The sequence below is a fragment of the Mya arenaria genome, chromosome 16 (genome assembly GCF_026914265.1).
Source record: "Mya arenaria isolate MELC-2E11 chromosome 16, ASM2691426v1".
NCBI lineage: Eukaryota > Metazoa > Mollusca > Bivalvia > Myida > Myidae > Mya > Mya arenaria.
In genome coordinates, this window is record NC_069137.1 from 43,973,544 (window position 1) to 44,032,885 (window position 59,342).

General features: G+C 34.2%; 1 protein-coding gene across 1 annotated transcript; it reads right to left on the minus strand.

Moving 5' to 3' along the window:
• Positions 1-19,490: 19,490 nt before the first annotated feature.
• LOC128222017 (uncharacterized) lies at positions 19,491-39,606 on the minus strand. The gene is made up of 14 exons (XM_052930759.1): positions 39,146-39,606; positions 37,321-37,440; positions 35,859-35,981; positions 35,167-35,289; positions 33,183-33,305; positions 31,853-31,975; positions 31,483-31,596; positions 30,959-31,084; positions 26,829-27,711; positions 26,320-26,431; positions 23,926-24,070; positions 20,619-23,768; positions 20,454-20,477; positions 19,491-20,116 (listed from the first exon to the last, which is right to left on the minus strand). The coding sequence occupies exons 1-14, from the start codon at positions 39,486-39,488 to the stop codon at positions 19,998-20,000; spliced, it is 5,628 nt and encodes a 1,875-aa protein (XP_052786719.1). The 5' UTR covers positions 39,489-39,606; the 3' UTR covers positions 19,491-19,997.
• Positions 39,607-59,342: the final 19,736 nt, after the last annotated feature.

The window sequence follows — 59,342 nt, forward strand, 5'->3', positions numbered from 1 at the left end:
TTCAAAATATGCACCATTCCTGCGCATGCGCACTTCTTTATTTTACTGTATGTTGCATACATATTTCTCGACAAAATCAAAAATTGACTTGACTTGTATTAGGTTTTCTTTGTTACAACCACGATTCTAAAACAAATGTTTAGGGCGTAACAAACACATCCGTTTTTCCGACTCCCACATACAATAAGGCAAACAAACAATCTCGACTAAACGACACTATTTGTTTGATGTAATTAAATCGGATGCAAAATCATTTGTTGCCTTATAGACAATGTCAGGCAAACCTTACTTGGTCTGGATCACCGGCAGTGTGTTCTGTCGAAAGATGCGGACCTCCGATCGAAGTTAAAAATGCAACCATTGTTTCCCTTACCAACGGTACTGCGTATGGTAGTGTGGCTTTGTACGCATGTGATGGAGGTTTTGTCCTCATTGGCGACAATCAAGGTACTCAGATTAATTAATAGCTCGACAGCTTTACGTTGGTATCACTTTCACTTTCGTTTTATGAAGTTCAAAACCAGTACAGGTATATTTTTTTTAAATATACTCCATTTTTTTAGTACTGCCAGGGGTGATCTTCAGTATGCAATTTAAGATACGTTTATGGTCAGAAATCATTAATTTCATTTGTCAGTTATTAATAACAATTAATCCGATAAGCTACATCGTTATTAGATCCAATTAAAGACCAATATTGTACATATCAGTATTTGAGTGCATTTTGGAGTGTAAAACGAGCGTGTGCCTGGTAGTGTAAGATGCTACCATATCTTGGTTGTAAAGACGGTTAACCATATTACCATATCGCTCATTTAGATCATAATAATGTTGTGAGGAAAATAATCGTGTCGCTGACAGGAATCGAACACATCACATATTTATTGAGAGGCGGGTAAATAAAACAACTATATTATTTTATTCAAAGGAACGTGCCAAAATAACGGAAGTTGGACTGTTCCTATCCCGGATTGTACTCTGGTTGATTGCGGCGCACCACCTGTCATTCAACACGCCACGTATAGTTTTACGTTTGTGACGTTCTTGGGAAGTGTCGTTACATTAGTGTGTGATCCGGGCTACATTGTGTCCGAAATTGTTAACGAAAACCGTATGAATAACGGAGATAGCGAAGACTCGAGCTTAACTTGTGAACTTTAGAAACAACGTATGGAAGAATAGCAAATGTGTCCTGCTCTAGCGATTCAAACATACACACCAATTACATGATCGAATGCAACGTAACAGGGCAGTGGTCAGGCACGAATATATCACGTCTGCCTTTACTTTGTGAAGATCTAAATCCACCAGACAATGGATATGTCAACGTAACTGATTATTCTGCCAACGCAATTGCATTGTTTGGATGTAGTGTCGGATACGTTTTAATTGGGGCTGGTAATATGACATGCAATGAGACGCTTGATTGGAGTGCAGAGGAGCCCATTTGTGAACTGGTTGATTGTGGTACTCCACCAAGCCCTTTAAACGGGTCTGTTGACATACCCGAGGGTACAACCTACCTTAAAGAGGCGGCATATACCTGTGACTATGGCTACGATCTTGAAGGTCCTTATACGAGACAATGCCAAGCAAATGGTAACTGGGATTCGTCCGAGCCATATTGTGAGAATAAGGACTGCGGCGAACCTCCAATTGTTGATAACACAGAGATTCGTCTCTTAAACGGGTCAACATTTTTTGACAGTTGGGCGCAATATATTTGTAAAGAGGGCTATACTGGAACAGGGGAGGATGTGGTCAATTGCGAGACTAATAAACGTTGGAGTGACCCGTTACTTGTTTGCAATATCTTGGATTGTGGACCGTTAGGACCTCCCGATTATGGCTCTGTGTTGACACCAGGAGGTTGTATTTTGTTGTTTTGTTGTTTTGTTGTTTTTCTGGCAAACGTAAATAAAATTTTAATGTTACTTATTATTTAACTAGGCGTTTCTTTTTTGGTTAGAATATTTTTACTGTCATTGTTTACCATACGATATTGGCAATAACCCTGAAACATTCTAAATCTTCCACATGCATCTATCAGATACATAATAAAACATAATAAACATAATATTATATGTAATATTAATTAATGAACTTAATGTTGTATCATGTACAGCCGTACTGTTCTCTTCCGATATTGCCGCTTACGGGTGAATCCAGAATTGTTTTGATAGCAAATTTATATGAAAAACTTTAGAAAGAAGCTCAGTAGCCAAAAGATAAACACCGTTTGATGGCACATGAAAAACGCCAAAGACATAAAGCACAAAAACAAATAACCACAAAAAACAAAACATGGAACAACAGCACAAAACTCCGCAAACAACACAGTGCATAGATTCTATATAAAAAATAGGTGTGTTTATAAAGGATTGTTGGGTACCGCATTGGAACGTTCAGTAAAATGTAAATTGATTGGGGGTTTAAACCAAAACATCATTTTTCTTACAGGAACAACAGTTGACCAAATTGCTACGTTCTCGTGTGACTCTGGTTACGTGCTTACTGGAGACAATGCTCGTTTCTGCACTCTTGACGGCAGTTGGAATTTTACTACTCCTAAATGTCTACCTAGGGGTAAGTTCGTGTTTGGTTGTTGTTGCTGTTGTTGTTGGTGTTGTTTTGGTTGTTTTTGTTGTTCTTGATCGACTAAATACAACTCTTACAAATCTTTAACATGAACAATTAACATTATTTATACCGAAATAAAAAGGTGTGATGAGCTATCAATTTTTTTTATAAGAGCCTTAACTTTGTACGAGAAAACGAGGTTCGGTCATTAGACAATTAAAATTTGTGTGAGCAATTGATAATTGCCATTCATTTTTAAGTACACTTTTCTCAATGCATTTCGATATGTAGTTAGAAACGTTTATCTAGAGAAGGGGGCAACCACAACGTTCAAATAAGACAAAATGTGCGGAAACCACATCAGGACCAATCAGGAATGCTTTTTATTATGTTTCAGGCTTTATGGACACCATTTGTTTGCCCTATATATGGGGCCATATTCATTAAACATCTTAGTAACAATTTTCATCTTAGTGAAAAATGCCTTATTTCTATTTTGAATTGTAAGAAAACGAACAATGTATTTTTTACACCAAAATACAAATATAAGCAGGGAAATTGACTAATCAATATAATACTATGCATATGAATATATCTGAAGAAAAGAAGAGAGTATTTAAAATAATGTTTGGCAAAAAATACGGAAATTTCACTACGATAAAAATATTCACTAAGATTTTTATTTAATACGGTCCCAGAAGTCGTCATAGTTGACATAAAGAATGTCGTTTAATATCGGGTTAAAATTAAAACATATCACTGAGTGGTCACAGTAGGCAATAAGTTAATGCCATTACAAACGAAGTAATGTATATCGAACACTGAAGTCCAACACTACTTATGTATATTTTATGCTAAAATTAAACAAAATTAAAAAATGCGTTAAAGGGACCATTGCGCATGCGTGAGAAACATTACATATTGACATCATTTGAAATTTATTCGGCCAGCAAAGTAAACGCTACGTTTGCTCTTATTTAGTAATACGGGTACCTATATGAGTCATGCATTTATTACAGTGAACATAGCAAGAGTGAAAATAACATGATACATCACCGAGAAGTTTATTTGAAATGTGTTTAAATGGCCAAATATCAAAGCTTTCATTGTACGTCTTTGACATTGTATATGTAATTCAGAAACTGAAACTATAACACCGACAAAAGCCATGACCACAACATCAACCTTGACCTCCGTGTTAGCCATGATCACAGCAACAGCCATGACCACAGCGTCAACCATGACTACAGCGTCAACCATGACTACAGCGCCAACCATGACTACAGCGTCAACCATGACTACAGCGTCAACCATGACTACAGCGTCAACCATGACTACAGCGCCAACCATGACTACAGCGTCAACCATGACTACAGCGCCAACCATGACTACAACGTCAACCATGACTACAGCGCCAACCATGACTACAACGTCAACCATGACTACATCGTCAACCATAACTACAGCGTCAACCATGACTACAGCGCCAACCATGACTTCACCGTCAACCATGACTACAGCGTCAACCATGACTACAGCGCCAGCCATGACAACGACCATTCTGCAGGTGAATATTTAATCTCATTGATATAAATGATATTTTACAAAGGTTATGTTGCTTAATTAACTATTTCATTTATAAAATATTTTTATTATGATTCCCATTTTTTAAGAAAGTTGTGAATGGTTTAAATACTTGTTAGACAAACAAATCCTATTTTCACTGTTTCATGATGTTCAGTACCTCAAAATCAGTGCATTATCAAACCTCCTTACATGAAGCCATCCCCCTTCGAATCTAGCGACATAAATCCAGCACCTCGAAAACAGCCCATTATCAAACCTGTACCTCATGTCATCGCCCTTTCATACCAGTGACAAAAATTTCAGCACCTCGAATACAGAGAATTATCAAACAAACCTCTACCTTATGCCATCCCCCTTTCATACCAGTGACAACAATTTCAGCACCTCCATTATAGCGCATTATCAAACCTCTACATCATGCCATCCCCCTTTCATACCAGCGATAGCAATTTCAGCACCTCGAATATAGCGCATTATCAAACCTCTACATCATGCCATCCCCCTTTCATACCAGTGACAACAATTTCAGCACCTAGAATACAGAGAATGATCAAACAAACCCTTACATCATGCTATCCCCTTTTCAAACCAGTGACAACAATTTCAGCACCTAGAATACAGCGCATTATCAAACCTTTGTACCTCATGCTATCCCCCTTTCATACCAGTGACAATAGTTTCAGCACCTAGAATACAGCGCATTATCAAACCTTTGTACATCATGCCATCCTCCTTTCATGCCAGTGACAACAATTTCAGGACCTAGAATACAGCGCATTATCAAACCTTACCATCCGCCTTTCATACCAGCGATAAGAATTACATCAACTTGAATACAGCGCATTTTCAAACCTCCATATCATGCCATCCCCCTTTCATACCAGCGACAATAATTACAGCAACTCGAATACAGCGCATTATCAAACCTCTACATCATGCCATCCCACTTTCATACCAGCGACAACAACTTCAGCACCTCGAATACAGCGCATTATCAAACCCCTACACCATGCTATCCCCCTTTCATACCAGTGACAATAATTTCATCTACTCAAACAACAGCGAATTATCAAACCTTTTTACCTCATGCCAGTGACAATAATTTCATCAACTCAAAAAACAGCGCATTATCAAACCTTTGTACCTCATGCCATCCCCCTTTCATACCAGTGAAAATAATTTCATCAACTCAAAAACAGCACATTATCAAACCTTTGTACCTCATACTATCCCCCTTTCATACCAGTGACAATAATTTCAGCACCTAGAATACAGCGCATTATTAAACCTTTGTACATCATGCCATCCCCCTTTCATACAAATGACAATAATTTCGGCATCTAGAATACAGCGCATTATCAAACCTTTGTAAATCATGCCATGCCCCTTTCATACCAGCGATAACAATTACAGCACTTGATTACAGCGCATTTTCAAACCTCCATATCATGCCACCCCCCTTTCATACCAGCGACAATAATTACAGCAACTCGAATACAGCGCATTATCAAACCTCTACATAATGCCATCCCCCTTTTAAACCAGAAACAACAATTTCAGCACCTCGAATACAGCGCATTATCAAACCTCTACATCACGGCATCCCCGTTTTAAACCAGCGACAACAATTTCAGCACCTCGAAAAAAGCGCATTATCAAACCTCTACATCATGACATCCCCCTTTCATACCAGTGACAACAATTTCAGCACCTAGAATACAGCGCATTATCAAACCTTTGTACCTCATGCCATCCCTCTTTCATACCAGCGAATAAAGCGCATTATGTACATCATGCCATCCCCTTTTCATTCCAGCGATAACAATTTCAGCACCTCGAGTATAGCGCATTATCAAACCTCTACATCATGTCATCCCACTTTCATACCAGCGATAACAATTTCAGCACCTCGAATATAGCGCATTATGTACATCATGACATCCCCCTTTCATACCAGCGATAACAATTTCAGCACCTCGAAAACAGCGCATTTGGTACATCATGCCATCCCCCTTTCATACCAGCGATAACAATTTCAGCACCTCGAATATAGCGCATTATCAAACCTCTACATCATGCCATCCCCCTTTCATACCAGCGATAACAATTTCAGCACCTCGAATATAGCGCATTATGTACATCATGCAATCCCCCTTTCATACCAGCGACAACAATTTCAGCACCTCGAATACAGCGCATTTTGTACATCATGCCATCCCCCTTTCATACCAGCGACAACAATTTTAGCACCTCGAATACAGACCATTATCAAACCTCTACATCATGCCATCCCCCTTTTAAATCAGCGACAAAAATTTCAGCAACTCGAATACAGCGCATTATCAAACCTTTGTACATCATGCCATCCCCATTTCATAGAAGCAACAACAATTTAAGCACCTAGAACACAGAGCATAATCAATATCTCTACATCGTGCTCTCTACTTTTCAATCCAGCGACAACAGCATGAGTACTTCGAAAAGAAGCGCATTTCAAAACCTCTTTATATAATACCAAGTTCGATTTCACTTCAGCCTCTAAATCCTCTGCACTTATATTATGAAAACGCGTTATCGAACTTTTGTACATCGTGTTTCCCCTTTCACTACAGCGACAACATTTTCTGAGCCTCAATGAAAAATCGCATTATCAAACATCTGTACATGCTCTCCTTCTCTCATTCCAACGATAACGGTTTAAACATATGATCTTCGATAACAGCACGGTATCAAACATCTGTACATCATGCTATTCTACATGTTCATTACAGTGACAATGGTTTTAACATAAGTACCTCGAAAACAGCGCGTCATCAAACCTTCGTACATCATGATATTCCCTTTCATTCCAGCGACAACTGTTCTAATATAGGTACCTCGACAACAGCGCGTCATCAAACCTCCGTTCATCATTATATCCCCTTTCATTCTAGCGACACCGGTTAAAATATAAGTACATTAAAAACAGCGTATCATCAAACCTCCATACATATGATATCCCCTTTCATTCCAGCGACAACGGTTTCAATATAAGTACCTCGACAACAGCGCGTCATCAAACCTCCGTACATCATGATATCCCCTTTCATTCCAGCGACAACGGTTTCAATATAAGTACCTCGACAACAGCGCGTCATCAAACCTCCGTACATTTTGATATCCCCTAATCAAGCGACAACGGTTTCAATATTAGTACCTCGACAACAGCGCGTCATCAAACCTCCGTACATAATGATATCCCCTTTCATTCCAGCGACAACTGTTCTAATATAAGTACCTCGACAATAGTGCGTTATCAAACCTCCGTACATCATGATATCCCCTTTCATTCCAGCGACAACTGTTCTAATATAAGTACCTCGACAATAGTGCGTTATCAAACCTCCGTACATCATGATATCCCCTTTCATTCCAGCGACAACTGTTCTAATATAGGTACCTCGACAATAGTGCGTTATCAAACCTCCGTACATCATGATATCCCCTTTCATTTCAGCGACAACTGTTCTAATATAAGTACCTCGACAATAGTGCGTTATCAAACCTCCGTACATAATGATATCCCCTTTCATTCCAGCGACAACTGTTCTAATATAAGTACCTCGACAATAGTGCGTCATCAAACCTCCGTACATAATGATATCCCCTTTCATTCCAACGACAACTGTTCTAATATAAGTACCTCGACAATAGTGCGTTATCAAACCTCCGTACATAATGATATCCCCTTTCATTCCAGCGACAACTGTTTTAATATAAGTACCTCGACATTAGTGCGTTATCGAACCTCCGTACATAATGATATCCCCTTTCATTCCAGCGACAACTGTTCTAATATAAGTACCTCGACAAAAGTGCGTTATCGAACCTCCGTACATAATGATATCCACTTTCATTCCAGCGACAACTGTTCTAATATAAGTACCTCGACAATAGTGCGTCATCAAACCTCCGTACATCATGATATCCCCTTTCAATCCAGCGACAACTGTTCTCATATAGGTACCTCGACAATAGTGCGTCATCAAACCTCCGTACATCATGATATCCCCTTTCATTCCAGCGACAACTGTTTTAAAATAGGTACCTCGACAATAGTGCGTCATCAAACCTCCGTACATAATGATATCCCCTTTCATTCCAGCGACAACTGTTCTAATATAAGAACCTCGACAATAGTGTGTTATCAAACCTCCGTTCATAATGATATCCCCTTTCATTCCAGCGACAACTGTTCTAATATAAGTACCTCGACAATAGTGCGTTATCAAACCTCCGTACATCATGATATCCCCTTTCATTCCAGCGACAACTGTTCTAATATAAGTACCTTGACAATAGTGCGTCATCAAACCTCCGTACATAATGATATCCCCTTTCATTCCAGCGACAACTGTTCTAATATAAGTACCTCGACAATAGTGCATCATCAAACCTTCGTACATCATGATATCCCCTTTCATTCCAGCGACAACTGTTCTAATATAGGTACCTCGACAATAGTGCGTTATCAAACCTCCGTACATAATGATATCCCCTTTCATTCCAGCGATAACTGTTCTAATATAAGTACCTCGACAATAGTGCGTTATCAAACCTCCGTACATAATGATATCCCCTTTCATTCCAGCGACAACTGTTCTAATATAGATACCTCGACAATAGTGTGTTATCAAACCTCCGTACATAATGATATCCCCTTTCATTCCAGCGATAACGGTTTCAATATAAGTGTTGTATCTTTATATTGAATCCAATATTTAGATCCAAAAAGACAAAGCGTGATTAATATTGTGAGTTCTTTATTTTCAGTTGTCTCCAATATGTTTATTTTATAATATGTTTCCAAATACTGAACTGAGCTATTTTTGATAAGCACTGAAACAAACATAGGACATAACTATAATTAAATTGTGAATAAAACAATGTACACAAATACAAGCAATAGAACACAAGACAAAATACACAAATACAGCGAGTTCCATTAATTCATGTTGGTTATTAAAACCGTTAATATAATTAATTATATGGAACACAGTACAAAGAAATTTACAATTCTTGATATACATAAAACACACATACCTAGAGTATAATCTCTAGTAGACTATAATCGTATATACTTCAGTTACTGATATGGAGGTTGACATATTTCACGCTCATCCTCTTACATGTTTTATGGTAAAGCTAAAACATGCATGTTAATAAATATTAAGTTACTTGTTAAAACACCATGTTAAATTCCAGCAATAATAAATCTCAAATAACTATTTGAATCTCAATTGCAATACAAGTAGAATAAAAACATAAAAGAAGCAAATACCTTGAATTTGATGTTTTCCCTTCCAATGAAATTTTATTAAATCAATTAGAACCATCACGCCAGAAACCAAAATCAGAAATGTTCCTGAGAAACATAATTGGCCGAGGCTCACCAAAAGCTTGAAACAAGACATTCATTGGTTAAAAACTCAGGAAAACATATACTCATTGGTTGCTAAAAATGGAATGAATATTAATGAGAAAAACATGAAAACCAGTTTGGGAACCAACAATTCTATCTTAATCACATGACTGGTCAGGTGACCGACATCATGAAATAACAGTTAACAGTAAACAATTATCAATGACCACATAAATCCCGTAAAGTCCCTAATGATAACACATTTAGGATTATTCATCAAGTCATAATATATCATAATTCCTCTAAAAGTAACCCTTACTTAATAATATTGAAGATTAATAAAAAACATTCACATATTATACTATATTACATACGTACCTCGACAACAGTGCGTCATCAAACCTCCGTACGTCATGATATCCCCTTTCATTCCAGAGACAACGGTTTTCATATAAGCATCTCGACAACTGCACGTCATCAAACCTCCGTATATAATGATATCCCCTTTCATTCCAGCGACTACGGTTTCAATATAAGAACCTCGATAACAGCGCGCCATCAAATCTCCGTACATCATGATATCCCCTTCTATTCCAACGCCAATGGTTTCAATATAAGAACCTCGATAACAGCACGTTATCGAACATTTGTACATCATGCTGTTCCACATGTTCCTACCAGCGACAACGGTTTCATCACCCGTTTCTCGACAGCTCGGGTTATCAAACATCTGTACATAATGATATCCCCCTGTCATTCGGTAAAACATCGCATTATCAGCCCACCGTTCATCATGTTATCTCTCCTTTTATTCCAGCGACAGCAGTTTCAGCACACATTACTGGAAAATAGCGCGTTGTCAAACCACTGTACATCATGCTATCCCCCTTTCCATTTCAGCGACAATAGTTTTAACATCCACTCCTCGGAAATAATGCATTACCAAGCCTTCGTTCATCATGCGTCCATCTGTTTCAATGCAGCGACAGCAGTTTGAACATCTGCTCTTCCAGACCAGCGTGATATCAAACATCTGTACATCATGACCTTCCTCCTTTTATTTGAACCACTGTAATTCCTATGACTCGGGCGAACAGTGCGTTATCAACCCTCCGTACATCATATTGTCTCCCCTTTAATTCCATCGACAGCAGTTTCAACACACACTACTCGAAAACAGCGCGTTCTCAAACCTATATGCATCATGTTTTCCCCGTTTTATTCCAGCGATCACAGTTTCAACACACACTACTCAAAATCAGCGCACTTTTCAAACCTCAGTACATTTGTTTCTGCCTTTTATTCCAGCGACAGCAGTTTAACACACACTACTAGAAAACTGCGCGTTTTCAATCTTGTGTACATCTTGTTTTTCCCCTTCTATTCCAGCGACAACTGTTTCAACACACACTACTCGAAATCAGAGCGTTCGCAAACCTCTGTACATCATGTTCTTTCCCCTTGTATTCCAGCGACAACAGTTTCAACATACACAACTCAAAATCAGCGCACTTGTCAAACCTCAGTACATTTGTTTCTCCCTTTTATTACAGCGACAACAGTTTCAACACACACTACACGAAAACAGAAAGCTCTCAAACCTCTGTACATTATGCCATGTTTGTGCCACAATGGCAGCTTTTTCTTCGCCGGTATGACGGAAAAGGAAATCCTAACGTATCTCGTCAAAGGTATATCAGAAAAGAACATAACATATATATCGATACGTATTAATTAATACAATATCTTTTGTTGATACTGATTTGATTTTATTTATTGTTTTCTTTGAAAACTTTCTTATGTGATACAATGGCTTCTAGCATGTTAGGGGTGATATGTTATGGTCTTAACCGGTGCGGTACATTATATTTTTATTTATATTTCGCGGGGCGTGCCCTCTAGAACCGCTTGTGTTGTTCATATTATTTTTGATTATAGAAACGGCGATTGAAACGAAAAATACTAGCGCGTACATTTACAAACGCCGGTGCAGAGAGGATAATCGAACTTTTACAACGACTACGGGGATTGTCGCTGGCTGTGTTATGGCTGCGATATTTGGAGTGATTCTCGCAGCGGATTTGAGACATTTACTGAGACACGTGAGAAACTATGGGACTCTGTTTAAAGGAAGTGCAGTGAATCAGATGGACCAAAGGAGGCAAAGAAAATGAACCCGCTAAACGATCAAACTGATGCCGAAAGAAGAGTAACTTTTGGTTGTTTCAATATATACACGAGGATGTTTTATGGCATCATCTTTACATTTCCATATCTTACCATCTTTATTTCGAAATTAAACTTCTAAGTGGTAATACTATTTATTTTGTAAGCCTTGATTGATTGGTAAACTAAGGCAGAGTGTATCTGAATATAACAGTGAAATGTTTTGTTTGTTTCATTGCGTTGACTTAACAATTGATATCGTGTCCTACGTTCTTGATAAGAGTGAGCTACTCTACGTAATCATTGTATACTTAAGGAATGCATTGCGTGATTGATGTCATTAGCAAGGCACGAACTTAGTTGGGCTGGTTTAAGGATGTGGAGTCAGAAGGACTCCATGCATATTTTAACAAGCCTAACTGCATTCATATCTCCGATAATGACATCAATCACACATTTCATTACTTACACTTACACCAATAGTTCATTATTTATTTCCAGAAACGTTTATAAATACATCATTTAAGTAAACTCCACAATAGTTCTCCTCATTCATGCTGTAGACGGCTCGACCAGTTTACACATGTTATTGATACGAACCAAAAACAGTCCCAAAATAAACTAAACTTAAAACGTAAGATTGAAATGCTTATGATAAGAATACATTAAACAAGTTATAAATTGACAGTTTCAAACATGTCAAATAAACATTTTCTTTGGCCGTCTAAAATAATACAAAACAGACGATATCTTTAATACGCAATGAATCGCAATCCGAAGACGTTTCGTTCACCGGAAAATATACGCAAATGCTGTTTTTGAAGGAATGGAGTTCTTTGCAGGAATGTTGAGGTGTTAATCAATTTTAAAAGTTATATTATGGACGATTGTTGTATTGTGATTGCTTTTGATGGTAAATATTAAAGAAATGAATGTGTATGAATGTTTTATGTCTTAGAGGTTATGTAAGAATAACATGCACAATACGTTCAAATGATATTTAACTTCTTATAAAACTTTACCTTTTGATTCCGTATGATGGGCCCGTTTCGCAGGAATTTATTTTTTAACGAGTTCAACTACTATGTTTATTTGTGCGAAATAAATCATTTTAGCGTTTTCTTCAGATCTTGTTTTGTCTCTCATCGAGTAACAGATGTAAGAAAGGTTTTATATGTTTTATATCTGCATTATAATAACATCAGATGCAAAAGTTACTTCCTGTTATAATGCACTTACTAAACAGAAAAGGTGTGTGTGTCTTGAGAATCAATTCCAGACACTCAACAAGTAGTTTATATTGTGTGAAATGGTGTACAGGGGAATTATTCATCAATCAAGTTCATTGAATTTACATTTAAGATTAGAAACCTTGTGTTTCATTTGCCTGTACATTTAGCTGACCAATGGTTTAGATGGAATCACTGAGGCATGTCTTAGGATAAAGATAAGATCAATATTCAATCCTGGACATGCTCTTAAATCATAGAAAGAGTTATTTAGATTGGTAAGCCTTCATTTGAATAGATTGGAAATGAAAGATGTGTTTATATTCCGGGTTAAGTAAATACAACCACGATTAGTGTGCATATCTTAAATATAGTGTAAGCTATACACGAAGGATGGCGAGTGGTTACAAAAACATAAAGGACAACGACTATCTTCGCAATACGTTAGGAACAACGAAAGTAAAACACGAGAAACAGAGATTGTTACGTCATACAAGGGGTCAACGATTCTATACGCAATGCCCATGGGACAACTATTATAAACGCAAAACACTTGGGGCAAAGATTATAAACGCAATACACGAGAGACAAACGCAATGCAAGGGGAACAGCGATTATGTACACAAAACAACGATAATTTACGCAATAAACAAGTAAACACTATTATAGAATCTATACAGTCATCAGGAACATCGATTCTTGTACCACATAGCACTAGAGTGCAAACCTATATCGACAAACATTGTTTTTACTGAAGTAAAACCCAGTTCTCAGTTGTTAAACTTTCTTTAAACCTGCGGATGTCCTCGTATCGCGACGGTTCTTATTCAGTTTTTTATGTTGTCACCGTATTCGGTATTGCTGCACGAGCAACACTCCCAGATTTTAGTTTTATTAAACATACTTGAAAATTAGTAAGTGCTCGTTCTTACACGAAACAACAACTGACAATATATTTAACAACTATAATGAATTCAACAATGAAAATTACAGGGAAAAGTAGTCAACAACATTATCTTTTTCAATTTAAAAAGGTTAAGTAAAACTGTCTTTAACAGAACGTAATTGGTCCATAGATAACTTTTTAACAATTTCAAATATATGACATTGACTTAATTTTATAATTACAAGAATTCAGTAGTTGGTAAAATACCCGTAAAAGGGACATAATTTAACCATAAAGTCTTTTGGCGCAGTTTTAGATAAAAAATACTTCCGTTTTGTTTTGGCGAAACAAAAAAATCTTGTTGTTTTTCCCACAAAGATTTATTGTCTATACATGAATGAAGACTTTCTTCATTTTTCCATGCAAAATATTACCAACCACATAATGTATTAAATGCATACTAAATCAATAAGTTTGGTGAATAAAAGCCTAAACTATAAGATTTGATATAGAAACTGCACATATTTTTTTGTGTTTACGTTCGAGTTAAATTGACATCTTTAATATATTTGAACTTGAAAACAGTCAATTATGAATAGCTTCATCGTTTGAAGGTAAAACCAATGTCTTGTTTGGATTACACAGCGATATTGTAAATATGTTGCTTTTCAAAAAATCCTCATTTTGTTTGCCGATATTTACAAAAAAAGGAAATAAATCATATAACTTAAGACAAAGGCAATAATACATTTTATCGCAAAGTAAATCCATATCATCCTCAAAGCGACAATATGCATTTGTATTACTTCCCTTTGATAAATAAACGGTCAATTTTTAACAACCTATATTATATTAGCCAATATTGATACCCCTTTCAAAATAAAAAAAAAAATATGTTTGTAAGTTGAGAAAAAATAATGTTCTATTTTAAAATGTATATTCTATGTAACAAATCTTAACGAGGTGCAACTTTTGAAAGAAAGTAGTCCTTAAATCTAATATGAAATAAGGCAAAATAAATTTTAGCAGGATCACTATGTGGTCCAAAGCATTGCGACTTTTCTGATCTTAAGAAACATGGAGCATTACATTCTATCACACCAGCGCGAAACAGTGTCTCCAGCTCTTATTGGAGCTGAATATAAAAACAGGCCACTGACACTTCCAAACTAGAGCAATGAACGGACATCATTGTTATTTCACGATTATTTGGGCTAATTTGAGCACTTTAGTGAATGAAGTTCCATATCAATATGTTTAATCTTTTAAAATAATTACACGTATTTCCCTATTTTTGTTAAAATCTTTGGCCTCATGAAAATCACATTGCTAAACTAATAATACATACATATATATATATACTGTAGAGTAAAAGATTTAATAACACAAATTCAGTTATTTGTATGTATGGTCGCCGATGCAAATGTCTAATCAAGAATACAAACATCGTTTTAAAACATTGATTTGAAAAAATGAACAGAAAATTGTTATTTACACGTCTACATAAAATGTATCTTATATTTTACTAGTACATGGATATTTCTTATTCTTCTATTATATACTATCTGTCTAGTGTTGATTAATTAGGTGGAGTTAATTTAAAAAAGTATATATTTTGTTCATTGATTTTTTGTTGTTGTAGAAGAACACATTGTAAAAAGGATATTATTAATATAACCACCATGTGTCTTATTGTGTCATCTTCTTTAAAGAAAGAAATATTATTATTATAATCAGTAGTAGAAGTAGTAGTAGTGAGAGTAGGGGAACTAGTAGTAGTAGTACTACAATTGATATTATTATTATTTATTATTATAATCATTTTTTTTTATTACTTCTATTATTATTATTATCTTTATGATTTTTATTATTTTATCATTATTATTATTATTATTATTATTATTATTATTATTATTATTACTATAATTATTATTATTATTATTATTATTATTAATTAGTATTTTAATTAGCGATCCTGCTTTTTCCTTGTTAGTGGGTCTATTGTTCGGAATTTTTTAATGTTAAAAAACATGATTAACGGCATCATTAAAACTCTTTTATCTCAATTGTTCAATTTATTACAGTGAAATATCTGAGTATGTGCTCACATAATTTAAAATTATCAAGTTCAGCTGGAGATCATGAGTGTTAACATTTCGCATTCGGAAAAGTAACGTTTTGAAAATGACGTCCAACGTTGACAGCTACAACAATGTCCTAAACAAATCGACTCGGTGTGTCTTAGAGGTGCTGGTTCATGTTTGTTATAGTTCAGAATATTTCAATGATATCACATCATTTAAGTTCAAACTAGAACTCTTACAATGGTTATTTAAAAATATGACAGAAGAAGCTTAAACTTACCAAAGTGTTATGAACACTTTTTAGAATTTCACTATATTGCGTTTTGATTTACCAGATTAAATCAAATTCAAATTATAAATTAAGAAACAGACCAACACGAATCAGTCCCTTAAAAAAGATTAAGCTAAGCTCACTAGTTTTGTTTTTTCTATAAGTTTCATCATTGTTACTTCTTCAGGAGTTTTTCGACTTATAATAGGACTAAAGTTTTGCCTATCACAATAAACAAAGTTTATTTATCACGATTATATCTAGTACGCATCTTAACCTTTAAAGTTTCGAGAAATTGGTCCTAAAACTCAGTTCTTATAATTATTTTCATATTTTATCTCCATCGGTAGGAAAAAAGTTCTTTAACTTTCATCAGTAGAATAACATTTCTTGTTGCACCCAGCTATTCGTGTACATGTTACCTTGAAAACATGTATTTTGAAGAAACTAACGTCATATCACATTGAAAATAAGCAACGACGAGCCCAGGTATTACCTGGTTGAAATACAGGCTGGTGAAGATTTGTTCATAAACATTACCTATATCGTTATACGCTTTATTGCAATTGTTCGCGCTGTTAAGTGTTCACAATGTAATAATTTCACAACATAATACAACCTATGCAAAGTTGCATTAGTATGTATTTATGCACAAATTACCTTGTAAATGAATTTTTTAGGGATGCACTTGAGTGTTTCAATTACAGATCTTGCATTATTATGTTTTATTCTTTTTCGTGAAGCCTGGTCCATATCAGCTTATAAGCAACGTAAGCAACCAATACCATTTTCAACTAATAACACTCTGATGAAGCTTATATTTCATCTTTTGAAATGTGTAAAAGTATTAGTTATAGCCATACAAACTACTTTAATCCTCCAGTAAACTAGTGTTCAGGTGAACTCGTGTTTCACTGACCGTTCCAAGGACGTATCAATCGGGTAACTTATTTTGAATCGTGTATGGTTTGTATGGGGTATTGTTTTTGTTTATGTGGTGTTTATATGATTGTGTCTCTAACTCTTTGTCATAAAGACCTTGGCCTCAGGTTAAGTTTTGAGTTTTTGATTAATGTGCTTACTTAACAAGAAGGTGAATGTGAAATTAACTAGTGGGTCTGTTTGTGTATATGACATTATAAAACACATTTAATGATATCTCTCTACACACAGACTGTAGGACACATATATCACACGTGACTAGGTACAACGTCATATAGGCTAGTTCTCTCTATTTTGTCACCTGAGACATAACGTTAAACCACGTTTTATTCAATTGAAACGGCAGTGGGCGTCATGTCAATTTCAACCATATACGGGACGGTATATGATAATAAAGCTCTGAATTGTATCATATATCCCTTAAATTGACAAATTATACTGGATAGGCCTTTGTCAAATAAACAAATCAGTATGAAGTTACCTTAATTGATATCATAAGTTTTATATAGTTATTGCAGAAGGGCCTATTTAGGTGCTTAATATTTGGCACATTTTCGCGTAAACCTTATGCATTTAGCCTGTCGTCGGAAATGAACAGACCTTTCGCAAATATTACAAGGATATAAACTCAAAGATATGTAAATAGGCCACCGAATCTCTAGATAAAACATATCCTTAGTTTTTGAAATGAATGGCAAACACGAACTAAAGGGTTTGCAGTTCTTTATCCGGAAAACTAGGCTTATCAGGCATCTTTTTTGCTTGTCATCTTAAACAAATTTATTCTTTTACTTTTAAAACATCATATTTCTTAAAAAAATCCGTTTTATATCGCTTTCAGTTTATATAAATAACGTATTCAAACACGTAATAGGAATAGTTCAGTGCCCTATATTTTGTATGTACAAAAGAGTAGACAAAAACGCTTGCTTCGTTTCAGATATCCTAATCCGCAATCCAAAATTGACTCTTAAAAATTAAACAAATCTGGCCCGTGTTCTACGAGAAAGCACTACCCCGTTAAGGCGAAACAATGCACACGGTTTTCAATACTGTAGATTCCCTCTGCTAGGATCAGCCCTGTTTTACGATAAAATAAATGCTTAGTACGAAATTCATTGTTGTAGACTTTCGGCGCTGAGATTAACCCGGTATTGAGGGGAGAAATACGTGCATACGGTTTCCAATGCTGGAGGTTTCTTTTTTCCTGAAATCACCTCATTTTAAGTAGAAAGAAAATGTATACAGGTTTAAATTTTGAAGGTTTCCTCTGCTCATATCAGTTAATGATGCTTTCTTTGCTTAGATCATCCCGGTTATTAGTAAAGAAATAATGTAAACGTTGTTTTTTGTTGAATTATGTAGCTTTCCTCTGATTAGAACAACCCGGTTTCCACGAGAGAAAAAAAAGTATTATTTCGTCATATATACGAAAATATATCGAAGGGAGGAAGCGTAAAGTGTATCTCTTCTTCTTTATTTAATGTCATTTCGAACCTTTTAGCGTTCACCCCTCGATGTGAGCTATTCAAGATTTTTAAAAAATGTACTAGTATCTCAGACTTGGTACATTGTAATTTTATCTTTAAATGCAACCGACTAGTATCGTCTAAGTATTTGGACATTTGTCCTTGAGTTTATTGTTTTCTGGCGAGTTCATGCGTTGAATTATATTAAGTTATGCTTATTAGTGAAGTAACCGTGGCCATGACGTGTGTGCGCTCAATCTCAGCTCTTTTAATGACGTTTCGTAAATCAATATAGTATCGATTTAAATACAAACACGTTGTAAGTGAACAACAATCGGTATATTTTTATTAACTGGATACTACCAAAGGGTACTCTTCAATACTTTACTGGCATTGTTATTCTATCCTGCGACAGGCCGTATTCAAAAAGCTTACTACTTAGATTTTACAACTAAATAGAGGATATTTGTTTATTTCAATATATGATCGTATTTTATTTCACGAGTGTCATAGCAAAACAAATTTTTACGAGTGGCTTATTTTCCGAGTTTTATAGAATTTTAATTTATTTTCTTAATTACACACTTTTTTAAAAAGGGTATTATTTACGCCGCTACCCGTGGGGTGCCCCTTATGCGAAATTATAGCTGACATTTTTCTATTTCCGGTTTGTTGAAAAAGATTTCTCTTTTTGTTTCAAAGGTGAAGTGTTCTGTTTTGATCAAGGGAAAGTTTCTACAATGGATGTTTAAAAGTAGTTCTGAAAGTTAATATTTTCACTTCTTATTTTGCAGTGTATCAAATTGTCACTGTTGTTTTTTACTGATAAATCTCAATATTGCATAGAAAAGCATGAAAGGAAAACGAATGTTTTGAATACCCTTTATTTCAATCCAAATTAATACACATACTTTATAAATTACATCTCCTTGTTTTTTTCATTATATAATTTGTGTAAAAAGTTGCTAGTTTAAGAATATTAGTTGTAATGTTCAATAAAGCACTTAATATAACACGCCACCTGTATCTGGCAAATAATTTCCCCGCAGTTTCTATTGTATTAATACAAATTAAAAGGTTCGAGTTATAAAGAAGTAAATTATACAATTTCAAAACATAAAATTGCTGATTACATTGTTAAGCTGTATTATTTGTAATATAAATGTACAACTTGTTCTGGACCTTGGTGATCTTGGTCAAATACAAATGTCTATATGAAGTCAACTATTCAATACAAATTATATCGCTACTCAATAGCACTAACCTCCTAAACGTTCGTGTACATACATGTACCTAATAATGTCATTAGAAGGCAAAACCCTTCATAACGATTCGCAATGAAACAAATTTAAGCATACAGAAAAAAACAATTATAATTCAATTCAACTTTCTGTTTGACGCTTTCTCGATTTCCAAATCATTCCTGAAATAATTCCACATAAAAGTACTATAACCACCGTTGTCACTGTAACAATCACTGTCATTTTCGTCCAATTCTCATCTGAAAAAGAAATATCGTCGTGTACGCCATTTGCTTTCGTTTTATATTTAACATACGTTTGAAGAATAGTAAATATTGTTATTTCGTGGAATGGATTGAAGTATTTTGCCAAAGCATTTCTCGTTTTTAGGAAAACTTTCATTGAAATCACAATAGGCTCATTTTCAAATGAAAATTTAGAATTGCAGTGTCTGAATGGAATTAGCAAAGAAGTTATGATATCCAAAATAACACTACATTGATGCATTCCAAGTGTGAGGATAACTCTTATATCTTAATGAACCTTTTCTATGTTTGAATTATTTTAAGGAAAATAAGCTAAATGAAAATATGTTACCACTGTCCTCCTTTGGGGCAACTTCTGAAATTAAAACCAACAGAACATAACCAGATTAAGCCAAGCCTTATATTTCTGAAACTACGAGAAATGTCATTTCAACTCAGCAATGTATTGATATTAAGCATAATTAAGATGTATTAATGAAACAGATGACAACAATACCTGCTATAGCAACATCAACCTCTGGTAACGTCAAATTAGCAACCAAATTGCCAGCAATACAGTAATATTTCCCACTATCTTCAACTGATGCGTTGTAAATTGCTAAGGTTTGTTCCCTTTGAACAGATAGATATTCATCATCCTTAAACCACCATATCGTTGGAAAAGGGTCTCCAGTGACATTGCACACTAGGAACAAAGCGCTGCCTTCAGAAATGGTTTGGTTTTGCAAATATTGTACTACCTCAGGTGCTTGAGAGCAAAAAACGTTCAAACTATTAATTTCCTCCAATATTCCGATCGCTGTCATCGCCATGCTATAAACATCGTCCGTCGTATGGGATGCATTGCCAGTCAAGTGCAAAAACACATCCTCAAACTCAGATATCATTTGAAGACTCTGCCCTGTGTGTGTCATATTACAGGCAACGTGCAAGTTGTACATTTCTGACACAGTATAATGAGCGCAATCCATAAAGGACACGCACCGGTCTTTTTCAAAGAATCCTTCAGATATGTTATTCATTGCAGCAATCCAACTAGTTACTACCATTATGTTATTCATAGCATTCACTTGATCTTTTAAGACAACAGACGCTTCATTTGCAAAGGAATCTATAGCCGAGAGTAATGGGTCGTCTGTAAGTTCTGATTTTGATGCATTGATTTTATCAAAGACATCTTGGGCGCTTATGTTAAATTCTGCCATGGCAACATCAAGATTAACTCCTATATTTTCAACTGTAAAGTTTTCAGTTAAATTCTCCAATCGAACACCATTCAAAATGTCGTGTGTAGACGAAATATTGTTCATTGAATTAACAGTTTCGTTCACCATCGAAAGTAAAACGCTGATTGAATATGTTAGAAAGGTGTGCGAAGAATTGAAGATGTTACATTTCGTTTCGAAAATTTCCTTCCTATTTTCGTAGTCGTTTGATAAGTTCGATCTGAAGCCTAATGTTCTAAACACAACATCAATGGTTTCATTTGTGTTAATGTCAAAAGAAGTCTCATTTAAATCGGTGTTGTCCAGCTCCCGTATGATTGTATACACAGCTGTCGTAGCCACGTCTCGAATTTTGCGGCGTTCTCTTTTCCCAATTGTTTCAATAGATTCTAGTATTGAATTAATTGTTTCTTTTGCTGCGTACCACATACTCTGATATATATCGTTGAAATTGATCCGTATTCTAAGTTGTCTAAAACCAAGGTCAAACGCGTTTATATCACAGAGAACATCAAATATAGAAAGCTTTGATGTAGCAACCTCTAGGTCGAAACCACACTTGCGAACATCGACAATTTTCATAATCCCATGCTTTAGTATAAAGTTAATTGCCATAACACCAAACCGTACAACATATTTTACACCGTCTAAAGCTTGTTTTGCACCCTCATATATGTCTTTAGCACCCTCCAAGCCTTTTTGAGCAATATTCACCATACCTTCGTCTGCATCCAAAACGATTCTAGATTTATCGACGTTCACTTGGGCGACAGAAACTGCTTCATTTGCCAAGTCTAAAGAAAACAGTGAAGTTCGTACAAATCCCTTTGTTTCTTCTAAGGCAGCATACGCTAGAGTCCTGACAATTCTACACCCAGAGTTAGAAATAACACATTGTGGATCTGGAATTGAAAACAAGCAGCTGTTTAGTCTGCAACTGGGAAAAGAGAAAACGAAGAACAATATCTGTATTTTGAATATGATACAGCGGACGCCAGGAACACATATATGTCTGCAAGGTTCAATTATGCAAAGGCGATCAACTCTTCGCTGAGCATCTGTCAGTGATTGTTTAGCTCGAAGAAACGGAATTTTAGCTTTTTCATGATCCCGTTTAGCGATTTCCATTTTACGTGTGGCAATATCGAAGTAATCTTCAGCAGACCTTTTGTTTTTCGTTTTCTTTTCTAACCAATTTTGTGCCCACGTTAAACCGGCTTGAGCTTGTGTTATCGAGTCCTTAGCTCGCTCAATTCTTTTTGATGCTTCATCAGCTAGATGTTGTGTTGCAATCTGTAGAGATTCGATGTAGTCATCATTAAAGTCGCCGTCTCCGTAGGCATCCGCGACAAACCGCCCGTTTACATGAAACGAGATTGTCAACCAATTTAAGTTGTTGTATAATGATATTTCCTTTGCCAGTGACACATTAAGCTGAGCCTTGAATATATTGCCTATATTTCCTTCCAAATAGTATCGAATTCCTACTGGTGAGATAAACATATCAACTCGTCCAGTAATACCCAATATTTCAGCTTTAACGTTCAATAACACTTCAAACTGATCAGGATTCGTTACACTTAAGGCTACACCATAACCAGCTGAGAGATTGGAATCCAATTTCAGTGTTCTACCTAACGGTATTACGGCTTCTGGTCCAATATACACCGAAAAGAATAGTGTGTCCTCGTTTTTCAACAGAGAAAAAGTGTTTCCAAGTGCATTGCAATGCTGAGTTTTGGGTGATGTATAAGTCGTCTTTACTTCTACGCCAATCAGTTTTATTCCAAAAAAGATAAGGGAATCTGCTTTGAATTTTAACCCAAATGAATAGTCATCGTTTGTTGTATTGACGTCTGAAAAGGCTTTATTCTGAATGTCTTTGTAAACCACCATTGCTTTATTCATTTCTGACTGAATATTGCTTGTGAGGTTATATTTCATAAATCGTACATTTTCAGCAACAGATGCTGACAGTCTTAAACATTTATCATGTAGAGAAAACCAATCGTCTGATAAATTATCGGCGCATTCAACGATTTTTACCAAGCTTTCATCACCATATTGCACTTTTTCAATAGTCGAAATCAAATTTTTACCAACCCTTTGTATATCCGACATATGTTTCAATGATTCTTTTGATAGAATTGAATAATAGTGTAAGCTAATGTTTTTGACATCCATTACAATCTTATCTACGTGCTGTTGGAAGTTTTTAACTGTTTGAACAAATCCATGTACATTTCGATTTTGGAAGTCCGATCGCTGTCTTATAACATAGCCATCCAATCGTGTGTGTAAAGAAGGTCTAATCCAGTTAAGAAACGGAATATGTTTAAATGGATTCACATCGATCACCATTGTAATAAATAACCCCTCGGGATTGGCAATGTTTCCACACAATTGCCTTTTTGTATTCCCTGTATAAATAATAAAACACAATTTATTCACATTTTATGTTTCAACATTCAAATTTGAAATTCACAATATATCTAAATTTGGATAACAATCCTTAGAAATAACGTTTCAACACCAAGAAAGTGTGTTAACTCAATATATAGGAAGAAAAACGTCTACCTCCAAAAAAGCCATACATATCAACTTCAGTTGTGCCTTCGTCCGTTAGTTTAATAACATAGTCTGACATTTTAATTTCGATGTCAGAGGCGGCTGTAAAATGCCAGCCTACCCGCCATTCGAAAAAATGAAAACTGTGAAGGAACTGAAAAAAATATCAGATTCTCAAAAATCGCTCAAAGCCAACCCAAAGCAATAACTTTAATGAGACTGCAGGTACGTGTACGATGTCTTGGATAACATGTTCAAAATCATACCAAATAAGTTGAAATCTAACCAAAAGACAACATCATACATTCTGGAATTTTCCGAAAAGATATATTTTTGTCGGTATACTTAGATTAGTGAATTTTGAACTGTTTTATTTTTTGTCTTTTGCATATTTCGTTCGAAAATTAATGTTTTATGGCCTAAACCGTTACTAACGCTTTAAGAAAAATGCAAAAAACATCAATTTTTGAACTTAAATATAAAAATTTCCGATCTATTGTTTTGTCAGCTGTCGTATAACTGAGTTTCATGGTTGTTCGCAAAAAAAAAATGCAAAACATAAAAGAGAGTTCAGCTTTAAATGGAATCATTACTTGAAAGTTGTACTAGATTCAACGAGTTTATGCATTAGGCCAAAAAAGGTGAAGAGAGGACATTGCATTGAAAATAACGTAGAAACGGTCGAAGAAAGCGATATTCATTGGCAATAGCTTTAAAACATCGAAAATAGCAATAAACATTGACATTACCTTTAAAACGTTCAAAGATAGCAATATAATTAACAAAATTTACACCTTAACTTTCATTCCTTAAATGGCAATTGCGTTTATAAACCGATTAATCCAACATCTTCGGATATTTTCAGATCGCAAGTCATCGCCTAACTATATACATGAAAAGTACTGATCTTGTTATTGTTTGTAATATGTCAGCAGGTCCCGTAAAATATAATTCAACATTTAGAAAGTGTTAATTTATTATATTTTTAATGTATTATTGCCATAAGTGTTTCAACTTTACGTTTAAAATTGATTTCAACTGGTTGATCTTTTCCTCGCGCTATTGTGAAGTCATTTGAAAACATGTTTCCGGTTACAGTCGGGTTCTATTTACAGATTGGGTAAGAAAGGATAACTGAAAAGTCTCCTTAAGTAAAATGAAGTATTTTTTAACACTTCTTAAATGAAAAAATGAACTATTAGTGTAAATATAAGGAATGAATTGCGGGGTTGATGTCATTATCGAGGATCTCCACACACTTTGACCACCCCAATTGCGTTCATACTCCGAAAATGACATCAACCCCGCAATTTATTCCTTAAATAACTTTGAAACGATCGTGATAGCTATATTCATTGTCAATAACGATAAACTGGTCGCAGATAAGTGTAATTCCTGCATTCTAACATTTCGAACATTTCTAAAGACATTTGTATACTCGACCATGTTGATCGATACTCTTTTATTGTTACTCATAAACGAGTATTTGATGACGTAAATGACAATGATTCATCTATACATAAGATCGCTTTATTCATAATGGGTAAGTGCTAAGTTTGCTTAATGGCCTTCCATATTGCTAGAATGGGCGGGGAAGGCCAAACATTAAAACCTGTCAAAAGTTCATGTTTAATTTAGATTTGAAGAACAATTTCTTTCGTAAAACAAACATTTTTGTGACATGTTTTTTGGTGAAAACGAGTTTTACCAAATTTTAGGAAAAAACATTTTTATAAAACTTTTGACCAAAAAGCATTTCCTTTTTTTTTGAAAACTCTGTCAACAATACAACTATGTTTTTGAGTCAAAATGCCACAGACTACATTAATTAACAATGTCTTAATACTTCTTAAAGATATTTTTGAATACAAAAACACATTCATTAAAACAATATTGATTTAACTCGTTTGCCTGATTAGAAAAATGCGAAAAATAGCTTTTATCACCACAAAACCTCAATGCATTATTGAATTGGTAGTACTGACGCAGAATTATATTCGTTTGTGGAAAAAAGGGAATGCATTTTGTAGTCTGATAAAATGTTCCTTTGTAAAATTTGCTCAACTCCTTATTACAGCTGCACATGTCATAGCGGATATATGCTTGCTAAATATTGAACCTCAAAACTAAATAAAACCCGATTGTTTTAAAACACTATATGTTTTGATTCAAAGGTCGTTTGCAGTGTGGAAGGCTCATAAGCAGGAAATGTCGATCGACATATTATTTCAAAGAAAGGTCATATTTCATAGTTCACATAATGAATCAAATAAACATATGAATTACGCAGTAAAGGCAAGAAATGTCCACGTTTATTATTTGACAACGCCTTTCGAATAAAATGCAAAAAAACGTTTGCTTTGCAAATGTATGCTAGTGAATCATAAATGTTAAACACGATACCTTATGGAAGGATGGAACGGATGTATAGACGAAAGCCTGACCTTTCATACGGATTGACCCGTACGTCATAGCCATATCTCCGGCAATCCAAAATCCGCCATATTTGTATAATCTGAAAGGGAATTTAGTTTATTTAAAATCAGAAAAGATGCAGCCCCATAACATACTTACAAAATGTACCATTTCATCTGGAGACAATGATCACAATGATAATGGATTACCAAATACATGCTGAAATGTTTCTGAGGTAATTTTCAAATTTTAACAAAAATGGCAACTGTTACTAATATGATGCTAATGGTTAACTATACGTAATGGAAATATTATTTTATGGAGGTCAAGTCGGTGTTAAATAGCATTATGCAAAACAATATTTAGGTCAGATGAGGCAGTTTCCTTTATGGGAGGAAAATCTTTATATGCGTACAAACGTGTTACATAACATACGTATACTAAGCACACACCATACATATTACGTTATAACCACACTAAGATGTTAACCTACTTACGAATGTGAGAATATGATTTGTCCATTCCAGTACTTAACACTTGATTTTTGTTTTTCAAGGTTAATGTTATTTTCCAAAGACAGTCCAAAACCAATTGGTTTGATTGAAATTCCATAATGTTTTCGAAGAGAACTGAACACATCTATTGTATTTAAGATATCTCTTGATTCTTCCGGCAGCATTAAAAAGAAACTTATTCCATAGGAGTTACAAACGTCAAGGATTATGCAATGTTTTTTTCCTCTAAGTGGATTTGGCAAGATAATGTTTTGTCCAAATAAGTTCAATTCAAATTGTTTTGAGAATGAATACAGTATGTATATATTTTCTTTGGTTAGCGGCGCACCTCTACAAATACCATTATTGATTTCCTCTCCGGTAAGAAGCCGTGCCTTTACGTCACTTATGCGCATCATAGGTGGCCCATTGTTTTCAAATGATAACCACCTCGGTAATACCTTTTCAAAACTACCAAAAATAGATCTTGTAAAAGCACCTGACATCAAAATGGACCTTAAATCTTTAAACGTTGTCTCGAATGATAAGCAATTCTCCGATTTATTTTTCCCTTTCTGGTGTCCATCAATGATATTCCACCTGCCGACCTCTGTATCCATTTTGATTGAATTGGTAGTTGTACGATACTGCACACCAGCAAACGAAATAGGAAATGATTGAGAGCTAGTCTCAGCAAACGAAATCCCGCGTGTAAATACAATGTCTAACTGATCATTCTCATGCCAGGGCGACGTAGAAGAAAGAACGATTTGCATTGAGTTTGTTTCACCACAGTGTGTGAGAGGAACAACTGAGCATCCCCTTGGAAGCACTTTATTTGAGATGTTGTACCTTTGAAACAAATCTGGATCTTCGTCGCTTAAACCTGCGAAAAAAACAAACATTTCAAACGCAACCCAGGCGTTTCGATAACATTTATCTAAAGGGTATATCGTAGATAGGAATAAGGCTTTTTAATTTTCAATTTAAAAAAAACCCTGCTACATCCTCTCGTTGGAACCTGTACTTTTAAATTGAAGGTTGCAGCTTTAAATATCTGCTTTGCAACGACATTTAAAAAGGGCATTTGAATTATGTTTTCCTAATTCTACATTCTCTGGTTTGTGGATAAATCGAGGTTACAATAAACGGTTAATTTATATTTTAGGTAACAAAAACATATTCATGAGCGAACAAAAGCACAATATGAATACGGCAGTAACGGTTTTGATTATAACCTTTTATCTGCTTTAATTGTGATTATCACAACACCTTTAATTGCCCCTGGCACCTGTTAATGAACACCAGTCATAGTAGTTTACAAACCTTTCATTAAAATTAATGATAACATACGCAACACCAGCATCGCGTTGAAAATACTCATCAGTCACTGTTTGACTGAAACCTGTCATTTCAACGCACCCCAGCACCGACTTAAAAAGTAAACACGATTGTTTTGATTCCATGTAGAAGTAAAAATTTCGTTTGGGCACTGATGAAAATTATCATCATTTTTTATACGTTTCATCAAAATCGGAAATATAGGCAATAACACCGAAATAATATAAGACAAACAGGATGATTCTGAGAAATATATCAAGAACTGGCAATCAATTTATGACAAAAACATATGTTGTTCTGGGTATGACCTTTGTTTTCAATAAAATGTATTCGTCATGGAATAACATTTATTAAAAACGAGATGATTCAACTATGTCATGTATGTCTCGGCTTTATAGCTCCCAACGATATTGGGTAGGTTCAAGTTTGATTTAACGAGTGTTAGCGATTGGTATAATCAAGAAGCGTTAAAGTAATTCTGTACCAGGATGAAAGACAGTGGTGCTTTTAAACCATAGCATTTCAGTGTACCAGGATAGTTTTTGTCATAAGGATGAGCTCATTGAAGTTATCGTGTATCAGGATACGTCATACAAGAGGGAGGTGCTTACAAGCTAGAATAAAGAAACATAGAAGTAATCGTGTATCGGGATATGTCATTCTAGAGGGAGGTGCTCACAAGCTAGTAAAAGGAACATTGAAGTAATCGTGTATCGGGATACATCATTCTAGAGGGAGGTGCTCACAAGCTAAAAAAAGGAACATTGAAGTAATCGTGTATCGGGATATGTCATTCTAGAGGGAGGTGCTCACAAGCTAAAAAAAGGAACATTGGAGTAATCTTGTATCGGGATACGTCATTCTAGAGGGAGGTACTCACAAGCTAGAAAAAGGAACATTGAAGTAATCGTGTATCGGGATATGTCATTATAGAGGGAGGTGCTCACAAGCTAGAAAAAAGGAACATAGATGTAATCGTGTATCGGGATACGTCATGCTAGAGGGAGGTGCTTACAAGCTAGAGAAGGGGAACATTGAAGCAATCGTGTGTCGAGATACGTCATGCTAGAGGGAGTGCTTACAAGCTAGAGAATGGGAACATTGAAGTAAACGTGTATCGGGATACGTCATGCTAGAGGGAGGTGCTTACAAATTAGAAAAATGAACATTGAAGTAATCGTGTATTGGGATACGTCATGCTAGAGGGAGGTGCTAACAAGCTAGAAAAAATGAACATTGAAGTAATCGTGTATCTGGATACGTCATGCTAGAGGGAGGTGCTAACAAGCTAGATAAAAGGAACATAGAAGTAATCTTATATCGGGATACGTCATGCTAGAGGGAAGTGCTTACAAATTAGAAAATGAACATTGAAGGAATTGTGTATCGGGATACGTCATGCTAGAGGGAGGTGCTAACAAGCTAGAAAAAAGGAACATAGAAGTAATCGTGTATCGGGATACGTCATGCTAGAGGGAGGTACTTACAAGCTAGAGAAGGGGAACATTGAAGCAATCGTGTGTCGAGATACGTCATGCTAGAGGGAGTGCTTACAAGCTAGAGAATGGGAACATTGAAGTAATCGTGTATCGGGATACGTCATGCTAGAGGGAGGTGCTTACAAATTAGAAAAATGAACATTGAAGTAATCGTGTATCGGGATACGTCATGCTAGAGGGAGGTGCTAACAAGCTAGAAAAAATGAACATTGAAGTAATCGTGTACTTGGATACGTCATGCTAGAGGGAGGTGCTTACAAGCAAGAAAAAGGAACATTGAAGTAATCGTGTATCGGGATATGTCATTCTAGAGGGAGGTGCTCACAAGCTAGATAAAAGGAACATAGAAGTAATCTTATATCGGGATACGTCATGCTAGAGGGAGGTGCTTACAAATTAGAAAAATGAACATTGAAGGAATTGTGTATCGGGATACGTCATGCTAGAGGGAGGTGCTAACGAGCTAGAAAAAATGAACACTGAAGTAATCGTGTATCGGGATACGTCATGCTAGAGGGAGGTTCTAACAAGCTAGAAAAAATGAACACTGAAGTAATCGTGTATCGGGATACGTCATGCTAGAGGGAGTTGCTTTCAAGCTAGAAAAAAGGAACATTGAAGTAATCGTGTATCGGGATACGTCATGCTAGAGGGAGGTGCTTACATGCTAGAAAAAAAGGAACATTGAAGTCATCTTAAACCGGAAATGGAAATTCATGCTGGAAGTTGGTGTGTACTTTTTATAATCACATAATCTGTACCAGGTAACTTTACGCAGGAGGATGGTGCTTACGTCTCATAATAAATAATGTCTAAAACACTCATGTATAAGGATACTTCATGTCGGAGTATTATGCGTACTTGCATAAATAAAGGATATTTGAAAACATATCTACCAGGAAACTTCATGCCGGAGGGCGGTGCTAACTAGTCAAATAAAGATATTTGAAGTAATCAAGTACCGGAAAACTTCACAGTAAAAGGTGATGTTAAATAGCAGTACTATAGGAAGGTTGAAGTAATAGTTAACCAGGATACTTCATGCTTGAGAATGGAGCCGTAAAATAAACAATGCTAAATGATTTAAGTAACCATGTACTAGGAGACTCCATGATATGTGATGATGCTAATAAGCTGGCTGTTCAAACATTTTAAGAGTATTTGAATAAAGTGTTTATTGAAATATTAAATCCAAAGACCATTTTATTTGTTTTAAGTGGGAACATCATCTGTACGAAAAGGTCTGGCTCTAAATTTTGCCATCGTGATATTAGATGTGTATTATTTCCGTACCTGAACATGTAAATCCGTCTGTTCGTAATGTCGATTGCCCAGAGCAGTTACAATAAAAGGAGCCAATTGTGTTTATGCAAACGTCTTCACATCCTCCGTTCAAATAACTGTTGCATTCATTTATATCTAAAACACAAAATTGAATATACTCAATGTTATGTAATGCTATATATATGGCAATTGTATTTTTCAAATATAGTTTCGAAACCTACATGAAAGTAAATATATCCTTGCATATTTTATCAAACGATTTAGATAACACAATTATGGATATTAAGAAATGTTGCGAACGAAACAATAACGAAAATTTTTTGGACTTCATTGTGTGCAATACGTTATCCACGAACTTGTGAATGATGGACCAGAGGGGCGATTTTCGGGCTTTTAGCGTGTACACAGGTCTAAGTTTGCAGAGAAAATTCGCGAAAGACTTCTACTTAACTGCATTTTTATATGTTCGTGTGGATTAATGTAAATTACAGATATATGTCATGTTTCACAATCTCTCTGTAAGAAACATTTACCTTCCTCACAATGAACACCAGTAAAGCCGTCCGAACATGAGCACATGTATGTGTTGACTCCGTCAATGCATAGCCCATCATTGTGACAAGTGACATTCAAACAATCGTCTATATCTGGAGGGAAAATGTCAAGGACCTTAGAGGGCATACGTTCACGATATTCAGTTCGCTTTAAATATTCCTTTGGTTGGGAGAAATATATACTTACAACTTACAGAATATAATAAGCAATACTTGTAATACATATATCGTAAGGACATGTACCTCTTGTTATCATACTGGCATTCTATATATGATTTTATTTATTTTAAATGGGAACTGGACAGAAAATATTTTATTTTAAAATGAAAGGCAAGTAATCACGACAAACCTATGCACGAATATTCGTCTTCAGCGAGATAATACCCTTCAAAACAGTGACAAGTGTAACCTCCTACATCGTTGATGCATATTTGTGCACATCGGGATAGCTGTTCGGTGCATTCGTCAACATCTGCAATTTTCCAATGTAAGCAAGTATTTCTTTCTTCAAAATGTATTAAACACGCATAAATTAAAAAAAAGGTTTTAATTTGAGAATTGTTTTTCAAATATTTTTATCTTGATTATTTGATAATTGTTATATTAGATATTTTAGCTACTGACCTTTTTCTACAGTTTCTTATTGGTGTGAGTGTAACATATTTTGCATTGTGTTACAATTGTGTAACTTAATGATTCATTGACGATACTCGTAGCTGACTGAACAATAAAAGCTACCGAAAATGAAACATCGCTATTTTCCCTTACAAATTATTAAAATAATTGACATTAAGCAACAAACCATATAACCAGCCCACTCTAATTAAGTGACGCTCTCATCGCAGTTTTCGTGACTTAAAATGCCCGTTTTTATAACATTTTGGCAGACGACAAAGTCTGTTTTCTTTGCACGAAAATCAGAAAACGTTTATATCAGATGATTTCGATGCCGTTCATTAAATAGGTTAAATAATATCTCATATCTGATGTTACCATCGCAATGCACTGAAACATTGATAATAAAGTGGGGGTGAATGAGCTTTCGGATAAACAATATACTAGACCCGGGTCAGGAACAAAAAAACGTATGCTACTGTGGCTTACACGAGGTGAAATTTTATTGTGATCGTATACTGCAGCAAACCTTCCTTTTATTTTTTATTTTAACCAAAATGTATTATTAATTACTGATAACAATTTTGTAACCGTGTATAAAGTAGCTAAAAAAGCACAAATATTAAATGTTTGGTGAGTGCCTAAAGATTTGCTTTGATCTACTGTTGTCTCTTAAGGTAGAAATACCGTGTTTTCTGGATCTGTCTTTCAAATTGAACTCGGTATCCTTCATAAGAACCATTGTTTTCGACATGCATTCATCCTTTTTGATAAAACAAATTGAAGATGTTTTGGTTAATCTTAAAAAAGAACAGACAGAAAGAAAACTCTTTTTTAATATGTTCTGAGAAATGGTATCCGATGTAAATAAACTGGTTGATTTATTGAGCCTTGGCGTTATATTTTGATATGTCGTCAACCATATAAGTTTGTAATAATTTGAAATGAATTTGATTTCTGATTATTATAATCCGAAACAAATGAGCGTAACATATATTACAGATTATGTTGTAACTTTTTTATTTTTCATTAAACCCATATATAATAATATAGAATCAACGCACCAACACAGGAGGTTCCATCAATCTGCAAGGAATAGCCGGCGTTGCATGAACAATAAAATGAACCAGCGATGTTTGTGCAAATCTGATCACATCCACCGTTTAATGTAATGCACTCGTCTATATCTGATATAAAGTTTGGAAAAAGTGTCAAATTACAAATGAAAACAACTTAGGCCAGTATTCAAAAACGTTATGTTTGAACTTAGGTCGATTTTCTAACATTTTCACTGTCAAATTAATAGAAAAGTATATATCGAAAAATGTGTTTAACGTAAAAGTATATGTTTTCAATCAAATCAATGAAAACAAGGTATTTCAGATATTAATAAGTTGTTTTATTATATTATTAGTGCGATACTAAACAAATTATTAAGTTAGGAATTGTCTTAAAATGTTTTGTAAATACTGGCCCTGGTGACAAAATTTGGTTCGAGGAAAACATAATCTAAATTTTATTTCATGCAATCTTCATTCTTTTTCTTAAACAGGTGTCATAGTGTTAAGGTATGCCAAAACGCTAAATGCCTGCCATGAACAATCAAAAGTTGTAAGCTTTGCATAGAATAACAAACAACATATGTAATTGCGGTTAAAGACCTTAAGCCCAAAATTAAAACTTCAAGACGTATTCATTAGTAATAGTGTACTTAAAACTAATTAAACTATACCATCAAAAATTGTTAATTTAATATAAAAACACACGTTTTAAGTGTATAATTATCAATACCTATGTCTGTAGAAATAGAGATTACATTTGAACAATAAGGGTTTAATTTTTCACCGGAAACTGACTTCATAATTCAAATGCGTTTAATAAATATTTAGTTACACCAATGATGTATTGCTCAGTTGAGCTTGATCTCAACGTCATAGAATACACCCTTTATAATATTTGCATGAATACAAAATTTCTAAGCAGACAATTTATTGTTCAGAAGGCAAATAGAGTTAAAATGGAATTTGTGTTCGATATTGATTTCTAGCTCACCGGATAGGCATTTTCGGTGAATTCAGCCGTGCTGGAAAAGTCCATCTGGCATCCCCCATGACAGATGAGTCACGCGCTGTGACGTAATACTTTTCATTTCTTTTATTTTACACTTTATGTAACCATAATTATGAGATTTCAATAGATGAGTTCCATAAACATTAACTATACAAAAACAAAACAGAATAACCCTTAAAACACATGATACTGAAGGAACTTCTTGACGTATGCAGTGATAATAAAAATTACTGCGCGTCATGACTTCAGTTAACATCATCGCACGTGCTTATTGGTGAAATTAACAAAACTGCGCTTTTCTCTGCAATTTTCACAAAAAAAGTAATTTAAGGTATTCTAGAAACAAATTCTGTCATGTGTGTCCGTTCCGGATCGAAAACTCCGACCCTCGGGCACGCTGCGTAGACGGTAACTCGGCAAGCCTCGTTACCTGGCAACGCAGGTGCCCTCGGGTCGGATTTTTCGATCCGGAACGAAAACACATGACAGATATTGTTAATAAAGACATGACTGACATCTTTATAAAGGCCTCTTAAAGCTGCACTCTCACAAATTTGACAACATTTTTTTTGGTTTGCAAATATTTGCGAAAATCCGTGCAAACCAGTTATATAAGACTGCTGCCAAAAAGATAGATCGCAGATTTTTATATTCAAGTTAAAAAAATGATGTTTTATGCATTATAAATATTTCGAACGGAAATATGAAAATCCACGATCTGATTTTTGTCAGCAATCTCTTATTATTGGTTTACAGATATCTACGCAAAAATTTGCCCTTTCCAAGACAAAAAATAAAAAAAGTTGTTAAAATGGTAAATCTGTGAAAGTGCAGCTTTAACCAGAATGTAAGTAAATATCTTGTGATATAAAGTGTAATACAAACGTTCTTCTTTCTACATTTTGCAGAGCTCAATTTCAACTCACTGATATCATCAAGGCGCAGATAAGAAATTAACGTAACATGCATGCGGCTTACCGGAGCACTGTTTACCATCGGCGTTTAATTGGTTACCCTTATCGCATAAGCATTGAAAGGAACCTATCGTGTTTTCACACTTGTATTCGCAGTCGTCTTCTCCTGTTTGACATTCATCAGCATCTGATAACATTTAACGGATTCGTTTTGTAGAAGTTAATGGCTGGTTGTTCAGAAAATTGTTAAAGTTTACAGCGTTTTAAATGTCATCGTTGTTATATTTAATATCGTTTCTGAACTGGTAGTTGAATGAATACACATACGTGATCTTCAGTATTTATAAACGGTTTGAGCTGTACTTGCCATTTCCCAATACATCAACACAAAATAGTTCACATTTTAAAGTTAACAATGATGCCTTTATCAACATTATTTACTTGAACAAAAGTCTGAACACTCGGCCTTATGATTTTTAAATTCTTTTAAATGGTTTGCAATTCATGTGTATATTTGACATGATTTGATATACTACCACAAACGTATATAAATACAAATAACTAGTATATATTGAATTTCAAATGTAAAGGATTATAATTGTGAATTAGAAATTACATTAATGTTTACATATTAATTTATACTTATATATACGTTGAACACACAATACGTTGGGCTAACGTATTTTATTTTATTTGCAATGTTCATAAAAAACTATAGAAAAAAAAGCATATTTATCAAAGTATTGATCGAATTACCGATACAAGTTATTCCATCCCAGCTCAGTGTATATCCAACTCTACAGCTGCAGCTGTAAGAACCAACCGTATTGGAGCATATATGAGAACACCTTGACGATCCGTCAGTGCATTCATCTGTATCTGTTGTATAGAAAATTAATGTTTTAACACAGAACACTTTGCTAACCAACATTTCGTAACATGTTATAAGTACCATGTAAGGACACATACATCTTATGACTAACACTGTCTTTCTAAATCATTGAAGATGATATTAAACAACATCAAGTGTTTGCTTTGGACGTTATCACAGATAAAAATATGATTTTCTTCTTGTGTGCTTACTTAATTGAAACAAGGTGTAACAGTCAGGAAAAGCTTATATAGTTAAACTGATCGGGTAACCATCACTGAAGAGGCTTATCGGTATACACTAGCACATAATATGCTGACCGGTATACACTAGCACTTAATAGGCTGATGGTTATACACTAGCATTAAATAGGCTGTTGGGTAAACACTAGCACTTAAAAGGTTGACCTGTATACACTAGCACTAAATAGGCTGATCGGTATACACTAGCACTTAATAGGTTGACCGATATACACTAGCACTTAATAGGCTGATCGATATGCACTAGCACTTAATAGGTTGACCGATATACACTAGCACTTAATAGGTTGATCGGTATACACTAGCACTTAATAGGTTGATCGGTATACACTAGCACTTAATAGGTTGATCGGTATACACTAGCACTTAATAGGCTGATCGGTATACACTAGCACTTAATAGGTTGATCGGTATACACTAGCACTTAATAGGTTGATCGGTATACACTAGCACTTAATAGGCTGATCGGTATACACTAGCACTTAATAGGTTGATCGGTATACACTAGCACTTAATAGGTTGATCGGTATACACTAGCACTTAATATGCTGATTGGTATACACTAGCACTTAATAGGCAGATTGATATTCACTTCACTGGCACATAATTGGCTGATCTGTATTAATAAGCATTTATTCCGTTAACTTCATCAATATCGTTAATTTTTATATGATGAAATTATTTGCGAAGCGCAATACCAATTCCACAATACTAACAACGCTTTCCTTAACACTTCTAGCAGGAACGTACTTAGGCATATTCCAGAAGGCAATGGCGTGCAAACCAATTTCTGTTATCTGGAAATGGTAAATATCTCAGGTGATCGGTCAAAAAGAAGGTTAAGAGTTTATTAGTTTTACTTTGCAGTAGTTCACCTTTTTGACATAAACAAACGATTGAAAGTTAACTTTTTGACGAAACCACATATTAAACATGCACTTTCTTATGAAAACAACATAATATTATCGAAAAAGCACATTAAACTAAGAAAACTAAACATTGAACGCGCATTTATTTACGACACCCAAAGATTGAAAGCGCACATTCTTGACGAAGACCGAAAATTAAATCTGATGAATGTGTTTACCTCTGCATGATCTGTTATCATAGTTTAACAGATAGCCTTGTCTACAGCTGCATCTGTATGAACCGTGTGTATTCGTGCAGAGCTGAGAACAGTATGAATACTCCGTACACTCGTTTACATCTGGAAGAAAAATATTTTGTTTGAAATGCAAAGTTTTTGTAAATCTTAAATATTGTTGTTGTGCAACTGAAATATAGTTTGCCTGTATTTCAAATACGGTTTGTGTCCAATATGTTTGTCTAGTCGGCGTTCGCTTCAAGAATGAAATGTTAACGTCGAAACTACAAAGTTGCCTCTTAAATGCATTTTCTAGCGTTCAACATGCACATTATGCGTCTACTGCTCAACGGGTGCGTGTGCAATTCAGATTTGGCGTTTTAGATACAAGGTTGCGTTTATATTGCAATGAGCTGCAGCTCATATACAAAATTGCTGTTGACTGCTCAGCTTGTGTGTATTATATGCAATGTTTGCGTCGAAAATACAAGACTACGTTTAAAAGCATCAAACTGCGTCAAAAACAAACCAGGTTCTTCATACACCGATCGATTCTGAAATACAACATAATCATCCGTTTTTACAAGAGGCGTTTTCACGTTGGAAAATATCAAGTCGGAAATTGACATGCCTGAGCCTACAGTGAAGCACCTCCATTGATATGCTTCCTATTTAAATCGAGCTGGTAAAAACAAATGTCGGTTATCGGTTATCATGCACACAATTATCCAAACAAATAGTTATTTGAGCCGCATCGTGCGAGTTTTTGACCTTCGGACATACTTTTTACTTTCTTGATTTATTGGGTGACCTCAACTTTCATTCCTTAAATGATCTGCCTTTCGGCAATTGCGTTTATCAATCGATGAACGCAACATCTTCAGATATGTTCGGATCGCAATTCATCGCATAACAATATACATGAAACATATTGATCTTGTTATAGTCTGTATTGTGTCTGCAGGTCCCGTAAAATAAAAATCAACATTTTAGAAAGTGTTAATTTATGATACGTTAATTGTATTGTTGCCATTTAAGTGTTTCAATTTTACGTTTAAAGGTGATTTTAAGCGGTTGATCTTTTCCCGCGTTATTGTGACGTCATATCCGGTTACAGTCGGGTCTTTCTACTTACAGAATGGGTAAGAAAGAATTACTGAAAGGTTTTATTAACTGAATTGAATGATTTTTGTAACAATTCTTGACTGAAATAATGAACTATTGGTAAAAATATAAGTAATGAACTGCGGGGTTGATGTCAGTATCGGGGAAATGAACGCAAAAAGAATTATCACAGATTCCATTCATATTAAAATCTCTCTATCCACTAATGCAAGGTTTACAAAATATTATTTACATATAAAGGCATCGTCTTGAATATATGCTAGGTTTACCACACATTATAATGATGCAAATTATGATATCGCTATCAATAAATGATAGGGCACCACATATTAAATTCTTATACGAGTATCAATTAATGATAGATTTTCGACATACCGCTTACGTTAATATCGCTATCAGTTAATGAAAGAGCTACCACATAATATGCATATTATCATTGATAGCGGTATTTCATACATATCAAGTATCAATTATCCTTTTACTTATCGATTTAGTATAATAATATTTATGGTAACCCTAAAATGCATTGATAGCCAAAGTTTAATATGTATGTAACCAGTAATCAAGTAAGCATAATTTTTTAATTATATCACTATGAATACATGATAGAATGACAACAGATAACATAATATAATACAAAATTTACATGCATCAACAACTATATTATATTAATTAAATTTACTATGAAAATAACTGCTTGTACCTGACTGGCAACAGGTTCCTTTATATCCAGCAGGACACCTGCACCAACCGCCAATATAAGAGGCACCGTTGTAACAATAACTATTGCAGGTCGTTGATTCACTACTATGGCTTACAAGATTACATTCATCGATGCATTCACTATATGTCAAGCTAGTTTTGCAGCACAACTCTCTTGACCTTGTTTTGCTGCCGCCACCACATGTAAGGCTGCATGACGACCATGACTTCCACGAAATCCAATCACACCTTTCCTTATTGTTTGGACAATCAGCAACTAATTCCTCAACATTGAGTAACAGTATGAGAACCGATAGAACAACCAGAACTCCGTATGTGGTCATTTTCTCATGTACGATTGCTAACAATTGTTATCATTGTATGCCGTTTACTCTAGTTTAAATCCCTGCATCGGAAAAGTGTATTACGCGCATTCTGCATGTTGTTTATGATGCTGCAGTCTTTTCAGCTGGGTGTACATTTCAGATAATGTAGCTGGTTATTCCAGACTTCTAGTTTTTTAGGCAATGACCTGAATTCACAACACCAGATAGACAAGTAATTTAAATCAAGATAGTTAGAAGCTATTATGAGTAATGCAACTGTTCCAAGCTCTGAATTATATATTTTTGTTCGACGAATTGTGGCAGAAATCAGATTGATCAGCGAGCGAAATACAAATTAAAATACATCTTTTTTTATGTTACTTGAAAACAGGAATGGTCTTAATGTTTTTATTTTATTATTTTATTTAAGTATAGTTTCAAGGCAAAAGTCCATATAGCAATTTCATAGGCATTATAAAATCATACAATGAATATGGACTAGTGCAAATGCACCGATTTTCCATCCAATAGCTGTTAATGTATCTTGCCCCATATATAATCTCTCTATATATAAGATGAATAGATGGATTGCGTGTGTAGAGGGCAAATGACACACACTATAACGTACATGTAGAATACTTATGGAAACCAAACAATCCGCATGATGATAAACTTGTCAAATTATGCAATATGGATGTTTGACTAATTTGAAAGTTATATTATCTGCTATTTTTAATCGCATTATTCCTTTCGCGGTCTGTATGTCACAAAAGTATATTAAAACGTTCCATTTCTTTGGCACATTGTATTGGCATATTAGTTTTGATTGATTTAACCTTCATTTGGTAGCATTTGCAAATGCTAGTTTTTGCCACAAAACGTCTGATTCTCATTGCAGCTTAACTTAAGACACATATATATATATATATATATATATATATATATATATATATATGTGCATTTCGATCTAAAGCTAAAAGCGATACTAAACAGAAGGGGGAAACCACTACAGCCAAATATGACAATATAAGTGGAAACATCAAAACGACCAAAGAACCACACTAATCAGAATTGTTTTGCTTATTTTGATTATTTCTGAGACCACTAGGACAGTTTTATTTGCTCTAAATCAAAAGAGGTCATTGCTTTATAAATTAGAATATTTTGTTAAATATCGATGTAAATTGCATTTCGTCATCACAGAAGTCAATCGGTTCCGGACCAACAAATGAATCTACTTATACCTAATACTGAGAAACTTTCCGTTTTATTATGCTAAAATATAAATGCCGATTGATTTAACGTTAATGGAAACATACCGTGAGAAATAACGAATTGACGACATTTGTAAATAAATCGATCAGCAAAGTAAACACCATATTATTTTTTAAAGCAACACGAGAACCAAAATTTATATTATCAGCGAAATATTCAAAACTGATAGTTTCATTCAAGAAACCATAACCACAGTGCAAATTCCATATCGATTTAGGACCGAATATCTTATAGAATGTGTTTAAAAAGCATATAATTATGCTCTGAACCTTTTATATTTGAGTTATTTAAACAGATACTCAAGAAATAACCATAACTTCAACATCAACCATGCCGACGTCAACCACAACACCGACCATGACCACAGTGCAAACCATGGCCACAACACCAACTATGACTTCAACGCTAACCACGAGAACAACACCAAGCATAACTTCCCAGTCAACCATGACTATAGCACGCTCTTCAGGTGAATATTAAGTGTAATCTGTTATCAATACTAATTTCAAAAATACTCTATATAAATTGAGAACTTGCGCATTATCAAACCTCTGTACATCATGTTAGCTCACCCTTTTATTACAGCGACAGCAGTTTCAACGAACACTATTCGAAAACAGAGAGCTCTCAAACCTCTGTTCATTATGCCATGTTTGTGCAACAAAAGCAGCTTTTTCGCCGGTATGACAGAAAAGGAAATCATAACGTATCTCGTCAAAGGTATATCAGAAAAGAACAGGGCATAACATGTTTATCCAAATAAAATATTTACACCTAAACTTCCATTCCTTAAATTACCTGCCTTTCTGCAAACATTTTACGATGAATGCAACATTTTTGGATATAATCGGATCGCGAATCTTCGCGAAAAATATACATGTAATTTGAAAAATGATTATCTTGTTATTGTTTGTATTGTGTCAGCAGGCCACGGACAAAAAGGAAAAAATAAATTTTAATATATTAAATAGATTGGCATTGGCGTTTCAATTAAACAAACGTTTAAAGGTAATTTGAAGTGATTATCTCGCGTTATTGTGACGCAATATGGTCAACAGTTTCCTGTTACGGTCGGTTTGTTCTATTAACAGAATGAGTGAGGAAGAATAACTCTTAGTTTTTCTTAAAAGAAATAAAGTATTTTTAACAAGTCTGGAAAGAGGTAATGAACTATTGGTGTAAATATAAGTTACGGACTGCGTGCTGAATGTCATAATCGGGGATTAGTTGGGCTGGTAAAAGAACACGTGGAGTTTTCGTCACACACTTTAATCCGTCCAACTGTGTTCATACCACGATTAATAGATCGATCCTGTAATTCATTCCTTAATTCATACATGAACATTTGTTGATGTTCGTTTTATTTCAAGTCTTTCTCTTATGATGTGTTCAAATATCAAGCAGTTGTCTCAAATCTTAGATGTGAAAGTAAGAGGAAGTGCACGTCACAATAATATCAATTAAAGTGTCAGTGCAGAAACGTTTCAAAAAGTCTGAACGATCGGCCCAAAATTTATTGACAAATGCTATACTTGCTGTTGATATCACCATGACAGACAAAACGTATCTTTTGAGCTCAGTTCAGGAAAATAGGAGTAGAAATTCTTTTTCCATATGTTTCGTAGGCAAAAGACATAGAAGAGAAGAAGAAGAGACTGATCTTAATAATAATATCTTGTGACTTTGACCACAAATATTAGTATAGAAAACTGATCCTTGTGTATCGATTACCTATCTTAACAACACTTTAACGTTAAATAAGCTCAACACTATTTGCTGGCATTTAAAACATAAATCATTTAGTCATTGTTTATGTATTTAAGCAAAAAATATAATTTGACAATTGTTTACCGCAGGTTACTTTTTTTATAACATATGTACCTTAAATATTTCGAAATAAAATATATATTTTTTTCAGAGGTCGTACTTTGGGGTAATAGTAAATACACCAATAACTTGGGTTAGCTTTTTAGATTGTATTTTTATATACTTTGTATAATAGTTATACATTTTAGATAATAGTTTAGATCATGTTCTTCCTTTGAGTTTAACTAAAAAGAGTTGAATGTGTTATGTTTGGACCATATATATGCAAAAAGCTACAGAAACATGCTCAGTAGCAAAAAGTTTAAACATAAACCCGGTTTAGTGGCAATGGGCAACGCCAAAGACAAATAACACAAATTCACAAACAAGAAACATAGAACATGTCGAATGATAGATGTGTGACATCGACAGATGTGTTTGCAATACAAGTAATCCTTTTACATTTAACAGCGGTTTAATCTGAGTAAAAAATAAAAGGTTTTTATAGGGCAATATAATCAATTTACCATGTATTTAATTGCATATTTCAAACACATCTTAAATAAGGTGTCAGTCGTATATCTATTTCACCAACCCCCTCCCTCCCAACCACGAACAATCGAAAATATATGCTACAAACTATGTTCCACAGTTGGTAGGGCCGAGAAATTTTGGTCTTAACTGGTTCATTTTTGTGTTATGGTTTCATATATTTTGCAGGCTGTGCCCTCGTGATCAGTCATTGTCATATATTGTATTGAAAAGCTGGTCTTTCAATTGTTTTAATGGACTATAAAATAAATTTAACAATAAAATAATTATATATTTCGAACAGATTGTATGTAAGGTAGCAATTAGGACATATCCCTATAATTACAACCTACCCACTTCATCTCAACCACGAGGTACAGAAAAATATGTTTCAGGCATGGTAGGGCCGGGGAATTTTAGCCTAAATTGGTGCATATTTGTGTAATGTTTTATATATTTTCGCGGGGTGTGGGCCCTTGATAAGTAGTGTTTTTTATATAATTTTATTATTTCAGAAACGGCGATTGAAAAACACCAGCGCGTACATTTACAAACGCCGGTGTAGGGAAGACAACCGAACCTTTACAGCGACCACGGGGATTGTTGCTGTTTGTGTAATTGCTGGAATATTTGGTGTACTTTTCGTCACGGATTTGCGACACTTTTTGAGACATAAGAGAAACTATGGGACTCTGTTTAAAAAGAAGAGCAATGCATCATATAGGCTACAGAAGGCTAATAAAATGGACACTGCTTAAAGATAAAACTGGCGAAAGAAGAGGAACTGTTTGTTGTGTCAATAGGATTTACGATTATGTTTAGTGGCAACTTCTTATCCATTTCCGTATCGTCGAATCGCTTTTTCAAAACAATGTCTATTAAGTATAATATCAGTCTCGGAAATGTTGATTGGTTAATAAAGACAACGTCCTGTTAATATGTTGTTAATATGTTGTTGTTTGTTTTTAAATTGGACCTTGTGTTTGATTTGTGACGTTTAATAGATAATAAACGAACATCATTGATATGACCCTTTATCTTTGTTCACTTTTTGAAAACAGGGTGCCACTGTTTAAACAATCAAAAGAGGAAAGGGGTTCCAAAGATGTCTTTGGCTTTCTCCCACGTACTTGACTTTTAAATGTTTTGTTCATATATAACTTGTAGCCAAAATACTGTTATAAACAAAGAGGGTGTCATAAACGTGTTATCATTGTATACGTGCAGGATGGTTTGATTGTTTTATAATACGTGTGGTGTTTTGTAAGCGTGTTTGTCGTGTACTTTGGATAATAAGAATGCGCATGTATGTTTTTTTTGTAAGTTTGTTATGTATACTGGTAAAAAAATGCTCTTAACAGAAATGCTAAATTGTTATAAAACTCATTGACTTCATTATCTCTATTGGGCAGTTATTAATGGTAAGTAATCCGTTTAGCTACACCGTTCTTTTATCCAATTAAGACCAATATTGGATACCAGCCCACGTATACAAGTACACTCCGGATTACATTTCACCGAATGTTTAATCCTTGATGTATTATTTATCTCACCACATTCATGAATGACGCTATTCGATTGGCCTAAAGCGATCACGTGAACGACGTGTATAAACCATACACCCCCTGTAATTCCCAGTATGTCTCATACCAACCCTGTAACTTTCAAAAAACGGTTTGCAAGCACAACAAGTGACGAAGCTGTCGAAAAGGTAAAATTAAATTCAGAAGAGACGCTTTGATGCAACAATAAATCTGCAAATGTGCTGAGGAGTTACCTTCAAGAAATTGTTAAAAATTAAGCGGTAAAAACAGTTAATTGTTAAACTGTTGTTGTTTTTCTTGTATTACATTTATTGACGTTCTAGTACAGTTATAATTTTCATAACAAATATATTATATCTTAATATAATCTATATACATTAAGTACTCGGCTTCGCTCTCGCATGGTATGAAACCACTGGGGGTGTATACCCCCCCCCCACACACACACTACTAACAGCGAAACTAATAATACATGTACTAGTACGTAATCTAAGCTCTTGTGAGTAGCGATTGTGTAGCAAATTAAAAGCTGAAATGAATTATTTACGTTTTCCCGGCGGATTTCAAAAACAAAAGCTGAAGTAAGGTCTTAACTTAAGTCATGTTCATAGTCAAATTTAATGAAAGGACTAAGTGTTGTTTCTTTTACACGATAACATGTAATTTAAAACATTTATTCAAATTTTGTTTTATTTTATTCGTGTATATTCAGATATTTCAAGACGATCAGTAAGTGGCACTTAAACTAAGACCTAGGCTTAGTAGTTAGCTTGACATCTTTATTTACATCCATTAATTGCTTTTTAGCTGCAATTATATATGAGACTAAAGCAACGAGGATTTAAGTAATGGTTCACATGTACTGACATAAATGAATTGATGCAACGCAGTCGCATAAGCATGTATTTTGTTTAAGTTTGTACTATCACTCATGTTGTTTTAAGTCGTCTCCAAAATACTCTGTGAACTACCACTAACTTGGTCAGCCACTCTTTATATCTTCACCTGATTAAATTCAATAACAGATGACCACCAGTGTGCGTATACCACGTGGTAAATTACGTCACATGTGCTATGTCGGAAGGCAATATTTTGCTTAAAATAAAGACTTAAATCAAAGATAACTTTTCGCTTACTACACCATTTTAAATGATAGGTCAGTCTTGGCCGTTAAAGAGCCCCACCTTTGTTTTATAACCGGAGTTTGATAAGGATATTAGTTTCATCAAACACTTCGACAAACCTGTTTCTAAAACAATGCTTTGACAGTGCTCCGTCAGACGGCCGACGTAGCATTTATGACGTAATTTATTACGTGGTATACACACACTGATGATGTAGTTTATCATGTGGTATACACACACTGATGACGTAGTTTATCACGTGGTATACACACACTGAGGACGTAGTTTATCACGTGGTATACACACACTGACTACTGATTTTCTGAAATGAATGTATTTGAAATTTTGAAAAATAGGGATGCAAACGAATGGCAAAATTGATATTCGAATATTCGGTAATTCTTCCGATCTAATATTCGAATATTTGATTACCAAAATGAATATTTAAGAAATGTTGTAAACTACTATTATTCGTCGCTACATTTATATCCGGGGCCTTTTTTATAGCAGGTACACGCGACGGAACCTGATTTTTTTTTTAAATTAGACTCTGAAATTCCCCATTTACAGAAAATAATCCAACAGAAAGCAAACAATTCTAAACAATCAAAAACCTAAATTAATTTCAATTCAACATCACTCATATTTGTAAAAAAAGCCGTGATCGTATATTTCCGGTCGAATGTCGTGATCACCAACGGAGGGTCTTTCCGTAGGACGAGCAGCCTCGTTCTGGGATTGATCTCTACTAAATATAACTATGGAAAAACCAAATCTACTCGGGAATTAGTTTAGTAATAAAACGAAAATAACCCTGAATTTTGACTCATATATTGTACAACAATTTACTTAAACGTTATTTTATACAGTTACATTTCAAAGCACGACCGTTAAATTGAAACATGGAAAACAGTTAAGAGCACATTACTAGCACTGTAACGGCGCATAACAGATATGCGGCGTAACATAGCACATGTCATTCATATGATTACGGCGACTTGAGCAATAGTGCACAGCCTAATTGGCAGCCATGACAACACTTTAATAGCTGAATCCGTATATCCTTTAATGGAAAATAATATACCGAAAATAATTGAAACTTGTTTGATGTCACTTGTCTAATAGCCAGTTTTCGTAAAATAACGGATACTGTTTATATTCGCCGGCATATTAACATGGGACATCTCTATAGTGTCATAGCGTTCCCGCTATTGACATAAGGTATCAATCATTGTAAAAAACAAGACAAGGGAATATATACAACAACACAGTTGTAGGCAGAAGGTTTAATCTTTATCAAACAAAACACATCGAATATTCGAATACCGATTTTGACATTCGAATATCAAACGTTCGATCGAATATTGGACTACCGATTTTGACATTCATATATCAAATGTTCGATCAAATATTCGAATACTGATTTAACATTTCGTTATGCGGTAGTCCGGGTTGTGTTAAGGAGAAGTCGGGACTCAAGACTGTTAAGAAGGATTTGGTTTTGATATGGAGTACTTTTGGGTACGAAAAGGAGATAGGTGGTCTACACCCCCAAACATATCGATATCGATTCTGGCAAATGCACAACAACTATGTCCATAAAGTAAATTCAAGTCAGTCTATTTCTTGTCACGGCTTACTTGTTAAACAAGTGTTAGTTGTATAAGATAACACGCACTCCAAGTATTGCATTTTCGTGTGAGGCTGGTTTATCGAGGATTAATCAAATGTTTTGACTAAGTGATGACACTCAACCTTACATATTATTCTAAGAACTTAATTTTCGTACAACAAAACATTGATAAAACAATAAGACAATGCAACTTTAACTTAAATTAAAAGGTAAATGAAAAGGTTAATTGTTTTAAAGATGAAGCTTAGTGATATTATGAAATAAACATAATATCCATTACAATTAATTTACTAAAATAACATAAACAAAATGGTACACTATACATGTTTAAAATATAAATTGTTCTGCACTCAATAAATGAGCATGTTTCATACCAAATTATTTTCATTTTACGTAAGTATATAACATCTAAGCTTGTAAATCATATTCTGAGTGAATATTAAGGGAATATATACAATCCACCGGAAATACTGATGCACTACACAGTTTATTAACCATAATGATTGAGGAAGAAGTGAGTTTTAAGTGTCTTCTTGAAGGAGTTTAACGTTTTAGATCGTCTGATTTGAGATGGAAGAGAGTTCCACAGTTTTGGCGCCTCATACAAGTACGAATATTTCTTGGAACCACTAATGTAGGCGCATCATTCTTTGATATTAGATTGCGCCTAGGCTCGTGAACTTCTAACAAGTTATTCATATTTACTGGCGATTGTCCATGTACATCTTTGAATGTAATAGTCAGTATTTTGTATTCAATTCTTTTCTCTACCGGTAGCCAATGTAATTCAATGTCATTGATGATGGCTTCCGATTCTTGACCCATACACACTTCAATGCATTCGGTGGTTTTCTGTCTAAAATAAAAGAACATCAAATAATCATTTTAACCAATGCTGAATGAAAGAACCTTTTGGTATTAATCGTTGTCTAGTACATTTGTTTATGAATTTTAAATGTTTCATTTTGAGTGAATGGATTTGATATTCAAGCATGTCGTGAACTATGGATGCATTATCATTCATTGCGTTTAGTTTTCTAGGTGGGTAATAAACACATAGTTATCATTTAAATGCTCTAATCACATTTTTTGATCACTAACACATTCCCTTTCGGCTAGTCAATTTAATATTTGGGGTCAAACAAATTCCTTCACATCATTTTTGTGTATTTTGCGATAGGTTATCTTTTTGTTTCAAACCTGTGAAAAGTCCTCACCCGAACTCGCGCGACATTTCAAACTGAAGACATTTGAATTTCGATTTTTTTTACCGATCACCCGAATTTAACACCATACTTACTATTTACGATTTACATTGACGGTGTGCATGTTAACAGTCATATCAATAAATAGGCTCGTTTTTGTAAATTTTAAAACTATGAAAACAAATGAATAACATAAAACAACTGCATAACTTCAATAATTTATAGTCGTTACTTTCAAAGGCCTCTTTTCGTCCCAATGTTTTTCCATGTTCCCGTACTTGCTATCTTAAGGACTTTTTCCCTAATGGCTTCAGTCATTCAGCAGCACAAAGAAGTGCTCAGGTCTTCTCAGGAATTTGTTATACTAAGGATAAATTGACCAGCCTACTTCCGTATATATACACAATTGTTTACCAAATTTAGTATCGCGTGTACGATAACATAGAAAGATGATACGAAACGAGGATCCACTTAAATATGCACTCTTACTCCCAGGTTAGATTTTCCACAATCAATACACTTGTTTAAATAGACCAAAAAGGACGACTTAATGTTGAAAACAATGATTCTTATGAAGGATAGCGAGTTTAATTGGATTTTTTTGCATAAAACACGATATTTCTACCTTATGAGACGATAGAATATAACAGAAAATAATTTGGCGATAGTTCAACAGGCAAGATATGCATATACAATAACACGTTAAGGCAATACGTACAGTGTTTGACTACTGATAGTATGTATGGACTTCTTGTAAAATGCCAGATAACATTGGTCATAACGATAAGGCGGGTAGGAAACATCATAAAGAATGTACGGCCTAATTTTCTCATAGATCTATATAGATCAATACATCAAAACCAAACGCGGTATAGGACATAGAATGCTACACACTACCAACCACGAGTTTATTTGCATATTTCCAACATCGCCGAGATTTTTCCATTACCGCGGACGGTATCTTTTAAATCTAATATTAACCATACGACACGATCAAAGCACTTAGCCCATCGCGTTCATACCTATAATTTCCACCGCGTTCCACTGCGTCGAGACAGCTCGATACGTGGCGTTGCGAAGTGTTAATAAACGATTATTAAAGTAGCTGTCTATTCTCTGAAGGCCTTTTCTTTGTTCCCATCCATATAATTCTAGTCAGTTTGTAATGAACACATACAAACTCGACCCGTTATCCACAAATCTTTGTTTGTACTCAAAACATAGTTTGATCCCTGAAATTTATGCCTTGTAACTGTGAAAATATTCAGACGCTATTGTCACCTTGTTTGAAAACATCTATATTTCGATTGCCCTCGTTAAACATGTGTGATTGTGAATAAATACTATATAAAGTCATTAAACTTATTAAAATACTTTTACAAACACTATTCCAGCGACATAATAATCAAGATTGGTGAATGAGACTGTTTACCCTCGCAATCGTTCAATTGACATGTATAGTCTTATATTTGTACCACCGTTACCTTTTGAAATATCTGCATATCGCGTTAAGCCGCATCGCGGTGATACGCCGCACCACAGCGTTGGCTACTGCAAAATATACGATGACGCAATCTCTGCAAGAAACGCGTGGCTGTAGTGTACCACGACCATTACAAATACCCTGATTTATTTATTTCAAAATATTGTCACAAATCTGTAACAAATGCCCAAATATTTATTTCATTCTAGACCGTTATCACACGAACATAACAAATGCCCTCGCTAATTTATTCCAGAATGTATCAAATTCCTCCATTCATTTATTCTAGAATGTTGTTTTATGAACGTAACAAATGCTCCCGCTCATTGATTCCAGATTATTGTCACTTGAACGTAACAAGTGCCCTCATATGGTTTATTTTAAACTGCTATCACACGAACGTTACAATGCCCCCGCTCATATATATTAGACTATGCTCACATAAACGTAACAATTAACCCCATGTATTTATTCTATACTGTCACTCTTCTGTCACAAAAACGTAACAAATGCCCCTCATTTTTGTTTTATTCTAGACTGCTATCACAAGTATGTAGAAAATGCCCCCTTTATTCCAGATTATTTTCACATAAGCACAAATGCCGCCGTGAATTAATTTAGACTATTGACACATGAACGTAACAAGTGCCCCTGTTTATCAATTTTAAGACTGTTGATAATAGAACAATAAACGTAAGAAATTCCCGCACTTATTGATTTTATACTGTTGACACGTGAACGTTACAAACGCTCCCATATTTCTTGTTCTAGACTGCTATCATACGAATAATGTGAACTATGCCCCCGCTCATTTATTTTAGAAAATTTTCGCATAAACGTAACAAAAGCACTGTTCACTGATTCTATACTGTTTGCACATGAACGCAACAAATGCCGACGTTCATTTATAAACTGACTAACGTATTGTTAACTTTACAAATGTACCGTTCATTGATTCTAGACTAACGTCACATGAACGTAAAAATGCATCCTTTCATTCATGTTAGACTGCTGCCACATGAACGTAATGCATGCATCTGATCTATTCCAGATTGCCCTTGGTTCACTCTGCATAAGCACTTAAGTTCAGTGGTGAATTACAACTAAACATCGCTTTCTCCAAAGACTAAAGGTGAATGCTTCTAAACCTGTTTTTATGACCCCAGTTGCCACACCTTCGCATACTCGGGCACTACGGAAAAGTGATACAGGTTTAATCGTGGAGACATCTGCATTGCCACTCAGGGAAGTTATACGATATTTACTAGCACTTGTCATAGTAAGACTATAGTAAAACTTGTGCTGAGGATTTTTTAGTCGACACACAAGCATGCCATAGTAAAATAGTATTATACTTTTCATACTTTTATTCATTCATGGACTTGTTTCCTAGTCTTAGTATATTCTTGAATCGTTTTTTGTAAAACTACAATGTGGCGAAAGTTGATATTTGTCGAGCTATACAATCACGCTCAAATCTGTTTTCTGAGTAAAAGCCGACACTGTTCATCTATTGTGGCACGACAGTTTCCCAAAATGGCTCGAAATATTAAAGTCATTTCAGTTTTGGTGAACATATAGAAGTAAAATAACGCTGTTGGTACCTTTTTGTGACACTTTTGAACTATGTCAGAACCAGTACCAGTATTAGTCAACGTTGACGTCGAATAGGTCCGCTAAAATCGCATTTCAAATATTTTTTTCTTTCTCCATTTTGTGACTTAACTTCGTGAAGATTTCGTTTATATTATCGATCGCGCTCTTTTGAAATTCCATACTTTATTTTGTTATTGATTATACAGTGAAATGAATAATCAGTGGATGAAAGCTGGACGTGACTGAATTGGCGTGACCCATTGTCAAAAGACGAATGTTCATTAAATTTTCAAAAAAAAAAGAAAACTAAAACATGTTTTATCAATTGATCAAAAACTGTTCTTTCTCTACAACAAAACTTGTTTTCGCCTTTTTGACTACAAGTCTATATGATTTTTATAGTGTGAATATATTTTGAACCACTATTTGCCGTAAAGAGGTCAAATGCAACGGTTAAATAGTGGACTAATTAGGTACTTAAGAATATTCATGATCTTTTGGCCAGGGTGATATGAATTATATCGTTATGCTATGCTTAACCAGCGGCAATGTAAGTATCATAATGAATGTTGTTAAAATAATCGCAGACGTAATACCTTATTTTATCCTGGCCCCAATTTCTCGAAACTTCTTAAGCTTAACAGGCTTAAGTTCAATTAGCCAAAACTGAAAATGGATTTTGATAAATAAAAAATGGTTTATTCTGATAATCATACAGATTATTCGTACATAATTTCTAAAAAATATTGAAGAAGTAAATATAACACATTTTATAGAACAACAAAAATAGTGAGATTTGCTTAATCCTGTTATAAGGGACTTAAGAAGTTTCGAGAAATTGGGGCCAGTGCATCAAAGGTTAAGATTAAGTGGCATTTTATCTTATATTTGTGTATATTAAGCCAACTATTCATTTTCCAGCCAATCGCTGAATATTAAGCAAACGTTTCATTGTCCAGCTACAATTAATTCATATTAATCAAACGATTCCATTTCTAACTAATATTTGTTTATTTTTAGCAAACAATCCATTTTCCAGCGAATATTTCTTAATGTTCAGCTAAAGTATCATTTTCAAGTTAGCATTTGTTAATATTTTACCTAATGATATCAATTTTCCAATTGAAATTTGTTGATATTAGACAAACGATCCGTTTTCCAGCTAATATGTTTTAATGTTCAGCTAACGGTTCATTATCCAGCTTACAATTCTTTATGTCTATCTATAAGCATTTTCAAACAAATGTTAATAGTGATCAAAAATTCTATTTTCAATCTCATGTTTGTTTATTTTAAGAAAAAAATGCCATTATCCCGCTTATGTTTTTTTGTATTAAGGAAATATTCATTTTTAGGCTAATGCTTGTTTACATAAGGCAAATATTCTATTTTCCAGATAATGTTTGTTTATATTAAGCAAAAATCCATTTTTTCCGCTTATGTTCGATTATATTATTGAAACGATCCATTTCAGCTAATATTTGTTTATTTGAAACAAACGATCCATTTTCCAGCTAATATATTATAATGCTCAGCTAACGTTTCATTATCCACCTAATTTCTAGTTTTGTTCCATTGAACAATAATATTAAGCAAAGATTCCGTTTTCCAGCAAATGACACGATCCAGCTAGAGTGCCCTTCAACCCAAGTGTGTAGAAACTGCATGGCGAATGATTACTCTCTCAATATTGGACACGGATTTATAACGGAGACGGAGTGTTTGAGGACCAAGTAAGACACAAATAAGATCATGAAACATACAGCGTCAAGCCCTATAACCAAACATTAATGAAAACCCTGTTTGGAAGCACAATTTTAAAGAGACTGGTTCGTGTTTTGTGAAAAGCACTTTATTATGACCTAATAAAATGTGGCAAATCATTAGGAGTGTTACAACTAATACACTGACAGTTGGAACCTTTACGGATATGTTGATAGTTGCTCAAATATCGTCTTTAAAGACCCCAATTTTGAATACCGTAAATAACGATTCGTTACGTGATTGGTTGATTGATATTATCACGTGCTGTTTTCAATGTACTCTTAAAATGTCAAAATTCCCAACGACTGTTGTATAAGTCCTTTTGGACTAATGGTTAAGACTGCGGTATTTTTTTTTTAACTTTTATTCTATTCTTTCTGCAAGTTCAGTAACACAGAGTAAGTTTATTAAAATAATAATGCTTTCAGATGCATAACCGTTAAAAGAGATGGGGTCCAGAAATATGAGCGAGTCCCTTTATAGCATATATGTGAAGGCCATGCTGGAAATAAGTAGAATGTCTGTAATGATTGTACACTTAGTATATAACCTTCGTTAAATAAAGTTATTATTATTATTATTATTATTATTATTATTATTATTATTATTATTATTATTATTATTATTATAGCATACACTATACGAGAGATCATCAATGCATTAAAAAGAACAGACCAACCTCACATGCATCGAAATATCTTTATCCATAAATGTTTTGTTTTACCGTGTAGAGCCGGTTTTGCATGAAATCAAATTAACCCGAGTTACCTCTGAAGCGAAACAGAAGTTCGCTTAATCAAAAACATGACTTTTGTCGTGTTGTGTGTCCTTTACTCTTCTTACATTTTCTTGACAAATGTTTAGAAAAGTGCGAGGTTGAGCTCAAGTAAAGCGGTCTTAACGCCCCAGCGTATTCTTGTATAATAACCGTGCCTTATATGTTACCTTATGAGGATAGTAAGATGATGTGCGATGTCTTGTAGCGTTTTGACACGTGTTTTGTGATTGTTTGACCCTTTTTGCGTTTAAAAAAAATCTTGTTTAAACAATGGGCTACTGAACTTGTCCTTGTAAATTCCATTGTTTTATTAAGTTTGTACTTTACTTAGCCCCTCCGATCAGATTCCAATTTCAAAAACTTTTTTTCCATGCAAGAATAAGACAAAAACATTTGGAGTAAAACTTAAAGGTGCTCGGAAAAATATATTCTTATTCTTGTTCTTTCTTTTTCTATTCGTATTATTGTTATTGATAATGGATATAATTACTATTATTATTACGATTATTATTATGAGTATTACTATAACATTGTAGTTCTTACCAATGTCAATTTCTACATTGTTACTTATACATTTTGTTTTATTTGTTAATTATTGATCTGTTTGATCGCCATGCATTGTATGTACTCTTTATATGTCTGCAATGATCATGAGTCATTTTGACCTAATTCATTGATGCGTATGTTATGCGTTTGATTTCAAATATAAGTTTTTTTTCTGTACTGTTCTGTTCTGTTTTGTTCCTTCAACAAGAATACGACAATAAAGGGTAACATGAATAGTTTACTTTAATTATTAATTCAACGTAGCAAATCAAATAGAACGTTTTACTGTGAATATCAATAGCAAGTTTAATAACAGAGCGTTGTCTTTTCTGGTTTCTGTTTTTTTATTGCCCAAATGTTCATTCATACAAACATTTATAAATGACATAATTATATATGTATACCATTTAATACAAACCGTTATACTAAATAAATTCAATGTGAACAAATAAATATTGATCTAACTCTTTGTTTAAAAACTCCTATTAGCGTTTGGGACTTGTTTTTAAATAAAAAAGGTAGACAAAAAAAAATAAAAAAAATGGGAGAGGTGGTGTGTATTTGATGTTTCGGAATAGTGTTCCTAATATAAATGTTAAATTTAAAAATGAAAAAAACAACAAAAAAACACCTACTAACTTTAAAAAAACCTACTTGCTTTAAAAAAATGGATCTTATAAAGTACAGTTCTTTGGTGGATATTTCATTCAAATGCGCTTTACAATACTACTATATACTAGAGCTGTTTTACTAAGATAATAAGTGTTCTAATTGTTGCCATCGTCTATTATAGGTGTTGATTTTATTCTTCATTGTTGCTGTTGTTTTATCTATTTTTAGTCGTTTATTGAGATATTGAACAAACATGGCACATGTTGGTATTTTTCCTTCACATTTTGATTTAAAAATGAAATATTTTCCTTGAAGTATCATAAAATTAATTTGATAACCAAATTTTTCTTTGTTTGGCATTAAATCACAAAAGCTAATGGTTTTATATGATAGTTCTCTAAAGCTCACTTCATTGAAAGAATTTGTTATGAATGTTCTAAATTCACCCCAAAACGTCTGCGAAATATGACATTCCCAAAACATATGGATGTTTGAGTCGATGTTCATTACACAAAAATCACATAACCTTGATGCAACAATATTGTACGCGTAAAGCTTATCATTGTTTGGAAGGATATTCATTATGTATTTATATTGGAATTCCCGAAGTTTCGTATTTATTGTTAGTTTGAGCGCCTGTGTGTACACATTTTTCCATTGTATAGACTTAAGATCAAATTGAGATTCCCAGTTTTCTTCTCGAGTTCTATTTTCAGGTTTAAGTTGTATAATAAGATTCTTGTAGACTATTTTACTAATTTTTGTATTTTCCTCCATTTTATCTACAAAGTAAGTTGGTGTGTTATATGATATGCCTTCATTTTTCAACCGGGATTTCCAGTCATCAGGAATACTGCTGATTAAAGCATGGTATTTCAAAAAATCGTGTGTACCAAGATCGTATAGTCTCGATAAGTCGTTAAAGTCATAAAAAGTTTTTTTTCTGTAGTCATACAAATGTTCGACATATTTTAGACCCCTATTATGCCATTTTTTGTAAAAAAATGTTTTATCATTAGGGAGTTTTATTTTGCTGTTGTTCCATATAATTTCTTTTGCTACGATCGCAGTATCCGTCTTATATGTAAACGATGCCCATGATTGTATGACTTCTGTGAGAAAAACAGATTTTAATTTAAGATTTTGAGTGCTTTTCGGATCCATACAACTTTTAAAAATTAGATCTTCTCCAAATTGTTTGGTCATTTGCATATATAATTTAACCCATATAGATTGTTTGTTTAAAACAATTCTTTTTACCCAGCTTGCTTTAATTGCTTTGACAAAACTAGATATATTGAGCATTTCTAAACAACCATTTTCATATTCTTGAATTATTTGATTTCTTGATATTTTATCGGGTTTTCCATTCCATAAGAATTTGTACATTTTGTTTTGTATCATTTTTAAACATGTCTCAGATGGTGTTTCCAAGACAGTTAGTGGGAACAGAAGTTTTGGGAACGCAAACGTTTTGATTACAGTGATTTTGCCAAGTAACGAAAGATTCCATTTTTTCCATTTTTCAAGACATGCCTCAAATTCTAAAATCTTATCAGTGAAGTTTACTTTTTCCATCTCAACTGTGCCGTTGGTAAATGTAATGCCTAGCGCAGATGTTTGGGTGATTTGCCAATTATATTTCTTACAAAACGGTATATCAGCGTATTTAAGTGGACCTAATCGTAAAACTGCACATTTAGCTTTATTTAATGTTAACCCTGAAATTTTTCGAAAATCGTTTAGACTAATCATAAGCTCTTCGAAAGATTTTTGTGTTCCATCCATAAGGAAACTGGCATCATCAGCAAATAAGGTTTGTTTCAGTTCTGTATTATGTACATTTATACCTTTAATATTTTTGTTTGTATTGATTTCAACAGCAAGCGCTTCTATACAGATAGGGAATAAGTACGGAGATAACGGGCATCCTTGGCGTACACCTTTTTTAATGTTGAAAAAGAAAGATAACCGTTGTTGGTAACACAAGCCATTGCATTTTTATAAAATAATCGAACCCATTTAATTATATTTTCACTGAAATTAAATTTTCTAAGACATTCAAACATAAATTTGTGATCTAAGCTGTCGAATGCTTTGTTAAAGTCTGAAAAAAATATGAGGCCATTTATATCATTTTCATTTACAAAATTAATAGCTTCTTGTAAAATACGAACATTTTCCCCAATATATCTTCCTTTTATAAATCCTGTTTGTTCAGTACCGATTATATTATTTAGTAGGGGTTTTATCCTATTAGCAATTGCTTTTGAAGCTATTTTATAGTCAATGTTTAATAAGGAAATAGGTGTCCAGTTACTGATGTTACTTGTGTCCTTGTCTTTTTTTGGAAGAAGTGTTATGACGCTTTGTTTTTGTAGCTGAGTAAGATTGTCGTTGTCTAATGAAAAATTGAGTGAGGCTTTTAGATAAGTTTTTATTTCATTCCAAAACATTTTGTAAACTTCTGCAGTCAAACCGTCAGACCCTGGGCTTTTATCAAGTTTCATATCTTTAAGAGCATTATAGCATTCAGTTTCTGATAAATGTTCGGGATGCATTTTTTCTTCAGTAATAGTGTTTGTAATGTTTGTCAGAAATCGTGAATTAATAGAGTCTTCTATATTTTCGTCCTTTCTGTATAAAGATTCATAATACGACTTTACATACTCTAATATTTTATGTTTATCAGTTTCAATATTTTCATCAATATTTAATTGTGTGATTGTTTTATGCTGTGCACGTTTCTTTTCTAAATTAGCGAAATATTTTGTGTTCTTTTCAAAACCTTCTATCCATTCTGCTTTAGACCGTAGTAATATACCTTTTATTTTTTCTTCATTAATTTTATCGAGTTTTTCTTTTTTCTTGATTAAGTTTATCCAGTATTTCGGCGTTGTTCGATTCCAGAAGTTCTTGTTCAATTTTAGTAATGTTTTTCAAAATTTCTTTTTCATGTTCTATTGTTGTTTTCTTTTTATTGCTTGAATACTTTATAGATTCATCACGGATGCGTCCTTTAATTATTTCCCATAGGGTATTTGGGTTTGATTCTCTATTTAATTCTACGATCTCTGTTATACATCGCTTGATTTGATTTTGAAAATTGTTATCTGCAAGAATTGAGTTATTAAATTTAAAATATCCTGGACCTCGGTTATTTTCATTTAAATTAATTTGTATGCTTACTAGTGAGTGGTCAGATTTAAAACCGGGTTTTATTTTGCATGCGATAACTTTATTGAAGAGTTCATTTGATGCCAAAAAGTAATCAAGTCTACAAAAAATTGTTGGTTTGCTATTAGAGTGCCATGTGTACCTCCTTTTGTCTTTATTTTTGACGCGCCATATATCACACATATCATAACTTTCTAGTATCATGTTAAGCTGTCTCCTGCAATTTTTATGCGTTGTTATGTTACCGTTAAGTTTATCTACTTTAGGGTCTAGAACAGTATTAAAATCACCACCTATTAAAAGAGTTTTATCTTTGTAGAGGTCAATATGTTCTTCTAAAGTTTGTATAAATTCTAAATCATCTGAATTCGGACCATAAACATTAATAACTATTATACTCATATCATTTATCTTGATATTTAGAAGCTGTAATCGGCCTGGTATTATTTCTTCATATTCTTCAACTGTGTAATTGATGTTTGTATTTAAGAAAATTCCCACGCCCTTACTATTTGTACTGTCTCCACTAAGAAAGCACTGGCCTGCCCAAGGTTTCTTCCAGTCATCAACATTATTTACTGTATGTGAAAAATGTATTTCTTGTAGCAAGCATATTGAAAAGTTATTTGTTTTTAACCAGCTTAGAACTTCTTCGCACAGATCGAGAACCTATGCCATTAACATTAAAAGTACATACATCTACAGGCATGGTTGTTATAACTGGTATTCATGTTCACAATTTTCTCTTTTATACGAAGTATACTTACGAATGAAACCCACTTAACAATACAAAATAAA

Coding starts and splice junctions, on each gene's coding strand:
- LOC128222017 (XM_052930759.1), bottom strand. CDS start 39,488: ATGACCACATACGGAGTTCTGGTTGTTCTATCGGTTCTCATACTGTTA. Junction 35,982..37,320: donor TGATAACAGATCATGCAGAG/GTAAACACATTC, acceptor TCTATACAACAG/ATACAGATGAATGCACTGAC. Junction 33,306..35,166: donor CGATGGTAAACAGTGCTCCG/GTAAGCCGCATG, acceptor ACTTTATATCAG/ATATAGACGAGTGCATTACA.